Below are 70,514 nucleotides of genomic sequence, written 5' to 3' on the forward strand. Positions count from 1 at the left end.
GTCTACTACTATCTGATATGTTTGTTATTTTTTTTTCTGTCACACTATTTCTCCAATAATATTTAAAAAACAAAAATGGATAAAACATCTGGGCACCAATAATTATCAAATGTTACCCAAACAGGAGGAAAGAGTGCATTTCTGTTGGGAACTATTTGTCATGGCGGATTAATCCACATTTGCTGCTCCAGTGAGTATTTGGGACAACAAGACGATTCACGAGTCAGAATAACCAACGCACGCACGCACGCACGCACACACACACACACACACACACACACACACACACACACAAGCCACAGAGCAGAGAATGAAATGGACTTTAGATTATTTTTGACTCAACTCGATGACTCTGCTGCTCGTTATCATTAAGTGCACCTAATTCCTCCAGTAGGGAGACATCACAATTACTGAACAAGCAGAACATCCACTTATACAAATGTGACCATAACAACTGGTGCAATCCCGTAAAAAGCTATAAAATATATGAATCCAATTTTATCTAATCGGGTCATCTCCTTCTGATCGTGATCCGTTTTTAGAGAGATTGTGTACCTGTGTGACTTGTTCCATCAGCTCAAATTAAAATCCTCTTCCCAGGCCAAAACACTGTCTTAATGATGAAAGTTCTGAGGTGCAGGAGTGGCAGAGATTACTTGTCTGTACACACACAAACACACAGGTAGAGTTGGTATGTGGGAAACCAGTGAGGAATCACATTCTGTGAAAATAAGCGGCTGGCAGCTCCGTGTGTATCAGAGCAGACACACAGTGTCAACATCCCTAATTCATCAATGTAATATACATCATAAAAATAAAAGCCTTGGTTGCAAGGTACCACCTGACCTACAGAGGGTGCAAATCACTAACTCAGCAAAGCAAGTGTGAACCAACAGCAGACTTTCCACTCTGTTGGTTTATGATGATTTTCTGACCTGACTTTTCTGAGAACAGCAAACAGAGATTTTCTTTAGAGGTGCACCAATCGATCGGTTCCCAGCTTGACTTGCTCTGACAGACTCTGTGCTGCACACAGCAGCGGAGACACAGCTACACACACACAAAATGAGGTCGGCGTGGAAGTTCTTCACTATAAGTGAAGAAGACATAAAGCTTGCAATCTGTAACCAAGGCCAGAGTGAGCTGTGGAGGAACAACCACAAAACATTCAGAACAACAAACTTAACTAGACGCTTAAAATCACCCCACTGAACATGTGCAGTTTCAAGAAGCTAAATTTAGAACCACACCACTGACCTCACCTGTGCAGGATGGCTACCTGTTGAACTGCTGCAGCAGCTCGCATGCCTGTGCCATTCACCTTGTTAATTAATACTTAACAGGCAATGCTTAACATAAGTACATACAATTGAGTACAACTGAGTTGTCTAATAAAGAAAACTTACAAAATGTTGGTGTAGCTGTCAGTTACAGTTCTTGGGTTCATCTCTAGTTTTATGATATAAAATGTATTCAGTAACAAACTAGTAGAACCCATATAAATGTGTTTGTCTGATCTGATCTCAGTTCAGCTTCACCTTTCTGTTCACATTTTAAGAACCTTATGTTTCAAGTTGTGGGCTATAGACAGATCTACAGAAGGATGTGATGCTGAAAGCTTCCCTCTCACGGCCATCGCACCCGAACAGTTACTAAATGAATATAAGACAGATTGCCCTTTTCTGGATCTTCGGCTGGAAAATGATTTAAAAAGGACAAAAAATTCACAAGATCACAGGTAAAACATTCCGTCAGACTGCAGTAATGAAAGGACCCACTACTTTAAAGCCCAGAGGCTATCCAACAATTAATGAGGCTGCTGCACATCTCCTGCGTCCGTCTCCTGCTCTGTTGCTTCTGTTTCATCATCACCTCCAGGAGAAAGCAAAAGAAACAAGTGTAGAAAGGAAATCCACACAAACATAAAGAGGACATCATATTCCTACACAGACAAGGACACGACAAGGAATGTGCCTGTGACTTTTGTCATACGAGGAAACAATGAATGTCTGAAAAGATGCAACAACATTAACGAGTCCAATGCAATCTGTTACAGTATGACTCAATCTTTGCTATAATCTTAGCTTGACAGCACAAGTCCCAAGTTTACAATGTCAGGACTGGTCAACGCCTGTGAGATTGTCTGACAAAATCACCAAACACATAAATGAAAGGAAGACTGAGCTGTGATGTCAGAATTCAGCTGGACTTACTGTAACATGATCACAAGTTACTTTATGAGAGAGAGAGAGAGAGAGAGAGAGAGAGAGAGAGAGAGAGAGAGAGAATGAAAAAAAGCAAAGTGCCCACAGGCTGGACTCAAACCTTGGGCCATTGCAACAAGGACTAAACCCAAATGTCACACTTTACACCAGGTGAACCACCGGGGCCGGAGACAGATTATCTTTGTTACTCAGTCTCTCACACAGAGCACAGCCTCCGTCTGGATCCACAATAGTTTAATCTTTATTAACTTCAACTCCAGAACGTAACACACTTTTATTAGAGGCAGGTCTTTATGTCTGACTCCCTCTGTAGACTGCCTGTAGCAAGGATGGATTCATACACAGTCCAGACCTGACCAGTGGTAGAAATATGTGTCAGTCAGTCAGTCACATTGCAGATTATAGGGCTGGCCCTGCTGTTGCGGACCGGCCAAAAAGGTCATTCTCAGCAGTTCACAAGTTTGGATGTTCTGTGTCATTAAATACAGTAGATACACAGTTTCCATGTGTGTAATTTTCTTATCAGTGACCAGTCACTGACTCAGATAACAATGTCTGCATTCATTGTGGTATTTCTTGTGTCAGAGTCAGAGTATGCAATAGAGCATTTCACACGTGTTTCCTCATGGTCTGAACCTGCCTATGTGGCAGTTTGTCTCCATTTCTCTATTCACGTTTGCATGGAAGAAAAAGTAGATAAAGAAAAAGGGAAACATAAAAAGAGAAGTGTACACCCAAGTGATTGTCACTGACACTGACTTATTCAACAGCTGCATTAGTTGAAAATAGCAGTGACTTCTGCTGTTGCTTCCGGCAAACTACTGAGTTAAGCTAAATCTACATCATGGTGCATCTCTTCATTGGTGGCGGTAATCCATCCTACACTGAAATGTGTACATAGAATGGAGTATCCTCAACTATAACTATAACAGTATCCAAAGGCTTCAGTGTACAGAGTCTGAAACCCCAAATTCTTGTAACTTTCCAAAAGAGACACTTCAACACTCATGGATCTTTTACACACACTTGTAGGTTATAGGTGTGTGACGGTGTACAGGTAAGTGGGATTTAAACACATTCACCTTTAAACATGGTAGGACGATGTGTTGTAAAAACAAGGTTGATTGAAAAGCGACACGTACCATGTTACATTGAAGCCTGTGAATCAGATGTCCTGAGTCAATTCCAAAGAAACAGTATTGGCTAAAATAAAACTGATCAAAGTCCAGTCCTTTACCAGAATAAAGTCGTAATATTATGAGAATAAAATTGTAATACTACAAGAATTACAAACGTAACATTTTGAGAGAGAAAAAAACAATGGAATGGAGGAAAGGAATATTACAACTATCAATCAAACAGGTGAAAGGACAGTGAGTGTCAGTCTGAGCTGCTTCCGGCAGCTGCTGTTTGTCTGTCTAACAATAGAACAGACTCGGTTTCTCCACAATCTTTTCAATGCCTTGACGCAAATCATGTGGGTAAACTTGGTGGCATGCCAAAAACAGAACCTGGTTTGTGTCCTTTGTGCAAGTAGGTGTCTGACCTCAGCTGAAGACTGATGAGGTAAAAGAAGCATCACTGTACAATCGAGAGAGGACCTCTCTCCAGTTGATCAGTTCCTTCTTAAGCTTCCACTCATATCAATCACTTAAGCTTAGAAACTTTATAGTTTTGAATGAGGACCTTCAGGATTTGGATCAGGTAGCTTGTGAAAAACAAGGTGTTTGAGGCTACATCAACACTACTACATTTTCATTTTAAAACAGTGTTTTAAAACAAAAACAATCTCCGACCAGACAGCCGTCTTAGCTCTGTAGCAAATGATCTCAGTCCAAACTATCATACCTGAAAATGCACACAAACATGACTATTCATGTACACTGAGCATGCCTGAGCCGGTGTTAACAGGAAGCAGATCGTCTACCCTTGTAGCATTAAAATACAGAATTTAACAAAAGCAACACAACAGCTGTTAGCAAAGACAACAAGGTCAGTAACACACAGGTTGATAAGAACCAATCAGGGAGCGTCTGTGGTTTGTCTACGTCATCGTTTCCAAAGATCTTCGTTTTGGCCCGTCCAGACTACAACACATCCCCAGAGTTTTCAAAATAAAACAGGTCCAGCAGCGTTTCTGAAAGTCTTTTGGGGCTTGAAAACCCTGGAGTAGTGTAGACGGAGGAGGAGATTGTAGGAAAAGAGATGCGTTTTAAAACGAAAATGTGGTAGTCTGGATGTAGCCTCAGATTCGGAAGGTTGCAGCTGTTATTTCAAAGTGTCAGATGCATATTCTTCAACATACAGTCTGAGACAAGTCGATCAGGACTTCTCTGCTGTTCAGATTGTTGTTGACTCTGCTGGTCTTTAGTTTTGTTTTCATTTTTGCATCACAATGATGCCAATGCACAGCAGTCACCTCTGAGCCTCCCCTCGCTGGTTGGCGAAGGATGTGGCGTTGTGTGTGTGTGTGTGTGTGACGTCAATGCCTGCCCTGTTGTTTTTTTTTTTGAGTGTCCTCCCCTCTCTCTTCACTTTGATGTTTCATTTTGGGGAAAGAGAATCAATCCTGCAGTTCATCAGCCTGCAGGGAAACATGCCCTCAGCTGCTCTCCTCCAGCTCAGCACTGATTAACACTCATCCACACACTGCACACTGTTCATTAGCAAGCCACTTCACTTCAGCTTGTGTGACAGTGACAGCCACACGGTGCTTATAATAACTATTTGCTCCTCAGTCACACTTTGTGGCTGAGGGATTGTGTACCAGTCTGTGGAGGTAAGGGGAAGGGAACACTGTTGCATAATCCCAGACAGCTGAGGAGGATTCAGCCGGTCCTGACTGATGCTCTTCTATCCTGTTGGCAATCGGAGAACACAGGAACAGCTTGACCCTGGCAAGTCCCTTATTTGTGCGAAAGGTTGTTCATCCAGCACCACCCAACTATTTGACTTCAGTACACACACATAGACCATTCTTCTTAACACATTATCAGTCAGTTAACACAGACTTTGTGGCTCTCTGCTGTGTTTCTTTACCTCAGCCTGCTTGTATTTGAAATGTCACTGCACATGTGTGCCAGAAAAAAGTCGCAACAATCGCAACACAGCGACAATCAGTATTTGTCCTGTCTTCATTGGGGGGTACGGGGCAGAAAGGACTGGTGCTGTTCTGCAGTGAAAGGAAAGGAACACAGCCCACCACACTTCACTGAGAGGAACAAACCCTGCCACCATCACACACACACACACAAGACACACACACAGAGACACACACACAGAGACACACACACACGCAGAGACACACACACAGAGAGACACACACACATACACAGAGACACAGAGACACAGAGAGACATACACACACACAGAGACACACACACACACACACACATACACAAAGACACAGAGACACACACACACACACACACACACACACACACACACACACACACACACACACACACACACACACAGAGACACAGAGACACACACACACACACTGTGGGGGTGGCTTTGTGGCTGTGCCTATGATTTATTTACACATGGGTAGGCAGCCAAACATCCAATCTGTTAAACACTGTGCTATATTAGAATTGTACCATTTATGCCACCTCTGCATTTTACACGCTGTTCTCTTGTTAGTACAAAGTCTGCAGGATGAGACTGCAGCATTTGTGTTTGAAGTTCTGAAAAAAAAAAAAAGAAAAACTCAAAAACTGAACGGTGCATCCTTCACTGCTACTTTATCACTGCTTGCAGCTAAAAAAACGCAGCATGACATCATAAAATATTCTAGTATCAAATAGAGCTCAGTTCATTATTATGCCAAACTCTGTGTACAGTGGAATCAGCTGAAAATTGTGACAGCATTAAAGAAAAGTTTCAATAACTAAAAGTGTTACAGTGCAGCGTGTGGTCAAAGTGTCAAGCATGTGTCAGCAATGTGGCTGTGATGCTTCCTTTCACTTCAAATATTATACACTCAGTGTCCAGTTTATTACACCGACATAAACCTACAGCCTCATTCGACCTGCAATAAAACCTGTCTTCATTAAGTTTGTGCTGGATATTTTTAGACAGGTGTAATCTTCCTTTTGTAAGCTGCAGTTTGTGGTTGTGTTGAACTGAAAGACTGATATGAATGAGGCAGACAAACAATCTTCAGGTGAAAGGATTAGTCTAATAATCAGTTAATCAATTGACAGAAAATAAATCGCAATTCATTTTGATAACTGATCATTTGTTAAAATAATTCAGCAAGAAAAATGTCAAACACAGTCAGTAACTTCTGCCTCTAGCGCTCTCTCAATCAAAACAATAAGAAAAGACGGCATTGGGTGACGCCATGAAATAGCGTGGGATCATGGGAATTGCAAATCTTCAGCACCATTACCGTAAGCTCCTCTCGGTTTGGATTCCTTCAGTGTCAGTGTTCAGGAAATCAAACAGACCTGGTGATTCTAACCGTTAAAAACACTGAATGAAGCAGTTTGACATTTAAAGTCAGAGTTTGAGCGACGCTGTACGGAGGAGAGAGACTCAGGGAAGAGTTGGAGCTGAGATTGATGCTAACCTTTGTTCTGATTGTTTCTCTGATAATTTATGAACCAGATGTTCAGCAGGTTTTTACCAGCAGCTGAATTCTGCACAGAGGCGTCCTCCTCTCTTCAGTGACACAGGAGTGTTGAGCTTTTGGCAGGAAACAACAATACCAGCGTCCACATAGGGGATATGATGTCATTAACATATGTAACAACATGTATAACATAAATCTAGCCATTTTTACAGATTTTTAATTTGAAAAAGTTACAGATTATAACTTTAAATGTCTGAAGAGACCAGAATAATACACTGACTAACAGTGAGCATTAAAAAAAAGCACAGCTCACATTATCAATAAGCAGCAGTGAATTGGCCAGGTCTGACAGAATACAGGCCGACGTGTGACCCCTGGGGTCAAACTGGATCCACCTCTTCCACTACCTTCCTGTTGGTATCAAGTTGGAACTACATGTTCTTGTCTGCTTGTGTATCAGTGAGGTATTATATCTAACAATGCCTGGTTAACATTAATAAAGTCATCATGACATGTTTACTTGACTTTCCTTCCTGTGGGAGTCAAGACAGTGACTGCACATACCACAGTTTAACTGGAGCTGATCTCAGACCACTGCACTCAGGTGGCCCCCGCCCAGGCTTTGAAAACATCCATTAGCAAATTATATTGTGAAGTGATAAAATAAATTACACCGACAGACTTTATACTTGACTGAAACCGTGTCCACCAGAAGCATTTTGAATGTGAAACAAGCATCAAAGCCTACAGCTCAGTTTCAGCTCACGACAGATAAAACTGGGAAACAGGCGTGGATGATGTGGCCTTAAAATAACATGGCACAGCCCTGAAAATACAATATTTAAAAGCCTTTCCAAGATCCAAGATCTTTCAAAGCTGAATAATAAAAAAATGAGTAGAAATCGCATATGTAGATGTATCCTGCTGCTTGATTCACTTAGGAAATTCCTGATCCTGTGACTTCAGAGAACAATGCTTCTCTACACTGCTATGTGGGAAAAGGGATTTTTAAACATCCTTATAACAATCCTAACAATGCTTCCATCTAAAACCAAGCAATTCCTTCATTACTATCAAGTGAAAACATACAGAATTGGCTTCAAATATAACCTATACTCAAACAACAACCTCACAAAGTTAAATAAAAGACACTTCCAAACATTAAAAAAAGAATCCTTCTGACATTAAAGTGAGCCTGAGGGAACACAGAACATACTGGGGGAGCAAAGCTTCCTGCTCAACTATTCATTACAGCCTACCTGTCGTGTCTTAACATGTTCTAACACACCTTCCCAGTTCATTCTCCAGGTAAACACTCTCCACAGAAACCCCCAACAATGCCCTGAAACCACTGTTTCTGTAGAAACACATGCACACCGAGAGCCTACATGTTACTGCTGACTGCACAATGTTCAGGTGCACTCAGCTCATTTTGTGACATCTTTGTAAACCATCCCAATATTTCTTTGATGTAGCACCTAAAAACCATGTTACTGCATTTATTATGTTTATTGTAGCATTTATCTACAAAGAAGGAGAACGAGATACGAAATTCAACAATCCAACAACGAAGTGGCTTGAACACGTTTTTGCTGATGACCCCATCCGCAGCAGCACATTCCTCAGCTTCTGTACCGGTGCTGCTGCTGCCTCTTTTAACTGGGAGCTGATCTGAATCTACTGCAGGTAATTCACTGGCTCACACAACCCAACGTCCAATAACCCCAAGTATCACTTTTAGTCTTGATCAGATGGCTGCATTATGTATGGGTCATGCAGAAGTGTTTTGGAAATGTATGATGACATATTCACTGAATACTTTATTAGGAACACCACACTAAAGCTCCTTTTCCACTGGTCAAAAAACCCAGTAAGACCCGCTAACATTGGGCTTTTGTCAACAATGGAAAAGGGAACAATCAGCATTCACACCCGGGTAACATGACTCTGCAGTAGACAGAGTATCTTTTCGGCTCTGGCTCCAATCGACAGCGATGTAAGCGCAACACCCGGGTGAATGCTCTAATTTTGGCCCTTTTTCCTGCTGTAACGCCTCAGAGCACAGATACTGTAGGCACAGCTGTCACCTGTCCAGCACGGTGCCATTAAACCAGAAACATCACGGCTACACCTTCCTCAGAGTGAGCTGCACCCCTGAGATAAGTTTTAAAAACACACCATCACAGATCAAAGCGTCTCACATGGAGGCTCTGACACTGTTACAGAAGCACCAACTGGATGAGACGTGACAGATCTGTTTTACAAGTTTGCACTAGCGGCTAGCAGCTGACTCTCTCTCCACTGTGTCTGTGTATCTGGACCTGATCAGGTACTCTGGGCACCCTGAATGACAGGCACACAGAGAGTGCTTGCAAAGAGACAGACAGGGATTTATGGGGTTTTTGAGAGAGAGAGAGAGAGAGAGAGAGAGAGAGAGAGAGAGAGAGAGAGAGAGAGGGAAGAGGCGGGGCTGAGTGAACCATTACACTGTGCACAGATCTACAAGGAAATAAGATTTAACACATTTCAAATAGTAAAAAAAAAACCAAAAAACAATATGCATAAATAAGCGGGTAATTCTTAATAAAGTGCTCAGTGAGGGTATAAGCTATCATGGCATCCAATGATGATGACATCCGATGAAGAGTTTTCTACCCCCGGCTGCATGTACAGTGTATCCTTGGTTATGTGTGAACAGGAAACCAGTCTGATTCAGAAGTCATAAAAAGAGCATCTGTTATGATAAACTGATGACCGCTGCTGATGGGGAGGATGCCTGGGATACTCTCTCTCTCTACAAACCAACATACCACAGCTGGGAAGACATTTGTATTTTCCTCAGGGGACAACTTGCTTCCAATATTTACCCCATTAGCAAAAATATTCATCCACATTCAGTCTATGTCCACAGTAGTGCAGATATACATTTAAGGACACATCTTTGTTTTCTCAGCGGTGTAAAATACAGAGTCAGAGTGGATCTGAGAGACAATTATTCCAAACCCCTCTCCCACACTGACTTTAAATCTGAGTTGCTTGTTGTAACCAGTAGCCAGGAGGGAAGATGGGGCTGGTATATAATTATCAGCCTTTCACAGACATGATCAGGTATTTCCTAGTTTCTTCTTGTTATCTCTGACTATCTCTATGATCATGTATTTATTATTTCATTACAGCCACTCATGTGAGATAGTACAGAAGCCGAGAGAGGCTAATAATCGCAAATGTTTTTTTATCCCATTATCTCAAGATAACAAAGCTCATTATCCTGAGATAACGTGACATCGGGAGAAAAAGATTTTGTTATCCGAGATAATGACATAATTATCCCATTATATAGAGATAACAAAGCTTGTTTTCTCATTATAATTGGTTTGTTAATCAAAGATCAGATGTGCCAAGCCAGTTTGCAGATGGAAACTTTTAGTGCTGAGAAGTGAAAATGTCAGGACGACACATTGATAAACGCATCACAGAATATTTCAATTTTAAGGGCAGAAATCAGTGTCTTTTCATACAAGATCATTTTCAGATCAGTCCTAGTGAACTAACGAATTACTAAGGATTCTTGCTGAGGAGGAGTGTTACAGCGACTTAGTGGAAGAGGTACAGTCAAGATCATTTTCTTCTGATGACATCATGTTATCTCAGGGTAACTAAAAATCGTTTTCTTCTGATAATATCTCATTACCCTGGGATAAGGAGCTTTTTTTTTTTTATTTTGAGATAATCGGATAAAATCTTTTAATAGTGTGAGTAATATTAATAACGTTTGTGAGTATGGCCTTTCACAGCTTCCGTAAGAAAGTGACTGACTCTCTTTCTGTTGTCAGACGATTGTAATGTACGGAGTTATTGTTGGAGAAAGGAACTAAGCGTGGGGCACACTAACAACAAAATTACCATCTACCACAACAACTTTGGCCTTCAAAATGACAAGAATTGACTACACACCTGGTCTCAACAATAACTTGACATTATAAGCTTTACAAAGGTAGGTTTATTTCAGGCCTGCTCCATTTGGTTGCATAATCTTTTCCAGGTGCTCATGTTTGCTCATGCTGTTTCCAACTCAAGAGCAAACGTATGCTGTAGACTCACAGCAAATATACAGCAAATAGCAACCTATGGCACAAAGGGTTTGTTTTTAATGGTGGCACAAAGGCTGATGCCAGCAGCTCTACATGTTGCTATTTTTCTCCAATGTTCAAACATGCTCTGTATGTCACTTCGATGTGTGAGGAATACTAGTTATTTCAGTGGAGTTCATTAAAATCAGATTTCATTTGAAAGACATTGATATTAGTGTCAGGGCCATGGGAAGAGGAGCAGCTAAAACCAGAATGTTCCCTGAGGGAAGAATATCTTAACCACAGGGCTTTCAATCAATAAAATGAATACATATTTAATAGCATTTTTAAATTAATTGCAGTTCATTATATTCTTAAAATATATGCATAAATTGAAAATCTACCGCATCAAACTAATACGGTACCACAAAGTAACAGTACATCATACATGTAGTTATTTTCTGAAATTACAAAACTGAGCGAGAAAGATCCTGATGAATCAATAAATGACTGGCAGCCATGAGGTGGCGGCTTTAGGTCTTGCTCTGTTCCTATTTCTCTCCACACTTTGTTCTTTGCATCATTTCGATAGAGGTTGATTTTTATTTCATCAGCCCACAGAAGTTTGTTCCAGAGCTCTGCTGATTTCTTCTTCTGTGTTTTTGTGAACGGCAGCCTGACATGTAAAGAGTCAACTTTACTGTCAAAGTTACTTAGTAACAGAAATTCCTCTTTAACAAGGTTTTGGGTATCGTTTGGGTTTTTTTCTGATACTGGTGCAAAAATTATACTTTTAAAATGGTACCAGTGTCTAAACTGTGCCTGAACTGATGCTACACAAAATGATGGTCAACTACATTAAAGAGTGTTTTTTTTATTGCTAATATTTGGATGATTTGTTTCATAAATGCAAGGTTTGTAATTAACATTACATCACTAACCCGAGGAAAGGCTGCTGTCATCATCATCAATGGTCTCCAAATTAACAGGGCTGGGATCAATAATTGTCACCCTATCACCGGAGCCAGGGACTCCCACACTGCCGGCTGATGTGTTTGGCATTGGGTCAAACAAGCAGTTGAATGCGATCGAATGCAGTGTAACCCAGGCGTCGCCAGATGCCTCATTAAATTTGACATGTTCCCACTTTACACAAAGCTGTTTTTAAACATGGTCTTGGAATCCTCTCAAGTGAAATACAGTCTCACTTTAGAAAATGAGGCTGCCATCACAGCAAATGTAATGTTAACTAGCGATGGCACGTCTGGTTCTGAACATCAGAGGGCAAATATTTCAATCGGCATTTAAGTGGCAACAAAATGAGGTACCAAAATCAGAATGCGATTCTTCAAATGGCTGTAAAATACATGTGATATTTTTGAAACTGATATGTGTATCTAAATCTTTTATTCGACACCCTACCGGATGTGTTTAATGTGAATCATTGCTATTGGGAATGATACCTAGTTTAGTTTGGAGCTCTTTGTTTAGTCCTTTGTGTGTGTCTGTGTTTCCTTTTCTTTTGGTGAGGTGTATTTTAAAAAAGAAAAAAAAAAGATGTTATCTATATCCCCCACACCAAGCATCACATGTAAAAATATGGACCCTAAAGCATCAACCATTGGAGTTTGTTGAGAATGAAAAGGTCATGATTTTCTGCTTGATACAACACAATAAGGTTAGAACTGCTGTAGAAGAGGTTAAGCTGAAACTTTAAAGGATAGATTTGAGATTGTTCAAATCTGTCTTAAAACAATATTTCTATTCTATTTTAATAAGAGAACAATTAATTACCGTCTTCACTAGAACCCAAGCCTGCATCTGAAGGTTGTCATGAATGTTGTGAGTAAAATAACATGTGCAGTGCTGTGTCCACGACTTTTTACAAGTATGCAAGAGAAGATTAAAAAAAGAAAACCCACTATGTTCACATTTACATTATCCTTTCATTGTTGTCGTTACTTTGGAGACAAAGAATATTCATGTTTGTGTATGTGTATGAGGCTGTTTAAAATCCATAAAGGTGAACAGTGTGACCAGAGGAATCAAGGAGCTCCGCTTACCACAGCCTCGCCCTCATACACCAACACTATCTCCCCGTGAAGCCCAGGGCCCTCCTCATAATTACCAAGTGTTATCTCAGACATCAGTAATATGCTCTCAGGACAGAAGTGGGCCTGGGCCTACAGCTAAGCACTAATTGGGTTTCCACTCAAGAACAGAAATGAACAAGTCAGTCGTCAGAGAGGGGAATGTCACAAAGGGAGAATCAGCTTTTTATAGCCACCTCATTGTCAATGTACCACTTCAGAGCCGCACTCATCATTTCAATTCTGCGGGAAACCAATCACCAGAATGAAAACAGGTGATTCATAATTTATCACTCAAATAATGCACACAGTTGTGAGTCTAACAGTTTGAGTGCTTTCACACTAACGAGAAGAGTGGCGATGATCTAAATGAGTGTTCATTGTTATGTTACTCAGGCCTAATGATCCAAGACGAGGTTTCCTCAGCGTGCACTCACAGCTCTCCTCTCTGATGAGTCTCCTGCAACGACACTGGCTGATTTAAATGAGGTTGTTTTTCCTCTCCTCTGTGGATGTAGTCAGTTTGTATGTCCAGAGCACACAGACTTTGGTCAAGGACAAAGTATATAAACAACTACTGGCCAGACTGTTGAAAAATTTAGTACAAGAGCCATGAGTGGTGGATGATTCCCAATGATTCTGGTGATTTATCAGTGCTTTCACCAAGTTAAATTTCCCAATGACCAATGTATTGATCCATGACAAGGTATCTTTAAATCTAATGGGCACACTGGCACTTGGGTTGAGCGGATTGGTTCCAAAATAACAATACTTCTGATACTACGTCTTGTTTTTGAGGATGGATGGAATTTATTTATAGGATCGATATCAGTTTCAGTTTCTCTCTATGTTGGACTCATTTTAGAGTAGAACTGTCTTTGCAAAAATGTTCCGTTGTTGTGAACACAAATAAGTTAATCCACTCTTTGCCACTGCTGTTGTCATGTTGTGGGCACTCAAACATGAACCAACACGCAGCACATACTCGCGCCATTCCATCACTTAAAAGCAACAATGGAGCGCCTCGCTGGCTCACCTGGTCCAGTGCATACCATTGAAGTTCTGTGGTACCGTCCACCACTAACTAGCACACAATGAAGGAGGACAATGAACACGGAGTGAGACCACAACTCTGTAACATAACTGATGTAAAAAAAGAGCACTGGATTACAAACACAAACAGCAACGAAGAAATTCAATCTGTAAATCCAGTTTGAGAAGTGTAAAAGTGTCTTACAGCAACATTCAGAAGCTTTTGGGGCATGCTGACATTGCGCTTGTCAGAGAGTTAAGGAGGAACGCTGGAACATGCACATCACAAACCCAGTGGGTGGAAACACAAGAACTATACTGTACACTGCTACTCATATACTGTACACTAGTTCTGTCCCTTTCTTACAGAGGATGTGCACATGACAGGGGACTATTCAATCCACAATGAAGCCATTCATCAGCTAGCTCTCATAGGTTGACTTCTGGTAGTCACTGTTGCATACACTACCACAGAACAACATTTAATTACATCAACATCTCAACCAATGTTTGCTTCACTTATTTCCTTCTGACCACACACACAAATGTGCAAGCTCTCACTCTCAGTCTCACTTTCGCTTCCTATTTCTCTCTCTCTCTCTGGTCAGTTAACAACTTCAAGCGTCAGTGTCAGCAAACAAAGTTTCCATTCCTAATAGAGAATGAGAGACCGGTTCAACAAAGCCGGACAGCATCCGACTGGAAATCATCTCTGGCTTCAACTCAGCGTCGACCGATAAAGACAAACCACCCAGACTAGCTGTAGCACTGCAGCGTGAACACAACCCAACAATTTTCATGTTATCATGACTAATTCTACGTGGAAGACAAGTTTATTGGAATTCAGGGAACAATTAACAGGATGATCATTGACTCTGGGTATCACTCGCTCAATGTTTAGGTGAATATAACAAGGAATCTGGCCAAGTACAGTGTCTGAATTCTGTCCCCCTCCACATGCTGGAGCTCCACACCCAAAACACATTATTAACTGCTGCAAGTTAAGTGTGATATTTTACTGCAGGAGAACAAAGTAATTTTTCTTGCATCAGTTACATATGTAACTTAACTCAGTCATCAAACATCATCTGGTCTGGAAGTGGAGAATGGGACCACACCAGTGGAGTCTAGTTTCACCCACGACTCATTTTCCCAGGCCTAATTCAACAATGTACTTTTCAGTCATTTCACTATAAACACACACATCAGTAGTCGATTTGGTTCAGTGCTCGGTTTCTTCTCTAAACAGCAGCATGGAGTTGTAACGTGCAGCCATACACTTGAACTGGATGAGATTTTTTTTTTTTTTTTTTTAGCTCCAGCAGTTCGAGTCAAAAACAAAGATGTAGTAAACACTTTGTTTTGAGAATCAGCAGGGTGCTGCAAGAAGCTGTGACTGCAGCGCGCAGCCAGTGACCACAGCATCCACCCTGCAGCACGGCTGGTGTTCCAGTTTAACTGGTGATCATGTTGTCTGGTGATATTTGTGTACATTTTCCTCTTTCTGTGTTCCAGATATTGTTGTTCACAGATTCATCATTCATCATTCATTCATCATTTCAATAGTAGCCGGCTGTGGGTATATATTGAAGATGTTGAAGACCACGCTGAAAAAACTTTAACATCACCAATTTATGATGTCTTTATCACCACCAGACAACAACCTGAAACTTGCTGGCCAAATAAGAAATATAAATCTATATCAAGCCCCATGGTGGGATTTGAACTATGTGTCTCAGTGACATAAAGCTCAGTCAGGCTCCTTCTTTTTCAACAGATGTCCTGCTTTACCTTCATAAATCTAGTTTACTGTCAGCTCTTCAACACCTGTTAATGACTCAGGAAATCAGTCTATTTTATAACAAGCTTCAAAAACAAATGATTGTCTTATATAGGAAAACCCAGCTGTTATGAAGAACACACAAGCATGGCCATCTCAAAGGAAGTTGCTAAAAAAGGGCACATAGTGGTCATTACAATGCACATACATGTCATGATTGGTCATGTGACACTCCCCGACATCAACAAGGTGGAGCCTTGTGTGACATTATTGTGTGTATAGTAGGTGAAAGCGCTTTTAGATGAACACATTACTTTCATGTATCCTCAGGTTATTTCTTGTTGAAGTTGGCAGACATGATTTTAAGGGAGGATGTGTTGGATGTTCCCTTTGATGAGCAAGGGATCAGTCATTTGAGAACAGAAACAGCCCAAATACTCAGCAAGGAAACAAGTTGGTTTATAACTTGCTTTCAGTAGTTATTGTAATGGAAGTGCTATTTATTTCAGGAAATAACATGATTTATCCTTAATCAACAGATATGATATGTCTGAACTTTGTCAACATGACACACACATGCATTGGGTAAGGTGTGTTTGGAGCAGTTGCAGTTGATTAATTATGGAACTGCTGTGCATATAATTTCTTTCCTGCCAGACTGAGTGCAGGCTTTGCGGGAGCTGGTTCCACCGGAGCTGTGTCGGTCAACCACATGTCGACAGAGACTTATTGTCCTGCATGTGCTTAGCATCTGAAGGAAACAATAAGAGTCCCTTGTCAAACCATGCCAAGAGTGATTGTGTATTTCATGTTAAATTGATTGTGTATGCTGATATACTGCTTCTTATTTCTGACCTCATAATGCATTTGATAATTTGATGTCTAACACATCTCTTCTACATTTGTTTACACATTATTTGATCTCTGATATGACATACTCTACCTATACTATGGCCAGACGTCATGGCAACAGCATCATTTAAGGGATCAACATCAGAAACATCTAATGCAGGGGTCTCCAACAGGTGGCTCACGAGATACCAGTAGTTTACCCCGTTTCAGAGTGGATCACCCAAACGTTCACAGAATATAGTCTGTACAAACTATGGATGTATGGTAAAACCTTTAAGGATCACAACTTCATACACCCCCCCCCCCTCTTCAACGCCAAATCATTATCAGTCAGTTGTCAGTCAAATGAGTTTGTTTACATCAGATCAGCTGTAGGTGACATGCATTGATATCAACTCTTCTGATAACAGAACAGATACAAACTAAACTTTTTATTATTAACCTTTATTTAGACAGAGGAATCCATTGAGACTGAGGTCTCATTTTCAATGGCGTCCTGGTTATATACAATAGAAAACAGTCAAACATTCGTTCATTAAAACAATCAATACAAAAACACCCAATCTCAACAGCACCTTATCAATTAATAGCATAAAATAAAATAAAAAAAGTTAAAATTTATGTTAAATTATATAAAACATTTACTGCCCTCAACATCAGATTCAAATAACAAATCTTAAAAAGTGCTTAATTTAATTTATTTATTTAACCTTATTGCTTATTTAACTTAATTGTCTCTTGAAGGTTATTCTAGTTTCTAGGCACGCAATAGCTAAAAGCAGTTTTACCCAGTTGGGTTTTGATTTTTCCAACAAACAGAAATATGTTGCCATGGATACAGTGAGTTAAAACTGGCTTCAACTTGAGCCCTGTTTTTTTAAGCCCATGTTTGTTTACATGATGAAAAAATGAAGCTATTTTTTAACTTCCTGTTTGTTAAGTACTATTGATGTACTGACAACTATTACTTAGTAAGGAGCTTCTTCTCCGGTTTCTAATCAGATTCATGAAGGTTTATTTGCAGTGGTGTTTTCATGTCTGTATTCAGGTCTGACTGAATCATGACTCAGATTTTTGTCTGATGTTTCAGATGTGGATATTGATATTTGATGACTTGTTAAATGATCTTATTGATCTGATTTTTTTGGAGATCAGTTTGAGTGTTTTGATAGGACATGTGAATAAATATAACCAGTAATATAAGACATGAGGAGCTCTCAGTCCCTGATCTAACGGCAAAACCCAGCAGCCTGTGGCTCACCATGTGGGTCACTTACAGGCAAACTAGTCGTCAGTTTGACCAGGGTTCGATCCGAAATTTTTTTAACTACTACTAATGTTTTAATGGGACTAAACGTGCGTGTTCTTATGAATTTCATTTTTTAGCTTAAGTTTTGGCAACCACCATTTTCATGGATATGACTCTGCGACTATAAACATTTGGAGTTTGTTCCGATGAGCTAAAACGTAAACAAAGATCACAAGTTAACACGATCACCAGTTAAACCGGCAGCTCACTGACACAGCTCCAAAGCTGAGGTCTGATGCCACAACACTGCCTGCGACTAAACACAGATTAAACACACTCATCATACCAAGGTGCCGTTACATGAAAAAGAAGAAGAAGAATACCTGAAAGGCATCATTAAAGAAACTGGAGAAACTTTATCTAAACAACCAGCAGCCCGCCGTGGGCTGCAGCTAGCATGCTAACCGCTAGCTGCAAAGCAACAGTCTCAACAGACTGCCGCTGATATTAGCATAGCTAACGCCAGCTCCCAGAGGCTCGGGTGGTGCTCTGACATGTACCTGTACCTGTGAGCAGACCTGCGGCCTCAGCCCTCTTTTCTTCGTCTTCTATTAGCCCTGCGGTGCTGGCACATTCATGATGCTTCCCAGTGCAGACGCCAGTCCCCTAGCCACAGGGATAACGCTACAGCTAGCTGCTGGCGCGATCACAACTACTCTGAGGAGCAGTTTCAGCTCCGAGACGTTCATGTGGCATCTGTCAGGGATTTCAGACTCACCAGTGTTGGTTTTCAGCGGGCAGCGGTCCGGGCAGAGGAAGGGAGCACAACAAGTCTCAGTGTTTGGAGTTAAAAGTCAACTTCAGCGCCTCTCTGCTCACTCCGCCATCTTGGTTCTGCTGGAAAACCTGGACTCAACCAAGTCTGGCATACCGAGGGGGTGGGGGGTTTAAAATGCAACCTACAACGTGATCTGTCTGAAGTTTGTTTTCACAGAACAAAGTCCAAAGGTAGTCAGAGAATTATCAGCTGTTCAGGTCACATTAAGGACGGTCAGTGATTGCTCATTTTAGCAACAGATCACTCCTGATCCCACAGTTACCGCACGGAAATAGTGTGTGTGTGTGTGTGTGTGTGTGTGTGTGTGTGTGTGTGTGTGTGTGTGTGTGTGTGTGTGTGCGTGTGTCTCTGTGTGTGTGTGGGTGTGTGTGTGAAGCTTTACAGATGTTCAGTGCAAAACAAGTTGATTCACCTCATGATCACAGTCACAGACTATTTATCAGTCATATATGAATTTTATTAACCACAAATCAGACTGATACATATGGATATAGGTTTATTGATTAGTTCTGTTTATTAGGAACACCGAGCTGAAACTAAGCCAGTCTGATCAGCCAGTGCTGCGACAGATCCTCCTGCATGAAGGTGTTGATGATCCCCTCAAACTGTTTCAGAGATGTGTTGGTACAGCTGGAGGATCATTTATTTAACTTGGCTTTTAATTAGTTCTCTCATATTTTACTATTCTCATTGGTTTCTGTTTTTTATTTTCATTTACATATTTTATCATCTACTGTTTTTCTGTTGTCTAATTTCATTGTGCTTCAATCCGCCCTAATTTTATCGTATTTGATTTTTAATTGTAAAGCACTTTGAGCTACATATCTTGTATGAAAAGGGCTCTATAGATAAAGTTCATTATTATTATTGTTGTTGTTATTATTAATATTATTATTGTTATTATTATTATTATTATTGTCATCATTATTTTGGAGGATGGAGTTTATGATGCTGTTGAACTGTTTTGGTACCACTTTACAATTAGATGTCTTTTATAAAGGATTTATGAATGGTTTATAACTAGTTTATTAATGAGCTTGTTAACAGTTGATAAATCACTTATAAGCTGTTATAACACATTAAATAAAAAGTATAATGAGTAAATGACCATTAATAAATGGTGATGTGTTTCACAGTTTACAATAAGGCTTCTTTTACCAGTTATAAATGGTAGTAACTCATTAGTAAGATTAATGAGTTGTAAACATTAACTTGATCTTGACAAATTGTGAGTCTGCATCAATGTGTGAAAACTTTGTTATAACTTTGTTATAACTGGTTTATAATTGTTTATTTATGATTTATAAAGTGAAAACAACCAAATTAAATAACTAATTGTAAACCATTTATAAATCCTTGTGTAGTGTAGTCTTATTGTGAAGTGGTAATGATAATAATTATCACTGTAATATATTTACTTTCATCCATGCTAAAGTGTCATCCTGTTAAACACCAGTGACATCAGATTGACACTGTGGTCATTTGTCCACAGACTGATTGTGAAGTGTGTTTGGGATGTGAGAGGGAGGTCAGCCAAGCATAGGATGACACGTTAGCAAGGATTACTGAATGGGCCCACTGGGCACAGGGGCCCAGGGGCCCAGGGGGCCAGGGGCCCAGGGGCTGGAAAGATTAGAGGGACAAAAGGCCAGAGCCTCTGTATGAAGTGTTAATATTTCTTGTTTGTGGCCGTCTTGTGTCTCTTTCAGTCTGGGGGTCATATAGGAAGGGTGGGGGACCTTTTACCTATTTGTGTCCTCAGGGGCCCATTTTCTAATAATCAGTCTATTGATGTTAGCCAAACAATGCCTGAAGAAACTGAGCTCTCTCAACCTGAGCTCTGCAATGGCCGAACAAGCCATGGCCTAACCAGCAAACAGATAAATGTTGAACATTGTGAAACAGGGGAGAACTACAATTAACTACAATTACAATCAGAGACAGAAAGACAGTCAGTTAACCGACCAAAACCTGAACATTCTCTGTTCATGGAAAGTGTTACCATGTGTTTTTAAACACACCAGAATATAATTTACCTGTAAATCCTTTTTTAACCACAATGTCATTTTGAAATAACACTTATGATGTCATCAGGGTCACCACAGCTTCAGCCTCAACATTTATACCAGAGTCTGATTGACAACCTGAGTGAAGAGTTGTGGCAAAACAATCTGAACTCAGGCTCCACTTACTGGCTTTGTCAGCACTTTCAACCACGTCTTACTGTCTTCATCACCAAACTGGCTCAGGTGTGGTCACATGATCTGAATATGAAAATTTAAGTGAGTGGAGATAGTAACCTCTCTGTGGGTACAGATGGTAGTTTGAGTCATTGTGTTGTTGACTTCACAGTGACATGGTTAGTATGTGTCGGTGTGTCTATCCAGCACATGGTGTTCTGTTATGGTTGCAAAAAGTCATTGTAACTGTCCTCAAGCTGAGCAGCCGAATAACCAGACCACACGACAGTGTGTTTAACATTTTTAGTTCAAAATAGGCAAATTATGCAGCTAATTTAGGCCCATAGCACAACAATAATTGGTATTATTTTATTCTCATTTTAACTGATTGAAAAGTCTGGATATTTCATGATGTTGCAGCATGATGTTGGACCTCTGCTTCCTGGGCACCATTGTCACCGGGGCATCAAGTGGCAGCTGAACATCAGCTCCCTCATCAAGAACGCCCAGCAGAGGCTGTACTTCCTGCGGCAGCTGAAGAAGTTCAACCTGCAAAGGATAATGATGGTGAAGTTTTTACACCTCCATCATCGAGTCCATCCTCACCTCCTCCATCACCACCTGGTACGCTGCTGCCACCGCCGCTGCCAAGGACAAGAGCAGACTGCAGCGTATCATTCACTCTGCCGAGAAGGTGATCGCCACAATCTGCCAACGATCCAGGACCTGTACACCTCCAGGACCCGTTCACCTCCAGGGCCCTGAGGTGAGCAGTAAAGATTCTACATTGCACATTCCCATTTGTATTGCATATATTTTTATGATCTATAATATTTCTTCACATTTTATTGTAAATATTTTATTTTATTGTTGAATGTTTCTATTAATATCTTAAGGTATTTGACCTGCTGTATTGGCCTACTTGTTTAATCTTTGTTTATATTTCTTTTCTTCTTCTTATGTTTATTGAGACGCACCAAAACACCAAAGCGAACTCCTTGTATTGAAAACCTACTTGGCAATAAACCAGATTCTGATTCTGATTCTGATTCTGATTCTGAAATCAGAGGAGATCCATCAGATCAGTGATCAGTGAGTCACAGTCAGAGCTTTGATTTATTCTGGATTCAATCTCCCAGCTGACAGAGGAGGAGACCTGATGATGGAAAGGTTTTTAAATCAAAATGTAATGAGTGAACTTCATGCCACGTACAGTGTCTCCACTTTACAGCTGATCCTCAGACAGTCCTGGTGGCCGGTGGGATGTTCTTAAGACAAATATATAGATCACAGCTGTATGTCAAAGAAACGATTGTGCTGGGATCACATCAGCTGCAGCAGCGTCTTCGCGTTAACCGGGTTGGATTATTCCAAACTGATGTTTTGAATGAGACTGCTGAGGTTCTCTACTTCTTATGCTCTGTATCTGAGCCTCTTGAAGTCAGTCAAGTGGTTCAGACAGGCATCTGGTTAATTGTGTATGCACAGCCCCATATGCTGAGGCAGCAGAGAGGTCTGCACAGTCCTCAGTGAAGTCCTGGATCTTCCTGCAGCAGCTGTCTGAGGTGAATATCTCTTGATCATGTTTGCTTCCGAGGCGGCCGCTAATGCGATTTGACTTCCACTCATTAGCACAGGCCCAAAGTCACAGGAGTGCCATAAAAAAGAATAAATCTGTAAAAGAATAAGAAAATAATGTGGAAATTTAAAGAGGAATACATGAATATTTGATATTATGCAATTGTTTTTGCTAGTCCTTGAAGGGACGAGCTGTCAGTCAACTGGCTGTGGTCAGGCTCTCCGGCCCAGGCTGAGTAGTCGATTCATACACACATGAATCCAGTTTGACAGGAGCTTTTAGTGTGGACAACAGGAAATGGATGCAGATTTGCACATGGGCAGTATGACACCAAGCATCAATGTCTGGGGTTAAACATGAACCCAACAGTGAAGAACCAGAAGCTGCAGTTCCTCTAACGACCACTAGAGTCTGGCTCCAACAGTGAGTCAGTCCCCATCGACTCCCATGTTAAAATGTCCAACTTTACAGCAGAAATAAACATGTTTACAGCCTGGTACAAAAACAGCTTTGGGTCTTTAGAGTTAATTTCCTCCTTCATGACAACTGTTTATATAACTCACCTGTTTACATTTTATTTAGGACTAAAGTTATGTGTAATTGAGGGCGTGGCCTCTTTGAGTGACAGGTGGGTGCACATATGCTTGTCACAAACCGATATGATCCGAAGTCTCAGCTCCACACACACCCCTCCTCTTCGACCATTTTTGGACTAGCTGGGAGTTAGGGGCGGAGTCAGACACTGCCAAGATGGCAACGGTGAAGCAGCTCACTCTGAGCTTAAAAACTGCTCTTCATAAACCTGTGAGTGACATCACACAGGCTTATCTTTATATACAGTCTAAATGTAACACCCAGGACATACTGCCAGTGCTGTGTGTGCCTGGCATCCACGTACTAAAATGGTTAAAAGAATATAACTTTTATAATTTAGTGACAAATTCAGTGAAAGGTGTCAGTTTTATGTAATGTTAATAGTATGATGTCAATATGACCAGCAACAGATGGTGTCTCTGTTTATTTTAGCTGGGAACTAAAGTGGAAGAAGTGATGTAGCATCCATCAGTTGCACAGAGACAGACACCCTGCTGCGTGACATGCTAACTGAGACCAGGTTGACATGAGCACAGAAGTCGTGCAGGTGTGATGTTAAATGTGTCACCACCCACGGGTGTGACTCATTTGGACAGGGGCAGAGTGGTGTGTCATTTATTGATAATGCAGAGCAGGGAGAGCATCAGTTGCACAGAGACAGACACCCTGCTGCGTGACATGCTAACTGAGACCAGGTTGACATGAGCACAGAAGTCGTGCAGGTGTGATGTTAAATGTGTCACCACCCACGGGTGTGACTCATTTGGACAGGGGCAGAGTGGTGTGTCATTTATTGATAATGCAGAGCAGGGAGAGGGTTTTTTTCAACATGGCAGAGAGAGAACAGCTTGATGGGCCTCACACATGATATGCATTTGCTTGTGGAACAGAGGACGAGGAACATCCCGAGCCAGTGGATCAACAGTTTGAGCTTTTAAATAATAATTTAATTAAAGCAGAGAAAGACAGGATAGCGCCACAAATGAATATGTTGCGTTATTAATAAACACTTTTATTTGTGTATTCTCACATCTTCATATAAAATGAAGGGAATCTACATCCACTTCATCAGCAGTAAAGAATGTGAACATGATATCTGCTGACTGAGGCTGTGGGCTGGAAGATCACGGAGGCAAACGGAAAATGTCCAACTCACAGGCTCCAGTCAGACAGCTGTTTTCTGACTCCTCTCCCAGTGAAACTGTATCTGACACGAGCCTGGACATGGCTGAAGATGACTGCTCAGATGTCTTGCTAGACCACAGGAGAAATAAAAGTAATCTAACCTCAACGTGCTTGTTTTATTGAGATATCAGGGTCATTATTTTGTGATGCAGTCTCTTGTTTTCTGAATTCTCCAAAAATACGGAGCGGAGAAAAGACAGGGGTAGAACATCAAAGATAATGAAAGAGAAAGAGAAAATTAAATTAAATTAAATAAAAGAGCTCAAAAATTTTAACATGTTAAATTAATCCCTTAAGGCCAGTCACCACAACAGAGCACCATACAGGAGACATTACAAAGGTACAGAATAGATGTACCAGTGATGTCCAGAGGAGTGAGAAAGAGAATGGGGGAACATTTAGTAAGGTTAATACAATTTCCATACATTGGTACAAAAATAAAACTATACATACATGCATACACTGATGTCCGTGTGCATGTATAAAATTTATCTTCTTGTCAGCCCACAGCTGATTGTGAAATATTACCCATGTAGCAACTAAAATCAGCCCAGTGTTTATCACTGCGATGTGGATTTCTTTTCAGATTAAAAGACAGAAAGATATATGTTTTTTTTCTGATGCCATGTAGGAGGAGATTTCTTTAAACCGCATAGGGATAGGAGGAGGGTCTTCACTTTTCCATGACAAAGCAATGCATTTGTCACCAGCGTTCGTGACCAGTTTTATATTTTATATTTTGGGGAGAGGGATGTCAGGTATGTTGACTATGGCTAGTTAAGGTCAGAGCCCATAATGTTTTAATTTATTACATTTCCAGAACATGTCAGTAAGGTTACCTGTGTCTTGGGCAGAGCTCTGATATTGATTAATGATTGAGTGATTGATTGATTGACTTGTCTTGTTAGTACCACTGAAGCACAATGTGACAAGAGACAGTGAGGAGGGAGGAGTGTGTGGAGCAAACACGGAAGTGTAAGTTTATTGAAAAGCTTTCAGTGGTTTGCTCAGCTGATCCTCTCCATTCAGTTAATGTCTGTATTTATACATCATTTATTTTCTTTTTATATTTTCTTCATGTAAAACTAACAGTTATTTACCTTTGGCATTTTACACACCTGGTGTGAAAGGTTTTAGTACGGAGGCTGAGAATGGCCATACTCACAAATATTTTTATATCCTGTTAGATGAGCTGTTGTGTCAAGATATGTCGGAATAATTCATTGAAACCATTTCAATTAATCTACAGTTCAGTGTTTGCTACTCGGATAACAGAATAATTCTCGTTATCGTGATATAACGGAGCTTCGTTTTCGAGAGATAATTATTCCATTATCTCAAGATCACAAAATAATTATCTCGTTATCTTAAGATCACAACATAAAAAAAATATTTGCGTATGGTCTTTCTCAGCTTCCGTATTATTACAAATACATTTCCAGGTAAATCATTTAGATATTGTCGTCCCAAGTACAGAATCTGAAAAAGGCCACACTCGCAAATATTGTTTCTGGATAATTATCCCGATATCTCGAGGTAATGGAATAATTATCTTCTCAAGATAGCAGAGCTTTGAGTTTTGATAATTATTCCGTGACATGCAATCATCATCTCAGTGCAGTAGCATTATGATGCACATTCAGCAAACCAGGATGTGAAAGTCAGGGACATAAACCAGGCGACAACATGCAAACTCCTTCAGCTCTGGATCTCTGCTTCAGCTCCATGTGCTTCTTGTTGATTTCACATGATGCTGAATTTCTACAGGATCAAATTAATGTAGAGCTACTGACAAAGAAAGATGTTCTTAAAAAAAAAAAAAACCCTGTATATATTCATGTGCTGCATAACTGCAGACCTACTCAGACATATTGATGGTTGTTGCTTGGATGAAAACAGCTCTCCAGGATGAATAGAAATGTGGAAAATCAAAACATCTGAGGTGTGAGTTGTGTTGCTGAGAGCAGAGCCCCCCCCCCCACTGTTGATGATCTAATAACAGAGGCTGCTGCGCCCCCTGGTGGTCACTGCTGAGCGGCTGCTGCAGCCTCAGGTTTAAACTGGATATAAATGAACCCCACACATCAGTCACAGCATGTTAGTGTTTTTAATGAACTTTATTAAGTAAACTCTACACTTTTAGTATTGCTTTTAACTTTTTATTTATTCATTTCACTCTAAATTAGAACCTTTTGCAATCAGCACATATATAACTTTTCAATCGAGCTACACTTTTTGAGGAATACAAAAATATCACAGTACATTTTCTACTAAGTCAACTTCACCTGTGAGGTCCAGAGCCAATCAGAGAGGCAGGTTCAGAACCACAGCAGCTGCCAGGACAGAGATGGAACATCAACATGTCTTAAAGTAACAGCACCACGGTCTATGAGCTAACCACACTGAGGGAAGGGGGCCACTCACTGACAGATCCGGGTCACGAGGCTCAGTGAAGCAGGGCTCTCCACAGCCAAACCACCTGTGACTCATTTCAATACACTAACACATATTCAGTAAAATGTGAACTCTGAACATGGCTGAAAATGAGACACAGTCATCGTCTTATTCACTGTGTGTGTGTGTGTGCGTGTGTGTGTGTGCGTGTGTATGACAGCCCAACATGCTTCCCATTGAAAAACCAAATGCTTAGACCTCAACCATCTTTTCTCCCTTGTAAAACCAAACCGTCCTCATTAACCACAGAGCAGAAATGTCAGCTGTGAGGCCAGAACGGCTCTGTTACTGCCCCTCGTGACCAATGGAGGGATCTGGTTTTACAAGAAGATAAACTTGGAGAGATAATGACGAGGACTAACTGATCAGTTTGGCAAATGCAGGTCTGGTTAACATCAGCACATCCGAGAGAGAGAGAGAGAGCAAACACACAGCTGTTTCCCTGCACTGTTAAAAAAGGGAAGTGTCTGGGACTGTCATCCACATCAGCTACTGCCGTCTGTGCATTTGAATTAGTCAGTGATTTGAATGCTTAAAACAAAGGCTGGATATGGACTGATGATCAAAACCCAGTGGCACTGAATGCTCCTTTTCTGACCACCTGATGTAAATCCTAATTCTGTTGTTTTCTTTTAGCTGCGATTTTGTACAGATGTTGCGATTAGACAGCATTACAGACCGAATTTGACAAATGAGTTGTTTTGTGATATCTTTTGTAGAAAAACAAATTTATATGTAGAAAAAAAAAGTATTGAAATTTGAGATTGATAGTGAAAATGTGTGGAGCTCCTAATAGGAAAAAAAAAGAAACGCTACTCGTCATGTTGCTTTAAGGAACTCTGAAAAAATAAAAAGATCCTCAGCCCTGTTAACAGGTCATTGCAAAGGCCTGATCCAGATGTTCTAACACTGAGTGAAACTGGAGAGCCCCTAGTGACCCGGCTTGGCCCAGTAGTGGTTAGACGGCCTCTGGTTTTGGTCTGGAGCTGTGGTCATGTCACTCCTCAGCCAGGCTGAAATGTAAATATGAATCCCACACAACAACAGCACCTTTAACACTCTCTCATTCTCTTCCCATTTCTCTCTGCTTACATGTCAATATTCTATACAAAGTATCAAAAAAGATTAAACAAAATACTGAAAAATCCTCACCCGTACTGACAATATAATTTCTCATATTAAACCTTTTTTTTTTTTTTTATTTTTTATTTTTTTTTTATTCCTTGCAAATCTTCCTTTTCTCCTGCAAAGATTCAGATCCACAGTGACAGCAGCTGCCACTCTGGACAGGAATGTTGCAGCGTGAAAATGACTCACACTCATTCATTCAGAACAAAGCTAAACAAAACTACTAAACACTGGAAATGAAGTGAGGATGGAGGGTGAGAAATCCCCATCGATATCTTCAGTTTAGGGGAAATGGAAGAGACGAGTTAGATGCAGAAACGAAGGAGTACACTTTAATTCCACAGTTACACAAACAGGAACCATGATAAAACAAGAGTGAGGAGTCAGTCAAGAACAGAGGGGAGCAGGGAGGTGACCCGGCTCCTCCTCTGAGCTCTGGGCCTACAAACACCCATAAAAAAGGAAGTCTCTGTGGGTTGGGGGTTCGGGAGCTGATTGTACTGCCTGTGTGCTGTGTTTGCTGAGTCCACATCACAGGGAGGAGGCTCCCCGACAGAGCCAGACAGCAGAAATGTGGCCGGCTCAGTGCAGTGGCAGTAGAAATGCTGGAGGCCGAGTAGGTGCTAGATGGGACTCCTCAAGCTCGGCCCAGACCCAGACCCAGACCCAGACCCAGGCCCAGGCCCAGGCCCAGGCCCAGGCCCAGGCCCAGGCCAGGGCCCAGCACACCCTCGCTCAGCGTGCTGCTCAGGGAGAGAAGGTTGCCATCTCCAGGGAAATGCGCTGCCACAGCTCCTTGGTCTGCTTGCCCCTCTTCAGGTTCTGCAGCACGTCGTTGAACTGCATCATACCCACGGGCGTCAGGCAGAAAGCACCTCGAGCGCTGCGGATGATGTTGACGAAGTCATCGTAGTCAGCAGGTGTCAGGTGGATGAGCCGGTGGTGGATGTACTGCAGAGACAGAGAGGGAGGTGTGACGGTGATCAAACAGCACTGAGACACAGCAGCATGAGTCAAGACTGATGAGTTATAGAATGGAGAAAGCGTGGCGGCCCATTCAATCTGATGAGAGCTGTTCACTCATGCACATCCTTTTTATGCCTGTGATTAAAGAGTATTTGAGTCGTGTGATACAAATGTGGTTCTTAGTTATTGAGCTGTTCAGTCTGAAGTGGACTGTCTCTGGTTCCAGTCTGAATTGCTGCCCACATCCCTGATTGGATTCAGATTGGTCAGATGTGCTCACTGACGGCTGTTTCTGAGCCAATCAGAGCTCTGTAGGCCGGATTAAGAACAGAAACATCATCTTCCTTCACCAGAGCAAGAACTGACTTAGAAAAAGTTTTTACTGTTTATTAAAGCCCTCAGTGGATTAACTCCCCCCTACATTACAGACCTTTTAACCTCCTACACTACATACAGGCCCCTCAGATTGTCAGGCAGGGGTCTCCTCAGGTGCTTTCTCAGTCATGGCCCAGAGATGGCCCACAGCCTGCCCATGTCAATCAGAACTGCCGTATCCATCCACTCTTTCAACTCTTTGCTCAAAACATATTTATTCTCATTAGTGTTGGTGTTATGTAGTGTGCCAAGATCAGCTGCCTCCCTCATTTGGTTGTTGTTTTGTTGTTTTGTTGATGTTGTGCAGCACTCTGGTCAGCTGTTTGCTGTTTTTAAATAAATTTGAATTTTGAAAGCGACGGGGACAAATGTAGCTCAGGAGGTAAAGCGGGTCGTCCACTAATCAGAGGGTTGGTGGTTTGATCCCTGGCTCCTCCAGCTGGTGTGTGTGTGTGTGTGTGTGTGTGTGAGAATATGGCTTGCACTTTGAGTTGTTGCTATATAAGTGCAGTCTATTTCAGATTCAGGCTTATTCAGGATTACAGCTGTAAACATGTTTCCTTCAGTGACATACTTTAAGTTAATTGCTCTTGGCATCCTCTAGCTGCTTCTGTGTGGACTGGAAATGAGTTGCAGGGACCACACATCATTAACATAAACCCCTCCCCATATTAAAAATATAATGTCAGAGGCAACAAGTTAAATGAAATGGCAGTTGCTCCATTATAAATACAGGCTAGGCTGCAGGTGTGTCGTACCTGCAGGTAGGCCTGTTGGCAGCGCTGGACGAGCTGGTGGAAAGCAGGTGTTCGGAGGTGAGCGTGGATGTGGGCGGGGTTCAGCCTCTGCAGAGCCTCCATGATGATCTCCTGCAGGACGAACGGACTGAGGACGCCTTTTGCTGCTCCGACACAGAACTGGTACACGTAGTTGACTCCTGACAGGACGGACACGCAGAGGGGAATAAGAGGAAGGAGAGGGTTGGTTATATAGATGGAGAAAACAGGAAGTGACAGTTAAGGGGGAGGGGACAGTTTTTGAGAGGGTGAGGGGTTGTTTTTTTATTGCTTTTATTGTGTAAAGAACTTTGTATTACGTATGCAAATAAAGTCTGATTGATTGATTGATTGATCAGTTCTTCTTTTGCTATTCTTGTTGTAGCTGTCCGCTGCTAGCTGCACAGCCACACTCAAGTATGAACCAGATGCATAAACAATCTGTTAACTAGCCATTACATTCCTGTATCAGCCACTAAAGTCCCGGCTCCTTTGCTGTCCATTCATGTGTGTGTGAGCTCACCCAGCCTCGCAGCCAGTCCCAGCAGCCACTTGACGTCCTCGGTGTAAGGTGGGCTCCTGGAGAAGTTGTTGGGGTGGTCGTTGTGAGCCCTCCTGCCCAGCATCTCTAACGCCAGCATGCCTTCACACAGAGATCACATGTGTTCAGTTAACCCTCTCTACTATGTGCACACTGGTTAGAGGAAAACAGAACCGTAGGTCACAGACTCCTCACCAACTCTGTAGGCAGAGTGCAGGTAGTGCAGGCCCTGCTGGCTGATTGGCTGGCTGTGCTGCTCGTCCTCTACTGGGAAAGGCGTGCTGACCAGTGAGCCTGGCTGGGAGGAGAGGGAGGGTAGTGATGCTCCCTGGATGGCCTGGATGGTGGGGCCCGCGTGGACGCTGCCAACTGTCAATCATGACAAGCACAACATACGGTTCAGCACCGACTAACATACTCATCCCGTGGTGTTATAACACTTACCAATGTAGTATATCTGAAGTGGCTTACATTTAGAAGAACACTGATGACAGCTAACACACAGTGTGTAGTCCTGACCTGCTACAGTGGTGCTGAGGGGCAGGCCGGTCTCAGTGTGGTAGGGATGGACGGCGATCTGAGTCATGGACGGTACAGGGACACCAGGGAAGGTCACAGCTGTGGCTGCCATTGGTGGCTGGGGGCCAGCAGCCACTGAGAATGGGTATTGGGCCCCTATGAAGGCTGGGTGCATTCCCTGAGGAGGAACACACACACACAAACACACACATGTGCACAAACAGTTAGGCTGAGTGACCTGCACTCGACTGTACCATGAAAAATGAAAGAAGTGTGAGAAGATTTGTATGGAACAAACAATGTTTCTATCACGACACCAACAGATTTAAAGATTCATCTGTGTATAAGTGAGAGTAACAGACCCCGAAACTGTGGGTGTTTCCCCTAGCGCCACTTATTCTCTCAATTCAATGATTAATCCACAGAAAACGCCTGACTTATCAATTATCAAGTAATCATTTCAGCTGTAATGAATGTACGGTAACACACTGTGTCCACAAGCTATTATCACATCTTCTCTTTATTTGTTGGACAGATTTTCCACCTCAGCTAAGCAACACTTTGTTCATAAGAAAACCTGTTCCGGAAACACAGAAATCTGCCGAATAGAGAAACAGCAGAGGGGAAATGTAGTAGTTGATTAAACGGATACTTAAGTTAACTCTCTGAAAACCAATTAATCATTAAATCAATTTTTTAGGCATCAATATAAAATCTTCTCTGGTTCCAGCTTCTCTACTCTGGGGATTTGATGCTTTTCTATCACAGTGACGTGATGTGCTGTGGAATCTCCCTTTTCTCCTGCTACTTTTGTTTAATTGTACATATCATATTATTATCTATTATTTATCTTCTTTTTAATTATTTTATATTGACATTTTGTGGTTTTTCTTCTCTTTGTATTGTCCACTTTTCCAGGCCACTTTTCTTGCCATGAAAGGCAAGTAAATAATTTTTTTTTTTTTTGAGGCAAGTGAAAGTTTTAAGTAAGCTTTTTTTATTTTATCATTATTTATTTTTTTGTTTTTATTTTTATTTATTTTTATTTTGAAAATTGCTCATGTGTGTCAGGCCATGTCACTGTCTGCCAGCTGCCATTCCAAGATGTAAAGACAACATTAAAACTGTCCAGCTTCTCTGTTTCTTAATAAAAAGAAATTCCACATAAAGCCCAGTGTCCGTGTGAAAACCAGTTCTGACCTGTGGATATGCAGCTCCAGATACAGGGAAGACGGTGGGGCGGGGGACATGCTGCAGAGGGTGTCCCAGGTACTGGGGGGTGCAGACGGTGGGGAGATGGGCCTGGATGGTGGTATAAGGGTGGAGGCCCTGGCTGTGGGGGTGAGCCATGGCCTGCCCAGGCATGGTATGGGACTGGTAGATGGTGGAGCCCACAGAGATGACGGGTACGACGGCTGCTGCGGTGACCGAGGCTGTGACTGTCGCCACCCCCGTCGACTCCATGTTCGCCCCGCTGTCAAGCACGCAGCTGGATTCAGGGGGCCTCCTGCCCGAACCCCCGTTTGCCCCGCAGCGCCCAGAGGTTTCCCGCTGCTGGCCTGAGCCCCCGCCCACTGACTGCTCGTACAGCCAGTACCACTGGTGAGCCACCTCAAACAGAACCTCAGGGTACACACCTCCACCCTTGGCTGCTTCTTCTACTGCCATGCAGGCCTTCTCTAGCATCACATTGTCCTGGAGGGAGACAGGGACAGACGGGGATAGATGAAGACAGGGAAGTGAAGAAGATCAAAATGGATCATTCATTTGACTTTATTTACTACAATAAATTATTGGTTTCATTAGCAGTAGATTTCAGTTTCATAAATTTGAGCTGACTAACAGTTTAATAGAAGTTCAGCTGCAATTAGGATTTTATCATTGCATTTTAATCAAATTCTGAAATTACTAAAAGATAAAAATGGACTAAATTCAAGTTCATATTGTGGTGCTACAAAAATCTAGTCTTAATTAAAAAAAGGAATTATCGTGACATGTTGGAACCAAGTACACTTACAAACACATTCAGCAACATTTGACGTACATTGCAACAGGTTGCTCAATTGTTCTGAACTGTAAACCCACTCCCACAGTACCTGCTCTTTGCACTGCACCAAGGCTCTCTGGATTTCATTAGGATTCAGGGCGTGAGCATGAGGCAGGCAGCTCAGGGCCAGCTCTGCTGCTGCCCGAACCATGTTGGGGTCCCTGGCCCGCGATGCTCGGTCTGCGAGGGATGCCACCTCTGGAGGGGTGAGGTGACCATCCCAACACTCCACCAAAATGTTGAGGGCAGCGCTGCCGATCTCCATGGCCTGGCCTGAGAGGTTAAAAGACAGTGGATTAGAACATCTGGGTTTGCATGTTTCTGTCTAACTCCCTCTATCACTCACACACACACACTCACACACACTCCTCCTCACCAGTGATCCAGGACACATGGGACGAGTAGGTCCTGGACAGCCAGTTGGGTGAGACAAAGTTGTGGAGGCCAAGAGCATACAGACCAATCTCAAAGGCACACAGGTGCAGGTTTCTGTGGGGCCCCTGGTGGCCCCCGCTGGCTGAGGGCTGGGTAAAAATGGAGGTGGAGGAGTTTCCACCGGCTTTGATCAGAACAGTCTTGGCAAGCTCAAAGTAAAAGTGGGCTGCTGCCTCTGATGGCTGGTTGGGCACGTGGGGGGCGTGGCACTCTGGACGTCTCCCTTTGTACCTGAACACACAGACAAGTACGACAAGTTTATTAGAATTCAGTTGTTCAGAATAAATCAGGTTTGTTATCAGGGAAACCTGATACCTGAGCTCCTCAGCTCAACTTCAGCTCATCTCAGACCCACGTTTTTACTGTTGCCTGCACTGTTCTCTAATACGTTGGGATTTTATTTTCTCTTGCCCTCTCTTCAAATGGGATTTACACATGTGGACATCAAATTCAACAGTTTATTGATAGTATTAAAGTCAGTTTGATGGGTATTTAAAGAATTTCCACCATTATACCCCTTGTCAGATTACTGCAGGAGAGAACTGCCGCACTAATCTGACTAATACTATATGTTTTCTATGCCATTTCATGACAGATTTGTAACACAGAACTTTACCCACGGGACAGATTGAAATGATTTTGTAATTTAATCCTGTTTTAGACTATGAGGAAGTCAAATTCACAACTCTCACATTTCCTCAGAGCTTTATTTGTGCAGTGTCTAATATGTAATGTGGAAAATTCTGCATAAAACACAATGTATTTGTAAACCACTTATTATGAATGTTGAACCAAAAATTCTGGAAGGGTCAACAATGTTTACTTGTCTTAACATTAGCTTGCTAGGTTAACTGGCTAGCATTAGGCTAGTTGGCGAGCTTTTTTGAGAGTAATATTTGGCACCTGGATCATTCATATGAGAAAATAGTGGATGAAAAAAGAACATTTACTTGCTAGAAATGGCGGCCATCTTGAATTCTCAAGTGGCCAACGTGTTTTATCTAAAGAGTAATACCCAAGGAGGATTTGTGCCAAGTTTAGCATTTGTATCCAAATTTGAAAGATCGCTCTGACATATGCAGTTATCTGCTGCTTGTATCTCAGTATACCACTGATCATCATTTTGCTCTCAGTTTTGCTTTGGCTTAGGTAATATCTGTTTAAAGCTCCATATTTTCCTCTTCTCTTGTGTTTTATTTGAAGTGTTGATCCATAAGAAAATATATCAGTGGTTTTAAGATCCAAAAACCATCTCAGTGTATTTTTACATCTTGGTGAGCCAATGAGGAGAGAGCAGGCTCTGAGCCTCTTGGGGCAGAGGCGTGACTGCTTTGTTGTGACATAGCATCACATACGCTCTTTAAAATAAGCTCTTTATAGTATCAGGGATCTGATGAGGAGGGCGTGTTTACCTGCTGGTGTCAGTGCTCTTGGCTCTGGCCCCGCCCCCTGCCCTGCGAGAGCCACTGGAGGAGGAGGAACCCAGTGAATCAGATGATGAACTGCTGATACTGTCACTGTCCTGGCCCCGCCCCCAAGATGTTGCTGCCCAGCTCCCCCGGAGCGGCCGGCGACTGAGGGTGGGGGAACTGTCCGAGGTCGTCTCCGGAGCGCTGCTGTCGATACTCGCCATGCCTGTCCAAACACCACGACCATCACATCATGTTTCACATCATTAGTATGTGTGTTGATGTGAAGCTGTTTCAGTATGTGGCACATTGTTGGGTACAAGCTGGATGTACAGAAATACCACATATATGACCCAGATTCAAACACTTCCTGTATGATGCCGTGGATGTAAGTGGAGGTAGTGACAGAGTAAAGGCTGTGTATTCTCTGATGCTCTACCAGATCAATAAAAAAATAGAGACATTATTGCCAAAGTGTGTACCTGTGTGTTTCTTCTTCTGCCGCACGGGTGAGCCCCAGCAACGTTGGCTGTATCCACAGCGCGCCCCCAGTGCCAGCCGACTGGGCACCGTGGCCTCCAGCTTAAATGGAGCCGTTTCATTCTGCTGGTCATTTGATGACGGAGGCCCATCTGATACTGAGAGGAAAGAGTCTGAGTTCTATCTCCATCAAAGAATACTGGGCTACCACAGAGTGATTCTCTACTGCAGGGTAGCTCGCGAGCTAATAGCTCACCGCTGCTTTAAAGTAGCTCACCCAAAGGTTCAGAGAATATAGGAAAGCATTGTAACACAACTTCACGAAGTAAAATTTGCTGCAAATGCAACTAATCAAAATCAAACACACACTCAATCAAGAGTCTCCTGGCAGCGCAATAAACATGTTCAAAAATGTTGTGGTGAACTTAATACTATAAAACTAACAACATGTATGTTTTCAACTAAAGGGTGAATGTGCAGCATAGAGAAACCTATTAGTGTATAGTGTAAATGTCTAATAACTATTAAACCTGAAACTGCTGTAGATCCTCAACAGTATCATAAGACACGGCGCCTAAAGAAGGGGTGCTGGGTTGGGGGTGTAGGTTCTCACCATGCTCCCTGGTCTCTGCAGTACTCTCCCCTGCTGTGCTGTTCTGTACTGGGTTCAGATCGGCCTGATGAGCCACCTCTTCTCCAGCCAGTGTCACAGCAGAGGACGAGCTGGAGGAAGAGGCTGCCACAGTCGTTGCAGAGGAAGATGAGGGGGCGTGCTTGGAGACCCCCCCAGTGGCTCCGCTCACTCCGCTGCTGTGGCTGGGGGCGGTATGTTTGGACGGGCTGCGCTGGCTGCCAGCTGCCGGCTTGCTGGAGTAGAAGGAGCTCAAAGTCTGAGGCTTATGGGTCTGACTCTCCCTGTCCAACAACTTATCCAATATCTGAGGATGCGAGCGAGAGAGAGAGAGAGAGAGAGAGAGAGAGTAGTAGCCTGTGACCACACTAACATACAACATGTACTTGGAGAAAACAATGCCAGCACCACAGAAGCAGCAATATATGTGTCACAGCCTGAAAAAACAGCAGCACTATACATGACAACTATAATCAGTCTCCTCACGCTCTGCCTTTTTATTGATTTTACATCTCATACTCACCATTTTATATCAATATATTGATTCTTTATTGATCCTAAACAAACACTAATTACTTTAGTAAACCTATAATACAATGATTACAATGATGACTGTTCTTGTTCTTTTATTTATTCATTCTATTTTACTTAACAGATTATATGTGTGTATATATGTACTTTTTCCTGATTATTTTCCTCATTATTAGATGTAGACGCAGACAAAGTCACATAAAAGGTGGCAACCCTAGCCACACCCCAAGCTCCACCCACCTGGACCCACCATCCAACCGTGCAGGATTTGGTTTCTCTGAGTGTTTACCTGAAATCTTTTTATTGGATCACTCAGAAAACAGTCAGCCAATCAGAAGAGAGGCTCAGAGCTTCCTCTCTTCTGATTGGCTCACAGACCTGTTGTTACTAGAGCTCCAGAGAGAAGCTCAAGAGAGGAGATGTAAAACTACACTGAGATGGTTTTTGGTTCTTAAAACCACAAATATATCTTCTTATGGATCAACACTTCAAATAAAACACTGGAGAAGAGGAAAATATGGAGCTTTAACATCATTTGGAGCTGTGTTTCTGTCCACACATTATGGTTTGGTTGCCATGAGATCCTGAAAAAATACCTGGCTCTTGAGCAGCTAAATGCTCCACTATGTCCACCAGCTGGTCTCTGACTGTGTCTGAGCAGGTAATGGGCAGTGAACCCCACTGAGCTTTCTCACTGAAAACATGAGAAATGAGCTGAAAAATGCTGAGATGCTTGACAGAGCTGAGGGAAGCTACAGAGTTGGTGATCATTCTCTCTGAGTTTAACAATATGATGAACCTTTTTCACACTTCACATCAGAGTAGTGATGGTTACCTTCTTCAGCTTGCTCTGGTCATCCTTGTAGGTGATCATGAGAGCCAGAGCCAGGTCACCCTTCACCCGTCTGGTTCCTTCACACAGCAGAGGATGCTCTGCCTCACTGACTGTGGTCTTCATACCTGCAGTCACACAGGGGGGAGACATGAAGAGGGATAAGGTGTAGACAAAGAGAAAAGTGGTGAGGAGGGGAAAACAGATACTGAGGCAGAAATGAAGGATCAGCAAAATCATATCTTTACCAAGTGCAGCGACGGCAGCCTCGAAGCCCAGCTCCTCATCACCAGGCATCTCGTTGTTGCGGTTGCGGCTTGGTGGACGGGAACCCGTTGGGGACACAACTGCACAAACAATATGGATAAAATTGAAAAGGATGTTAATTCTTGAAGTTCCCATTTAAAACATTTTCATTTAGAGATTCAGAATAATTCCTTCAAGGCCTCGTGGTTAAAACATATACCATGTAACGGCAACATCACTGGTCTGAATCCAGCTGTGTCGCATGCTAGACCCCTCTCCTCTTTTTTTCCTGTCTGTATCGCTACTGTCAAATAAAGGCAAAAACATAAACAACATAAAGGTATCTCAGGTATCTGGTCTTGATTTGTTTTTGTTGGACATACAGTATTTATGTTACATCTTTGACGTTTACTATCAGACAGATATTGAACCTGGCCAAGAAAAAAATCAATCTTATCCTTCTATTTAAAATGTTGCCTGGTAAAACAATATTTGGTACTTACCTGGGGTACACAGCACATCGAAGATGAAGCTGGCCAACATGAGAGGCAGCACAGGTCTGTAATCACAGAAGTTTCCGTCTCTGAGCTGCTCGGCTCGCTCTCTGATGGCCGACATCTCCACCAGGCCCAGAGGAATCTTCTTCAACAGAGCCACCACCTCTGACTCCTGGTAGGCCAGCTTCACCTGGTCAGCCCACACACAAGCATCAGTTCGCTCCACATACTTATCATTATTATACAATATCATTTGGATATACCATACACAACACACATGCATGGAGCTTATACAGGAATAAGCCCATTCCAAAATGACAACTTTTTATTCTACTAAATTTACAACATTTGGCAAACTCTCATTTTCAGAGTGATGTTCAGGACACTCACTCTTCATTGAAACAATACTATCAGGTCAAGTAATCATCAATCATTCCCCATCTCTTATTTTCTGTCATCTCTCCTCTGTTGCCAACTGTGGAGCAGCTCACCCATGTGTACCAAGGTAAAGAAGCTCAATTAGTAATTGCCATTTAATCCATGAAAGATTCAAATTGTTAATCAGGTGTGATGCTGTGTGATGGTGCTCAAATCAGGCAGACACGCAAGTTAAAACAATCCACTGAAAACCTGGAGGGCACTTTTGGACGTATCACTGTAAGTTTCTTTGCATTAACTGGATATCATTAGATAATAAAGAATGAAAAACCACAGTGTTTTATAGCACAAGTACTTTGATAACAGATCAAATAAAAACCCGTGCAGAGTGTGTGTGAGTGTGTGTGAGTGTATGCGTGAGTGTGTGTCAGACCTCCAGAGCTTTGGTAGATGCCGGTGGTCTCTGGAGTTCTAGGGAGAACATGCCGGTGCTGAAGGCCAGGTTGTGGAGCTCCAGCCGTTCACTGAGAACAGTGAGGAGGAAGGCGGCTTTCGACAGTGTGTTAGTGGCTACCTGCGTCTGACGGCTGGTGGACACCTTGCTCTTCTTACCCTAAATCCAACAACAAGGGAAATAATGATGATGGAACGTGAAAACTTTACTTGTGATGAGCAGATTCTATCCTTTTGTATAGTTGATATTTGTTGGTCAGTTACAAATAGGCACAGTAACACAGTTAATATAAAACAGAAAGGCTCAATATCATACTACACAGTTCAAGATGCTGACTGATGAGTTTGGAGACTGTGACTGTACAACAGATGGAGAGAAGAGAAGACTGTGTTCACTGATTACCTTAGTCTGTGGCTGCTCCACCTTTAGGTCTGGAGGGTTGGCCAGCAGGTCTCTGGCCAGCTCCACAGCCAGCCGGCACGCCTCGTTACTGTAGCCGTGAGCGTAGAGGGCCTCGGCACAAGCAAACAGCACCTGCTCACACACAGCAACAGTATTCAGGCCAGTACAAACAGCAGTGGGGTTTCATCTCTGCGTCTGGGAAGTATTTTTGTCCAGTGGTATCACAGTCAGTGAGGTGTAAACACTGTTTCAGTCGATCTACAACCAGGAAAGCAGAGGATTCTCCAGCAGTAGATCTAGTCTCCAGTGGACAGCCTCATCACATTGATTTGCAAATCACAGATTGTGTTTAATTGTGGAAAATCTTTGCAGTTTTTAAAAAATCCTTTCCGTCAGTTAATCTATTTATAACATTATATTATATATTAACATTTTACTCACAAGCTTTGCTGTGAAGACAGATCATCATCATCATCATCATTCATTTATTACACACAAAATTCAGAGTAAAAGTAAAGTAAAAGCACAATGATTATAGCAACGTGTGAAAATGGAACACCTCAATAAGCTTATATACGATGCTTTTTTTCTGGTCTTGTTTGTATGTGAGGGGAGGTCAACTGGAGTCTGTCGTTTAGCTTAAATACAACATTATACATAGTACGAGCATTGTCAAAGATATTACATTCAGTAAGCTTCAAAAAACTAACAATGGAAAAGAGGGTCAGTGGGAGCGTTTACTGTTGCCCATGATAAATGACTTTTTTCTGTAGAATCTGTAGTTTCTCCTGATAACTAGGAAAAGTTTATATGAGGCTCAAATACGGACTAGCAAGGTTTGAGGTGCTTCAAGTGGTAAAAAATGCCTCAGTTTAGAGAATAAACCAACATATTTGGGCAATGTTTTGGTCAACTCATTGACCTGGACCATAAAATGTAAGAATTCATCAGGGTGAACCACCAGGAATTTGGAATGAACATATTCAATGTTAGTTCGATTTCAGATGCACACTGATAGAACTAAGAGCAAGCAACATGCAATCTGATTTTAAACTGATGGAGTTTAACTCAATTATCTAAACCACTTATTTGGAAGAGAAAATGAAGGCAGCAGAACACAACAATCCAAATCTAAACTGCCATCCCACTGACAGTGTGTTGGGTTTTGACCCACAAAGATCCCTGCACTCTTGTTAATTTTTATGTGTGGGCTTTTGGCACATGTCAGTCAGATGTGGTAGCCTGTAAACTGCTAAACTTCAGGGGTCCAGATGTGGTGGTGGCAAGTGACCAGAGCCTCAGCAGTCTGTATGCTACTCTGTGATTTGTGCACAATCATGAAGCGATGGCAGCATGACGGCTAACGTTGACCTATTTTTAGTGCCTACCCACACAGATATTGCACCAATCATATGACAGTACTGACACTGTCAGTCAGTGCTTCATGCCCAAAGGAGAACACCACTTTAGGTTGTAATGTCACAACAGTAAGATCAATTAAATTTAGATTTCTTCTTTTGGTAATTACTTTTTTGCTCACATTGTGTGAGGCTGTGATTTGTGTGGTTAATATGATGGGAAGGTGGGTGGGTATTTGTATCATAACATCCATACCTGTAAAGGCCCAGCTGTGAACAGTTTAACCAGCACACCATTGGGTCTTCTTGCTTACCTCCATGCGCCCCTCCTGCTCCAGCGGTTTGATCCCTGCAAAGATGTCTGGCTCCTCCTCCTGGTGATTGTCAGTCAACTGTCTTTCTGCTCCCTCCTCTGAGGCAGCACTCAGGTAGTATGCCTGATAGTCGTCCTCGCCCACAGCTTCTCCTCCTGCAGCTCCACCTGCTGCCTCTGCTCCTTGGTTAGCTGATCCACTTGGAGCTGCAGCCACGCCTCCTGCTGCTGCTGCTGCTGCTGCTGCTGTTGCTCCACCAGCTGCCGTCTCTCTGCGACCCCTCGGTGCCTTGGCAGATGTTTGAGTGGTGCCTGATCTTGCTGTAGTGGTGGAGGTGGAGGGCTGGTTACTGCCAGCTGAGTCTACATCTTCATCTCTGTTCTGGACGGACTCCACCTCCAGCTCTGCTTCCTTTTCTGCAGCGTTGGGCATGTCCATAACCACCACCACTGTCTCTTTGGCAGGGAAGCAGGGTGGAGCAGGCTCTGCAGCAGGAAGTGGGGCAGAGCTATGGCTGACACGCTTGGCTTCAAACATCTTGCCTCCACTGCTGCTGCTGTACTTGCGTGAGTCTCTGAGCAGTGGGCTCGGGGAGGGCAGCATCTCTGGTGGCGGGGGGAGAAACTCAAACGTGTTGCTGGCCTCAGCCCCAAGAGCCAGACTGCAGCCGTCATCCAGGCTGAGCTCAGCCAGGTCGGGCTCCAGGGAGCTGTCCTCACTGCTGGTTCTCCGCTTGGCACTGGCATGCTTACCACCTGCTAACCCTGCACCCCCTCCAGGACCTCCTACAGAGGCCCCCTTCCCACCTCCCTGTGTCAGCTTCAGCTTCCCTCCAGAGGAGGAGCCTGGCCCTTTGTACATGCACTTCCCTCCTCCATCTTCCAGGGCGAGAGAGACGCTGCCCCCCAGACGGACCAGCATCCCTCCCCCTCCGCTCACTGACAGACCTTTCCTCTTGGTCAGAATGGTCTCCTTGGGTCGCACTGCCACTTCCTGTTGAGACAATCCACTTCCTCTTCCTTTATAATCTCCCCCAGCTCCACCGTCAGCTCTCCCCCCTCCCCCTGGTTCAGGAGGTTCTCCACCCCCTCCTGCAGCAGCTTTGACCCCTCTCTGATGTTGCACTGCTCTGGACCAGCAAAACGTGGCACTCTTCTTATCAGCACTGCAGTAGGTGATGCCGTCCAGTGGGTAGGCCACCTCCCAGTTAAAGTAGCAGGACTCCACAGCTGGCTTGAAGCCCTGGAACAGTTTGTCCAGGGACTTGCGATGTTGCCCCCGCTTCACGATCTCAATAACCTTGAGGTGCCACTGCTTCAGCTGACCTGCCAGTTCCAGACGCCTGGGAGAGAACAAACCTTTATTTATCACTTGAGTCTCTACTTAATATTTACTACCATCTTACCTGTGTCACTGATGGAATCATGAATTGATAAACAAAACGTTTGCATGGGATTTATCATATTCCATGACCAAATAAAAACTCCACAAGCAGTGTGTAGCCTAGTGTCAGTGGTCAAGTGGTCTGACCTGCACGGACTCATCGTGGGGTCAAGCACTGCCAGTCTCCAGAGCACCACCATCTCATCACACATGCTGGCACAGGCGTGAGCCGCCACCTCCGACTGGCCGTTGCTGCGCCCGGTGTGGCCACTGGCGCTGCTGTGGGATGCTGACGTCCGAACACTGTACCACCAACTGATGATCTGAACACAAGCAGCCAGACAACTCAGTGAGGCGTGTGTGTGAGTATGTGTGTGTATGCATGCGTGTGTGTGTGTCAAAAAATATACAGTATACATCCAAGGTCACCAGACGCTGTGCTGTACAGACCTGTAACCTATAAACTATAAATCATTGAGAATTGAGAATTATTTTTGACGTTTCTATTTCAACTGGCACAGCTTTTCTAGCATTTATGGCATTGGTTATGTGATGCTATATAATAATAATAACAACAATTATAATAACAACAACAACAACGACAACAATAATAATAATAATGATGATAAGTGTGTGTTTACTTTCAGCAGCTACAGCTCGTGTCGTGTTGAGTTTGTACCTGTTCGTAGGTGAGACATTGCTCAGTGAGGATCTCGAGCAGAGGAGCAGCGTTGCTGTCCCGTCTCTTGAACATCTCCCTGACGATGGACAGAAGGTTCCAGATGCCTTCTGGCTCTCGGCCCCTCAGGGGTCTCAGCAGACATGCCCACTCAGCGGCGGCCGGCGGCTCCGTGGATGATAGGTACATGGAGTTTACATCACTGTGAGTGAAAGACACACAAAACACTGTTTTTACAGAAGTAACACTGTGATGAATCAATCAGGAAGAAAGAGTGAGTGTGTCATTCAGTATCAGGGTACAGCTATTTTCTGTATTTCTAATAGTTTCTGGAAAACACTGGAGCTCTATGGCACAGACGTTTGGATACAATGCTTATTACACACTTTTTTTTTTTTATTATTTTTTGGGCACTTCTGCCTTAACGGGTTAGGGACAGTGAGAGATAGACAGGAAATATAGGGGAGAGAGAGGAGATGACATGCAGCAAAGGGCCCCGCAGTAAGGACTGAGCCTACATGGTATGTGCTCGATCAGGTGAGCCACCAGGGAGCCCTGGACAATACTTCCTTTAGCCATCATTCAGTGTGACTGCATTCAATTCAGATTCCGGGAAGTGTTATGGAAACATTACATGGTCCAATTAATGTCAGCAGAGACAGCAGCAGTTTCAGCGCTCCACCTGTCTACACAGGCTTCATTCAGACACACGCTCACTATAAACAACTGAAAAACACAGCTGAAACACTTCCTGTGTCGACACGTTTTTACTCTGGGTCTACTTCAAACAGAAGGCTGACATGTAAAACTGGCTCCATATTTGAATGTGAAGTGAAGTGAATGTGTGAAAGGGGTTAGAGGAGTGTTTGAGTATTAGCGCAGCAGATAACTACAATAATCTTTCAAATGTGGATACAAGCACCAAAATTGGTATGTTTATCCCTCTGGGGCCATGCACTTGAAAAAAATCTCATTAGCCACTTGGCCGCCATTTCTGGCATAAGAAACACATATTTTACCACAGACTTTTTAAATGTTGGATTTGACACCTAGATTAATCATATGAGAAAATAATGGATGAACTTACTGCAAAAAATAACATTTACTTGCCAGAAATGGCAGCCATCGTGAATTTTTGAGTGGCTAATGTGTTTTATCAAAAGAGTTAAAGGGAGGATTTGTGCCAAGTTTAGCATTTGTATCCACATTTGAAAGATTTCCCTGGAATATGCAGTTATCTGCTGCACTAATAGGTCTGAATAATAGTTCTTTTGAGTAATGTGTTTATTACGTGAGACACATACCTGAAGACGACAGGTGAGGGCCCACAGAACTTGTGCAGAGTCTTTTTGATGTTGTCGCTGAGGGTCGACTCATCCAAATACCAGGTGCTCTGGTCAGACGCTGAGGGGCCTGCTGTTGGGTCTACACACACACACACACACACAAACACACACACACACACACACACACACACACTGGTAAATGTATGCTTTTTCGCAACAAAGCAAAAATCTGTCCTGTGTGATTAAGTCGAGCAATTGTTCATTTAATTTTCCATTTTTTATCCAAGGACTTTCCTCGTCCTGTTTCACAACAGATGAACAAACTGAGCAGTTTGCCCAACAATAAGATCCCTCTCTCAATGGACACAACACTGGAGTAAACACACTTGGGGACAGCATTCAGGAAATGTCACTGCCATCTAGCTGCAGAAATATGTAATAATGTAGACTGAACCTGATCCACTGTGGTTGTAGTGTCAGACAGTGTGCATCATGACAGCAACAAACACACAGTGACAGAATACGTTAGGTTGTCCTCGCATACGCTGAAGATCTAACTATGTCTGTGTATAGTGTATGTGTTCATTATTGCTACTGTACCTGGAGCTCCACAAACAGTGTTGATGGCAGTAGACTGAGAGGAGAGCAGCTCGTCTAGCAGCCGCTGAGCTGTGGGCAGGATCTGAAATACAAAGCTGAATTAACACCCTACTTGCTTTGTCAGATACATGACATGTATATCATATAAATACATACTCGCATTGTCATCAGTGGTTTGGTTTATATAGAGAGAACAGCTGGTTCAGGGTTTTACCTGCTGAGGCAGCTCACTGATGAGGTACTGGGCGAACTTTTGGAGCTGGTCCCTCTGCAGCCTGGACAAAGACTCAGAGACTGGAGCCCTCAGACACACTGCTGAGGCCTACACACAGACACACACACAGACACACACAGACACAGACACAGACACAGACACACACACAGACACAGACACAGACACACACACACACACACACACACACACACACACACACACACACATTGTAATGAGCACCAACACTAAATTAACAATTAACAAGTAAACTATGAAGCACTCCCAAAATCTTACGATAAGCGAAGTCTACAGAAGACTCCCCACTCATAACACCCACCATCATACTCACTGTATCTCAGGCTCAGGTCAGCCAGAGGGGTATGGTTTCTCTTGATAAGCTCACTTGATGAAAATGTGACACTGTTGGACAGAATTCATTTGTGTTGACAGAAACTCACATTGTGGATCCTGAAGAGGCAGAGTGCCACCACGTGGGCGCACCATTTGGCCCCAGCCCCGCAGGTGCAGCTACAGGAAGTGATGCGGCAGCGATCAAACATGACCGCCACATTGTAGGCTCCTTTAGACTGACCAGCCTGACTGGTGACCACCGTAGCACTGAGATGGAAGCCTAAACAAAAACCAAACAAAAACACTGTCTCAGTTCTGTGCTGTATTTTATTCAACTCACTCAATTTCATCACACTGAATCACACAATTTACTCAAACTGTAAACGTCATCATTATATGCCTAGGTATAGTTATGCCTTTATGATCAAATTAAACTGCATAAAGTTACAGTTTACAATAGCAGTGATAAGTGTCTCAATGAGCCTCTTCATGGTGAGGGTGACAACTCCACCCACCAATCTGCAGGGGGTCTTTGACGGCTCTGATCCTGTAGAGCTGCTCTCCACGTTGGAATTCGTCTGGACTCCCATTAGCCAGGCAGGAATATAACCTGAGGCAGGTGGAGGACAGAGACAGGTGGACAGACAGGTGAGAGAAACAAGAGGAAAAGATGTGAAGTGAAGATTAGACTCACTCGGGTATAGACCGCCTCCATTACCACTGAAATGTTTAGGAAACAGAAATGTTCCAGAAGGCAGGCATTTCTTCTAGGTAGGACGAAAACACTTTCAGAGAGTACATCTGTCCAGAAACAAACCCAGGAAGCTGGTCCCTTTGGGCCAGTACTTTGGACCTGCAGTGTGGGATTTTTGTCTCCTCCGTCTGGCAATCAGAGTAATTACACAAACAGTGCTCTCCAATGAGGAAAACCCACACCAATGCTAATCCATGTTTGTCCTCACTGATCACTGAACACTGAGATTCTTTTTTTTTTTTAATTTATCTGGAGCATCACTAACTTCTCTTTCCTTCTTCTCCTTAGGTGTTTCCAACATACTCCTAGTTGCTGAAGCCTACTCTGTCTCTGTTGCTACAGTTGCTCCCTTCTCTAACTCTGGCAGAGCAATCATTGCTGGTTAACGTAAAATGTGTCACCTGCAGTTTGCCAACGCAGAAACGTCACCACAGATACCAGATTTACAACTTATATACTGCAAAATACAGAGAGATTTACCTGGTGCTGAGAGGCTCAATCAGCAAGGTGTGAACTTGTTTGGCAACAGCTTGAATGTAACCAACAGTCATTTATACAATTATTCACCTTCACCTGCCCCATGTAAGAGGTAACTTTCAGAAAATTAGCTGTGAATTATTATAATTACGACAGGAACTCAGTTTTCTTACACACATTTTTACAGGAGACAAACTTTTTTAAAAATAACAATGAACATTCATTAGGAATATTTTAAATCTCTCTTTTGTTATTAAGTTGGAAAAACACAGCTGACAGGGGATCAGAAAATTGTACTTGTTTCTTCAGCCGTCATAGTTTACAAGATGCCGTCAGCAGATCTCTAAACAGAGGTGAAGAAAAGACATTATTTATTTGTGATCTAACCTGATGTCTTCCTCATTTTCGGGGAAGCTCCAGTAGGCGATGCGAAGTTGGAGCTGTTCTGGGACAGGGGGGTAGACTTTCTCCACCACCTCAAATGGGATGTGGAACGCAACCTGCTTTGCTGACAACTCCACCAGTGGAATCACCTGACCATCTGAGGAAGACCAGAGAAGAGAGGAAGATCAGCTAAGTGAGCAGGACGGCAGAGGAGATACTTCAGGTACCATTTGCATTTATGCTCCTTCACTCTAGTGTCACATTGTTTAAAACTGGAAGTACCACTGCCAGATCAGAGGTTTGCTCTGATGCACCTGTAACCAAGTTACCAGCAAGGATGTCACCCTGTACAAAAAAGAACTGGAGGTCTTTAATGTCAAGTCCATACTATATTTCAACTAACTGGTTTTGCATGGTCCCTTTGTATTGGATCTCAGGCCTGTGTATCAATATGTCTAATACGTGAGTGGATATACATCAGCTCTCATCACGTGGTGTATCTGTATCATCATCATCATCACAGGAGAAAATGTGTTTCTTAAGGCAGAGAGTGTGACCTCTGCTGCTCTGTTCAGACCTGCAATAACATGCGTTTGTGATCCAATCACAAGTGGTCAGTTCTCAGTTCATCATTTCACACCTGGATTTAAAATGCCTCTTGACTGACCCCTTGTGATCGGGTCTCACTTCCTGCTTTATATGCAAATAAACAGGTATGTGTTGTTGTTTTTTTGATGTAATGAACCTAGCAGCCTGAGTGTGTGTGTGTGTGTGTGTGTGTGTGTGTGTGTGTGTGTGTGTGTGTGTGAGTGAGGGGGGTGGGGGTGGGACTTGTAGTTTTGTGAAGGTATAAAATGATGATACATAAACTGAGACCAATGAAGAACTGAACTCAAACAGTGTGTGTGTGTGTGTGTGTGTGTGTGTGTGTGTCTGTCTGTCTACTGAAAAAAGGGCAGCATAAGCACAATGACAGGAGTCTTATTGAGCACACAGTGGTCTGCCACTGAGAGAAGAAAAAGTGATGGGTCTCAGATTACAGACCACATTTCCAAGCCACTACTTGTGCTGCTGTTTACCATATATGGAGGAAAGCACTCCGTTCATATGATGCCATCACTGGTGTAAAGGATCAGGGGGTTGATGGTTACAGGCCATGGGAAACCCATCAAGGCAAGAATACGAGCATCACTCATATGTTATATGCGTGTAATCAGTGAGCTAAGCTTTACTGTGACAAAAAGTACACACAAGTTTAAAACCAGGTATTTTAGGTGAAAAACAAAAAACAAAAACAGGCTCCACTCATTTTGTCATTTCTCTCATGACAGAGACAGCTAGCTTTTACAATGCCCTCTATGTTGTAGACTTAGCTAATGCAGAAACCTGCATTGTGACAATAGTGTAGCACAGCAACATATTCTACCCAGTGTGAACATCAAAATTGTTGTGTTAATGTGAGTGTGTCCAAGCAGAACTGAGATCTGAATCATGTCAGTGCTGATCCTACTCAATCTGAGTGATGACTCTGACATGGTTGACTATACATAACTACTACACAGAGTGGAAAGCTGGGTTGGACACAGCCCTACAGTGGGTCAAGTCCTGCTTCTAGTTTTCACCTAGACCCCATGAAGGTGAGGGGAGAGGGAAAGAAAAGAAAAAAAAGAAGAAAATATGCCTGTTTTTTTTCCCTTTTTCTTCTTCCATTTTCTCTATACCTCCCAATAACTGCCAATAAGTCAAAATATTATAGCAATAACAAAAGCTGTATATCATGTTATGTTATTTTATATTATGCTCCTTGTTTTTGTCTTGTCTCACCAAATATATATATATATATATATATATATATATATTCACATACATATGAAGTCCAGTTACAGGACAGAAGTTATTATATTCAATGAACTTCATGAGCTGATTCTTGGGTCTCTATCATTCAAGGTTACATACTTCTCTTTAGCTAAATCATGTAGAACTAACTGAAACTTGTTCACTTGCCTTCTTACAATAGTCTACAGACTAGTAATCCCAGTTTCACTATTTAGAAAAATTGTGAATTTGACATCCTCGTAGTCTAGAACAGGATTACATTACCAAATCATTGAAATCTGTCCTGTGGGTAAAATTCTGTGGTAAAATATGTTTCCTGTGACAGAAATGGCGGCCATCTTGAAATTTACATGTATATGTTTTTAACTTTCTGCTGAACTCATTAGAAAGTTTAACCTCATCCTTTGTTTTTTCCATAGTTAAATTAAACAACTTTTATCATTAAAATTACATACATCTTACTACAGCTGCATCATCATTAGTCAATTGATTGATTAGTTGATTGACAGAACAAAGCCAGGTGAAGCAGCTTTGAGTTTCTCTGCTCCTCACCTGTGGAACAAGCTTCCTGAACACCTGAGATCTGCTCAAACTCAGCGCATTTAAATCAGGACTTAAAACATCTGTTTGCTGCAACTCTCCCATAAATCACATCTTTTAATCTTGTGCATTTGACCTGATCGTATGTATTCAAATGTTTTTAAATATTCCTATTTGTTTTTAAATTTAAATTTTTCTGTCATTTTAATGTATGTCCAAGCCCCTGTAAAGCACTTTGAATTGCCTTGTGTCTGAGTGGTGCTATATAAGAAAACATGCCTTGCCTTAATTGATGATTAATTGATAATCAATGAATCATTTAAATCTGTGAGGAGTAGCTGTTTTTCTCTGTTTTATGTCATAATTAAAATCTTAACTTAAAGTCTACTTAATAACCTTCTCTGGAGCTTTCAATCACATCTCAGTTCGAGTTTGCACACACTTATGAATTTGATTTAAGGTGTTTTTACTTGTTTTTACCATTTGCAGTTGATTAATCAATTAAACAATGAATTGAGAAAATAATCTGCTCATGAATTGATGATGAAAATAAACCCCTGGAACCCCACGTTAGGAGTGTTTTTACCTCAGAGCAGCATCGCATCTATATTTGTGCTGCAAATGTTTAAGCCTCAACATAATGTACAGTAATCCCTGTACTGCTGATTGTTATTATAAAGAAATAAAACATTAACCTTTATGTAAAATTGTCTTTTTTTATTATGCTGCATTATCACTGACTATTGTTACTTCTGCTGTAACTAATATTACTATCACTAATACTCATTTTTTAACTTCCTTTCTATTGACTCTTTTACCAACCAATACTGCAATGATTTCCCTTAGTGAAACAGCTCTAGGATGAAACGTAAACTACTAAATCTTCCTGCAAATTCCTGCAAAAGTGGCCATTTAAAACAGAAGAAGAGTGTGTTGACATCATTTGTCTGTTGTGTTTATTACAATGTTAGTTTAGAATAAGAAACTGGGACAGCCGGACTGTCTAACAGTAAAGAGCTCAATCCTGAAGAGAGAGGGGTGGCTGGGTAGTAACAGAGTTCATGTAGCCGGCCTGTGATTGGCTGTTGGGAGTGAATGGCAGCCAGCTGTCCACCAATCAGCTCCCAGCACAGAGAAGACACCACTACAACAGCTGTTCCTTTGTAGCTGGCCCAGCGAAGAGCTGAGTGAGGACTCATTCACTCTTTTCACTGGATCACTAACTCTCTCACTGCCTTCCTCCCCTGTCCATTTCTCTCCAGAGGGTGCACTCCATTCGTACACTGACAAACACCTGTGGTGCGCTTGATGGGACGTTTTCTGCTCACTATTTAAAAGCTGCCTCTGCTCTTGCACACAGTGGATCCTCTGCTCTGTTCAAGTGGCGTGTGGGTTTATTTTGACCACTCGGCTGGTACACAAACACCAAACACATCTACAAAGGACTCCTCGCTTGATGAATTATTTATTGATCTATCTATATTTTGGTCTGTCAATGAAGTAAATGAATAAAGCAGGGATATATACTTCTGTTGTGAAGCTACCATTAACAGTTACTGCCACATGTGGCTCATAGGATCGGTGTAACAGTCATGCTGGTTGCACCATGCAGCCTTTGTTTCCCTCCTCTCACCGGTAAAGGTTTCCCCTCCATTTCAAACACACACTCATGCTGCTCTGAACAGCCTCTGTCCTGGTGGGAGGAAATGGAGTTAACCCACTCTTTTCAATGGGAGAATTTAGTCACAAAATAAGCTTCTGTGACAAATGTGTCTGATATTTTTTCAATCTTCTGTGCAGCACAGCCTTGTAATAATTTTATAATTTGTTCTATAAAGTGTTTTTTTTTTTTTAATTAACACTACTTTTGTACCGCAAGTCCTTTCTTGGGCAGAGCAGCATGGTGCTACAGTGAAGGGTCTGGGTTCCAACCTGCTGCTGGTGTGTGTTCGCATGTTCTCCCTGTGTGTCTGTGTGGGTTTTCTACAGGTGCTTTGGTTTCTGCCTCCACAGAGGCGCCTACAGGTGTACATGTGAGCGTGAATGTTTATTTGCCGATATGTCACCCTGTGGCTGTGACCAGGGTGTACCCCGTCTCTTGCCCAATGATGGCTCAAGGAAATCAGGGGCCAGATGTATAAATGATGTGTACACACAAAAACCATGCATACGGATCCAGCTCCGATCGGCAGAGCTGGAAACATGACACCCAGGTGAACACACTAAACAGACCCATCACCTGACCAGCACAGTGCTGTTAGATAAAAAACTCCTTTCTTTTATACAGTGTATGGGCTAAACACAGCACGGCATGGCTATGCTAATATTCCCAGCCATGCTAACTAGCAGCTAGCTGCCGTGCAGGCCCACTAAGACGGGGACGAGATGCAGTGGATCCATTTTACCATTCTGCAGAGCAGCTAGCAGCTCACTCAGTCTGAACAGAAAGGCACACTTAGTTTAACTAGTTTTCCTGTGTTTAAAAAAACCTGCATTCACATGCTAATTTACAAAGGTTATGTGATAGCCTTTTTCATATGAATCATCATATCAAAAAACTGAATATAAAAATCATTACACAATTTTGCTCACTTTAAACATCCATTGATTTTGGAGAGCCAGTTTAAGGTCCATCTTTGACCCTCCATAGAAGTTGTACAGCTTTAGTTTCAGTTGTGTAAGAGAGCCATTCCTTTCATATACCATGTGTTTCACCTGATTTCATGGTGTATATACCTGCCCATACCATACTTGTTTCCCTCCCCCACGTGTTTTTGCAGCTGCTGCTGCAGATGGTCAACAGGCTCTGCTCACACCTGTCCCTGAACTAGTGGATATGCTCCTTTTTCTTCGTGACATTTAAAAACATTGCATGTGGTAGAGCTATTCTCTCCTGATCTCTTTTCTTCTCTGCTGTTGAGAAGGTGTATTTTCAGGCCTATTTGCTACAGAAGACTAGTCACTTTATAAACAGACTGCTCCACTTTAAATGCCCATCTCAATCTACCCACATTAGCCTGTCAGCTACCACACATCACTCTGAACATTAACCCAAGTATCAAAAAAATTCATGTTAACTCTGGGAAAATCACTTCAGCCTGTCGAAACACCTTTGAACTATTACAGCAATTGCATGTAAAACCTCAATGAAAGCAATCAGAGAGAGATTAGTCATTATTTTAATGTGGCACTGCCTAACCACAGGCACATTTCACAAGGCTTAACTAATCAATATTGTTAGAAATACTGAATCAAATGAAGACATGTGAAAGCGCTCATTTGTAGTGACAAACCTGCAGAGACTTATAATCAACTCTACAGCTACTGAACTGAGGAGGTTTGATTGTGTCTGTACTGTCATCATCGTTTCCAGAAGCAGCAGTCGGCAGCTTTTAGTCTGAAAAGGCCACTGCACACTACCTGCCCAGTACCAAGCTGACAAAGTGACAGACCAGCTGGTGAACATAGTGGAACATTCAACAACTAAAGAGGCAGACATCTTTCTCAGGAGTTGGTGGAGACCAAACCAGAGCTAAAAAGAAAGTGAATATTGGACTTGGACACAAACACCAGTCCCCAATAGACCTTATTCACATGGCAGCCTTTTTACTCTGACGTCGACGCTCAAATGCTGTCACCGAAAGGATAATGTGGTACTGCTGTGCTCCAGGTTGCAAGTAACAAAGTTAGAGACTCTGACAAATCTTTTTTATTTAACCTCTGTCCGCGATCCATGAGCAACAGAAAACACAACGGATAATGAAAATCTGAAGGGACATCGACCCATATTTCAAGGTAAGACAACCCATTAGCGACCATTAGACAACAGCTAACGTTAGCATTCAACCACTTCTTAGCTAACATTACCGTTTGATAGTGCTACATGATAAAACAGGAAAGAAATAAATTAATTCTGAAATATCAACGCAGATCTCTGACACATTTAGTTCAGCCTGGAAATAAAACACATTGGCTGTAATCAAGCTTGCAATGTAACATTAGCTGCCTTGCTATCTTTTCACCTGGTTAATTTAGCACTTTCTCAGCACTTTCTCCACTGTCATATTATTGTATCATTGATGCAGGTTGATTATGAAACTATATAACATTAGTTAATGTTTAATGTTTGCACAATCCAGTGGATTCATTTGTCATCTGACAGCTTTAGTAGTGCTAACATTGACATTTTGCAAACTTCACGTTGGCTAGCCTAGCATTAACTTAGTGTTTCAAGTGTGGGCTGGTCTTACCTTCAACATCTGGCAAATTCATCTGAAAAACTTGTTTATCTTCACTTTCCTTTGACCACATTGATAAACGGTCAAAGGAAAGTGAAGATAAACAAGTTTTTCGACACATTTATCTCACACATAATTTATACAGAGACATTAAAGTGTTCAAGTCATCCCACCCTCAGCGTGATGTCAGAGGAAAATGGCCGCTGTGTGAATATGGTCCATGGGAATATAAAATTGACTTGTATCTTATGGATGCGTAAGTAGGCAACTGTTTTCCTAACACATTAGCCATCACAACTTCCACCCCTCCACCAGCTTATTAATGGGAAGAGTATCTGAATGTGTTATCTAGAAAATGACTCTGGTCACAGGCCTTGACATTTACACACCTGCAAATAATATGTGTTTTCATTGTCTTTATTCCACCCACAGTGTGATCCAATGTAATTATGTGGGAGGAGCTGGCAGACCACTGTCAAGAAACACAGTGGTCTATCAGGTCAAGGGATGTTATCCAGGATAGTCTTGAGGGACTGCTGGGACATGGAAAGTAATGATCATGTGATATATGAGTCATCATACACACAACCAAAGGCGTTCCTAAGCTAATTAGTAGTAGGCGTACTAACTAGGCTAATGACCACATCCAGGTGTGATCAGGCCAATCGCATTCCGTTTGAAAAACATTCTGTGTACATTTGCACCAGATCAGATATCCAGATACAGCTCTTATGTTAATACCTTATGGAAAAGTGGTCGAAAAGGCGATAACATGTTAGATGTTATGAATGTTTGTCTCTGTCTTCTTTTCTTTGTACCTCATTAAGAAGCCAATAAGATATCATCCATAATATTCTGCATATCTTGATGAATGTTACACTTTAATTCTCAGGTAAATCTTGGAAAAGGTAGGAGGACTGTGATGCCTTAGAACAGTCATATCCCTATTTATTACTGCTGCCTGTGTAGGATAAGGAGTCAGCTCTCCCTCCCCCATCACAATGTCAACTATACATGTGAACTAAAACACACACACACACACACAATTCGCCAAGGCAGCACTCGTTTCCTTGCCCTGAGCAACTGAATTTTTCTTTCTTGTGCTTCTTTTCACTGAGTGTTTTTATGTTCTAAAATACACAAAATGTACCCGCATGGCCATCTGAAACCAAAAGAAAATCTGAAGTACAACTGTACCTGTCACAGAGGTTAGTGTTCGACAGAAAAGTCTTTGGTGTGCAGAGCAAGATTTTCTCAGTGTTTGGTCAGTGGGTCCGCTTTAAATATTGCAGGAAGGTTAAAACAAGAAGCAGCCACGGTGAGCCGTTAGATGAGGAGCTGCAGGCGACAGTTTGGGCAAACCTCAAACCTTCAACAAATCAACATCTACCCCCTTCAGACAGGAGACACAGGCTACATCCACACTACTTCGAGCCCCGAAAACTGAGACTTTTGGAAACAATGCTGGCCACGTTTTGGTTTGAAAACTCCAGGGTTGTAACAGGGTCTTATCAGCCTCGACTACCAGTGGTGAATACAACATGACAATGAATTACAAGTGTCACTGACCTTGTTGTCTTTGTTAACAGCTGTTCAATGAAATCATGTATTATACCACTACAACTGTCTTTTCTGTTCCTCGTTCATAGTGCGACTACTAAATTGCAGAGTAGACAATCTGCTTCCTGTTTACACCGGCTCGTGCATGCTCATGTATGTATGTATGTATGTATGTATGTATGTATGCGTTTTCAGGTGTGTTAGTCTGGATGGAGATTGCTTCTGGTATGGTCCCTATGATTGCAGAGGTCAATAAATTTGCGGTCGTGGTTCTTATTGTCAGCATCTAGCTAGCTACAGAAAGGGAGTGACTGCAAATGGAGTTGCTTTTTTCGACCATGCAATTTGTTATTTTGAGATGAGTCGTTTTTCCCCACTACACCTAAACTGGATCTTATTATTATTAAAACTGATCTCCCCCGCCTGCCACTTTAACCCCTCATTGGACCTATTCATATAAGAAGCTGTTAACCTGCTTTACAATGTTAGCAGAAACTTCAGTGCAGTGTAATTCAAAAACTGAGAAACCACAATACTAAATCAAATAACCATCAGATTTCACCTCCTCTATCTCTCCAAAACACACTCCCTCTCCCCTGATTACTCACTTGCCTTCAATTTTTCTCTCTCCTCATCTTCACTCACTTCCTCTCTCTTTTTTTACAGTGAGTTGAAGTAATTTCTGGTCAGTTCAGCCAAGCCTGGCAGCCTTCGACCTGCATCCAACAATGGTCAGAGGGAAGCCTGTGAGGGAGGGTTGGCTGAAGGGCCTTACCTCATTCGGATAGACCCCCCAATGCAGGTTTGACGCACATCACACTTTAAGTGTGAATGGGGTAATAGAAATACCTTTAAAAGTACAGGCTCAGTGACAGTAGGGGGTCTGATCACAGTTAGTTATGCAAGGTATGTAGCAGGTCTTAGTCATCCAGTGAGACTCTAAGTGATGGACTGTGTGTTTATATCAGCAAAGGTTCACAATTCGAGGTTGTGTCCAAACGCTGTTCTGCCCTGGTGGAGTTTGCGATCATGAAGTGTCGGCTTTAGGATCTGCAGAGTGCTAACACGATGGAAGCACTGCGAGAGCAAACAGAACATCCCGCCGGATTGTTAATTATCACTGGCTACTTCAATCATGCAAATTTAAGGGTTCTGTAAACATTCCTAATTGCCACTAGATATCATACCAGACCACCAGCATCTCAGACCAAAACTAGCGCTTCGTCTACCACACCTCTGGCCTCCATTCAGCCACAAATCTCCGCACCCACCCCACACTGACGCAGCTGGTATAGACACCAATGGAGCCGGTAAAGACACTGATGGAGCCAGTGACAACATTAAAGCTGCTTAAAGCTGCTAAAACTTTAGGGATTGTTTGGACGACCCACCGGTCGACCAGGAATTGAACCAGTAGTCCTCATGTCCAGTCCACCTGTGCTCTGGTCTGATCTCTTTCTTTGTCTGAGCCTTTTTGGCTGAGGAACGTGGTTTCTTCCTCATTGGAGGAAATTTTGGACAGTCACTCTCACCTGAATGCTGCATACTGAACTGTGTCATACCACCTGTGGGCGGAGCCTGAGTTTTTATAAACGTGGGGTGGACCAATGGTTTAACAAGAGGGGCTGCCATGCACGAACACACATGCCCGACCAGACCAAAACAAGGAACAAAGAAGCTGAGATTACAGCACACACAGAGGGGTGTGGCTTTGTTCTATTTGGCATTTTCATTTGAAAAATTATAAAAACTACTAATCCGTTTTTAAAATAGTTGTCAAGTAATTTTCTGTTGCTCAACTAATTGATTAATTGACTATTTTTTTGCAGCTCTTGTCCAACATACTAGTTCTAGTCAGCCAGAACACAGCAAGTGGGAAGCAGGAGAATTTTTCAGCGAATATGCAGCTTTGCCTGGAATGAATACGCTGCCATATTCTTCCACAATTTAAATGTTTGTGAGATGTCTGGTCACACGATGCATTGTCTGACATCCTTTCAGTCTTATTTCTCCAAAACTCAGCCTGACATTTCTAGTACCTTTGGAAACTTTGAGATATTTGGTCAGATTAAAACTGAAGTTCTGTGGATTTGAACAATGTTTGAGTTTGTAATGACTTGGCTTGCATAATGAAATTATAGTGTAATATTTTCATTCTCCATTCTCCACAGTCAATGGGCAGAACAGTTCTGTCTTAGCTAAGACTATACCCAGCACACAACCAGGAGCAAGCTTCTGACAAAGATGGATCTGCTTTGAGCACTTTGCACTGTTGGAATACTGTTGTGTTTTCTACTAAAGAACTGCTTTCAGTACTCTTTGTTCATCATACAGGTGAGCACAGACAGACATAGAAAGTAAGAGAAGAGTTGACAGAACACGTTTTCATCTCTGGAAACAATGTGAAGAGTTTAAACCAACCTTTCAAATAGAACTAAATGCATTTCAGCGTACACTGTTTGAGCTCTTATTCTGATAGTTAGCAGAGTAAAAGCAACTAGTGTTATTCACTAGCACTGTAGCACGGGGCTCTCTGCTTCTTGGTAGGTTTAGTAAACAAGAACATGGAGGAGACTCTCGAGAATAACCCCAGAGAAGAGCATTGCATAGCATAACACACACACACACACACACACACACACACACACACACACACACACACACACACACACACACAGACTGTATGCTGACTGACTCTGACTGATCATGAAACACATTGACCAGTAGCCAGTGACTTCCACATTCCCAGTACACATCCATTAGATTACAAACCATGATGATTAAAATACATAATGGAAGTGCTCTCCCTAAATACTCCCAGATTGTGAGTGGAGCAGTAGTTTGTTGACTAACTTGTAAAAAGCGATCTCTACTACTATCTTTATATGTCTGAAAAAGTTCAGTGACTAATATGCATATGCTGCTTTGAAACATATGCAGAGTAATAAACTGACCAAGCTCAGTGGACCACATGGAGCGGAGGACTTATTTTTACTGCTGCAATAATATCAGCTACAGCCAGTGTTAAAATGACCTACCAAACCAAAGGACCAAACTAACAACTAAGTTTCTCGACTGTATCGCCCCAAATCATCCATAACTAATTGTATACCATAGGATAATATTATTACCATACCATAGGATATATTATATTCACATTCATTATGAAGATTCATGGAATAATATAAATATAAAGTATTCAGAATGAGTGGAGGTATATGTGTGAGTACATGTGTCCTTCCTCCAACCTTTAATCTTGACAGTAGGGGAGTTGGGTCCAGCAGACTGCTTCCTCCATCCCCTCCAGTTCTGACAGAGGCTCTCGGCCTCTGAGATGAAGGAGCACAGAGAGTCTTCCTCGAACCGGTCCGAGTCTTCGAAGGAGAACCTCTCCCCGTCCTCCCACTCGGCAAACATCAGTTCCATTACATCCACTTTTTAACTGCTTCGGAGTCCAGAGGACTGCGACTTGAGGCCACGGCCTTTCTTCAGTCTAAGAACTCAAGTGGAAACCCGGCGAAACAGTGTCCACCACTCGGGGAGAATCAAGAGTCTCAAGACTGGGGGAGGGGAGGCCACTAGCAACCAAAACACAGCTGAGAGGCTTACCGCTGGGCCCTCAAACACAGCTACATAATACAAACTCTGACAAGGCGGTGGTCTCCATTAAGTAGTCTGTAGGAAAATATTCACAACAAAGGTGCAGTTACCAAGTGTCCACACGTAACTTCTCCTGTGTTTTAGGAGGGGTTGTTTTATATTCAATTCAAACTATTCGCTATTTAGATCGATTTAACAACTCACTCCATGCTGCCGGGCTGAGTTGAGTTGTGGCTCCCTTTACAGCCTATTAATCTAAACAGAAGGTCCTCTCCTGTGTTTGGCCGTACTACTGCCGACTGCTGCCACTGAGGGGACAATCGAGCCAAACTCACCAGCTAAGCTCGGTTACTGTCAAACACACCGAGAGTGCAGCATGTAAAACTGAAATTTCCCTCTAACTGTGCAGCTGAGAGGCGAAGACAGCACAACGCTGGCTCGGGGGTAGCGATGCGATTAGATCTTTAAGTCATGAAGTTGTTTTCCTTCATCCCTACGTCCTACTCTTCTCAGCCAATCAGCTGGACTGCACTGGATATTAAGATTATCTATTGTTGCATTTACACCAGTCCTGAAAGTGTTTAATCTCTCTCACAACAAAATGTTTTGAAGTTAAAAACGGACGTAGCGTGTAGTACTGCCAAATGTCTTCTTTGTTCTACATTTACTGTGCTAGTTGTAATGTTATTATGCTGGGCAGCTAATGCAAATAACATTTAGCCTACGTTAGCTGAGAGGCTAATTGTGCTAATAACTGCATACTGAGATAACACACACAGCTGTCATCCACCGAAGACGACTATATTGAGGTTAAATTTGGTTTTCAACTCGAAGCCAGGCTTCTTCGGTTCGGTTTACCTTGGGTCTGCTCCGGTCCCACTACCTAACATTAGCTATATGTACTAGCAGTAGAAAGCTAACCCCAGTCGGCTAACTTCAGCTAGCTTGAATAGCTGTTTGTTTACATTTACTGCTGATGCGAAATACCTAAGGACTACATGCTTATTTATATCATATATCTTCTGGACTTTTTCATTTTCGTTAGTTACATACGGTTTATATTTCGATATTAATCCCCGCTCCTAGCTCAATGTTTTCCGTTCTTTGTATTGGAGTCTTGTCTCTGACGTTAAAAGCTGGTATATCCCTCCGTCAGCTCTTGTGCAGAAATCCTAATGAGTCCTTCAGATATCTCCCTCTCCGACTGACACCGGTTGTCCTGGCGTCTTTACAGTCGTCTCTGCCTCCAACTGACACCGGGATCCCCAGATGATATCCCGTATCCCTCTTCGCCCAAGCTCTATCGGAGTGTATCAGTCTGCCGGGGGAAGATGGCTCACCTCTCTCTCAGCTCCTCCTCCATCAGCTGATCACAGCTTCCGGCTGCCAGCTCTACACAGGCAGCAGCTCGGATGTTTTTCAGTTCGGCTGAAAAGGAGTACGGACAGGCGAGGTGTCAATGAACCGAAAACACCTGAGCATACTGTCATGTTTCAAACCTGTTAATGATTTGATTTATTAATGTTCACCCACTCCATAAATGAGCCTCAACCTGACCTCAGTATGAATTGCTGTATTGAAGTAGCCCAAATGAGCTTCTGGCTTTACTTACCGGCACACTGCATGGATGTACACTGTTGCTATATTCAGAGGTGGGCAAAGTAAGCATCTCCATTACTTGAGTCAGAGTAGATCCGCCTGGTCAAACATTGCTCCAATACAAGCGAAAGTAGTTCATACAGATTTTTACTTGAGCTAAAGTACTGGAGTACTTGACTTTAAAAAATACAGTATTCAAAAAAATAAAAAATTATGTCAACACATGTTGTATTGTTCCAAATTTACAAACCTAGATCTAATGATACACAAATTACTACTTGTAGAACCAGTATAATAAAAAGCTTGTAGAATATGCTGCAAAGCCTTGAAATGGCCACAGAAACACAACTGAATCAACAGAAGGAAAAAGGACAGCTAAATACTACAAGCTGTCTGTTTAAATGTTTATCTGGAATTAAATAAACGTTTCCTCCACATGCTTTTTGTAGGCAGTGATGAAGTTTGGTCACAGCAAACATTTAAAACGAAAGGTGAAGAATCTTCTGCCTCATCTCTAATGTATATACATAATGTATATGTATATCTAATGTAGCATCATTTGGCCAATGTTAAGTCCAAACTGAGCTCCTTTCAAAATGCAGCAAGCATAACATGACTGACAGCGGAGGAGTTGGCTGTGATTGGTTTTTCTCATGTGATGAACACAGTGTACAGTCTATCACATTTTCCAAAATAAAGTTCCATTAACTGACTAAAAGGTCTGCTTCAAAGTACGAGTATACTTCATAGAAATGTAGTGGAGTCAAAAGAACAATATTTCTATTTCAAGTGTAAAAGTCAGATTTCCCAAAAAATAATCAAGTAGTAATAATCAACCAAAGTAGAGATCCTTGAAAAATATACTTACACTAAAAAATATACTTAAGTACAGTAATCAAGGAAAATGTACTTTGACAGTGTCCACCCCCAGTTACAGTCAACGTGAATATGGGCCATCTGTGAGCAGTGGTGGAAGACCTTGTCAGTTCCCCAGTAAGAGCAGTAACACACATATTCTGTTTCTACTTAATTAAAATACATTACTATTATTAGGAAAACAAATGTCAGAATCAAAAGAAAAAATATTAATTATGCAAAATGGTACCTTTAAAATTTTATATGACATGCATATTAGGAATTGACTATGGATTTAATGTAATAAGTATTTTTATGTAGGTAGTTGAGGTGGCGCTAATAGTAATTATTTTGTAAACTCAAAGCCTTGAAAGTTTTAAAAATAGACATACATAGACGTGGTCCACTGAAAGTGCTTGAATTTATATATTTTAATTCGACTCATAAATAAGCCTTTGTCTCTATTGCTCAGTTTACACAATATATTGTTTTGCTGCGCTTCGTTAGAGAAGGCTAGAGAAATTCTTAGTTGAAACAGTAATTAAGCTTGATCAAACCATGCCATGTTCAGTCTTTGAATGTGAGGGAATTCGCATTGAAAGACCTTGAAAAATCCTTGAATTTAATGTTAAAAAGGTGCAGGAACTGTGTTTAAAGATACTCACTTATTTTGCCTGTTAATTACTTTCTTCATGACCGACCGGATCCTTAGACTGCACTGCAAGCCTTACTGAAAAACCACGTGAATTTTACATGTGCAAAATCACACGTGGGCACATGTACATGGATTTTTGCACCTGTGGAATTGAACATGTGAAAACATGTTAAAATCAGATGTGAAATATGTGGAACACATGTGCACATGGGAAACGTGGTTATGGAACATTTTTGTGGTGTAATGTGTGAGGCCGATGTATATTCCCATGTGGAACCTATGGGATTACATGTGAAACCTTTATAAATTCCTACGTGAAACCTATACATCAACCCATGTGAAACCTTTGGGATTACCATGTTTGTTGTTGCTTGTTTGCATCTTTGTCAGTCCTCACATTACTGCACTTGTTGAAAATATTATGGTGAGACTGAAAATCTGCAGTATTTGTGACGTTACAACAAGTGGAGGTTTTCCACATGTGCTCCACATGTTACATTTTCAATTACCCATTACATGATTGCTCCAGCTCCACCCTCCAGAGAGCCTTTTTATGCCTACTCCAGAATGTTACTCAGGTGATTTGGGGGCTTGTGGGTGGTTTCTTTTTCAGTGTTCACTAGTTTTTCGTCAACAGTCAGCCACATATGTGGAGAATATTTGATGGGGTTTCTTACTGGTGAGGCAGCTCAGTGGGCCACAGCCCTTTGGGACAGGGGTTAACCTGTTTGTGACTCTTACTCTCAGTTCACAGCTGAGATGAGAAAGGTTTTTGACCACCCATTCAAGGAGGCATCCAGTAGACTTCTTTCTCTCCATTAGAGCTTTTGAGTCATTTATCCAGCCTGTCTAATCCTGAGAGGGAAGCCATGGAGAGATATATTCATGACTCCCTCTCACCTGGTTTCATTTAACCCTCCTCTCCACCAGTTGGAGACGTTTCTTTTTTGTCGAAGAGAAAGAATGATATCACAGTAAAAAATAAGTATCCTCTTCCTCTCATTAACTCTGCTTTTGAGCCACAGTCTTCTACAAATTGGACCGTTGCAACACTTACTACCTCATTTGTATCTGGGAATGAGACAAATGGAATGGAATACACACCCTGAGTCATTTTGAGTATCTAGTCATGCCAATCGGCCTCACGAACGCCAAACTGTCTTTCGAGCCCTCGTTAATGACGCCTCTCCTTGAACCGTTTCCTCTTCATTTATCTAAACGATGTCCTCATCTTCTTCCAGAATATGGAAGAACATATACAACATGTCAGCTTCGCCCTCTGCTGAAGAACAAGTTGTTTGTGAGGGCTGAAAAATGTGAATTCCATAGTAACTCAGTAAGTTTCCTTAGTTTCATCATTGAGCAGGGACAGTTTTTCAAAGGCTGTACCTCTCCCTTCAGCCTCAGAGACTGCGACCTCCTAGTCCTTCATGTGTTTTAACTCTACATCATTCCTCTGGATATCGTGTCTGACCGGGGCCCACAGTTCTTGGCTCAGATCTTGAAAACCTTATATCAGGCCCTGGAGGCCACTGTATTAACATAAGGAAAACAAGACTAGATCAAAACTAGACAAAACTGTGACGTCAGACGACAAAATCATGAAAGACAAAGACTGAGCTGTGATTTTCATTTCTTTGTTGTAAAGCAGTTTGTGCTACATTTCTTCTATGAAAGGTTCTATACAAATAAAGTTTATTATTATTATTATTATTATTAACATGATCACTCAGAGAGAGAGAGTCAGAAGAGACAGACTATCTCTGTGTTTTTAAAGTTATTTTTTCAGACTTTTGCCCTTATTTCAGTCATAGTGGGAGAGAGAGAGAGAGAGAGAGAGAGAGAGAGACAGAAAGAAGATGACATGTAGCAAAGGTCACAGGCTGGACTTGAACCTGTTCCAACACAGTGAAGAGTAAGACCAAATGAAACACACTCCACCAGGTGAACCACCGGAGCCGGAGACGGACTATCTGAGACCTATCTTTAGTCTCTCACACAGAGCACAGCCTCCGTCTGGATCCACAATAGTTTAATCTTTATTAACTTCAGCTCCAGAACGTAACAGACTTTTATTAGAGGCAGGTCTTTATGTCTGACTCCCTCTGTTTGATATGTAGAGTTGGTCATAGTCGTTAGTACGAAGCCTCGTTACTGATGACTTCTCTCTCTCTCTCCCTCTCTCCTGCTCTCTCTGCTCGCTGTGTCTTATGTTTAGTTATTTCTCTGCCTCCTTTAGTAATAATGATACATGGGATCAAAGTAGTTTATTTGCTGTAATGGAGATGCGGCTCAGTGTATTGGAAGTGCTCCTCCTCTTCCCTGCAGTTCCCAAGGAGCCGGGAAACCAGAGCAGTTCAGTAGACTGCGGCTCAGCACTCCACTGACCAGTGGTGGAAATATCACCGTCAGTCAGTCAGTCAGTCAGTCAGTCAGTCAGTCAGTCAGTCAGTCAGTCAGTCAGCGACATTCCAGATTATAGGGCTGGTCCCGCTGTTGCAGCCAAAATAACAGTCACCCTGTTCTTTGTATTTACTGCTCATGATCCGGCTGTTTAACTTTCATCTAATGAATAACTGTAAAGGAAAAAGGCAGAGGAGGAAAATGAAACTGAAATCTCTGAGTGCATTTCTTCACAGTAAATCATCAAGGGTTTATTTCTCTCATTTTCATTGGCTTGGTTCTCTGTACCACCTCTTCCTCTCTTCATTCATCATCTAGCTCGCTCAACTGCCATCGCTCTTGCTCGCTCGCTGTCTCAGCCTGTATCTTTCTCTCTTTCTCTTGCTTGTTTTTAGAAACAAATCAGGAAGCCGTTAACAAATGAGGAGAAATGTCCACTTGCCCAACAATCGGCACTGCAACCATGCCCTCTAAAGTTCCTGAACTTTCAGAAAGTATTACCCACTGAGCATTTAGATGGTTTCCTCCAGTGAATACACAGGAGGGGAAACTGAGTTCCACCAAAGGTCCACTTTCCTTGGGAAATTTCCTGTGGTGGAAATGCAGCTTTTGGAGCCAATCCCAGCTGACACCGGGCGAGAGTGGGGTGCTCACCATATATATTTATTGCACAGTTTTGGTTCCTTGTGTTCTGCCAATATTATATGGAGATCCACGGGTAACGGGGTCGTTTTGAGTTAAATTGTTCTTTAATGTAGCATTTAAGTAGAAACATTGCAGATCTCCCTGTATTATGTCTATTCATTTTCCATCTGTTGTTAATGCCAATTTAATATTCCCTCAATCAGTTTCAGATTAAAAGCCATTCCAGTAATTTAGGCAGCAATCCTTGTGTAAGGCTTTTTAAACATCTGAAGGAAGTGTTGATTGCCATTAAGAACAAGTCAACACTGAGAGAGAACAAAATACAGCCATCACAATAAAGACTGTATCAACTAGTGAGAATGTAAATTCAGTAGAGAGATGCACTTAGTGCTATGAAAATATACATTATCCTGAAATTGCCAAGTAAACCTTTGTAGGACGAGTATTTTTATTCCTCCATGCCAGTGACAGTCAGAGCCGGGGGCATACTGTTTTCTGTTTGTCCGTCCGTCCCCTGCTCATGGACACGATATCTCAGTAACGGCTTGATGGAACTTCTTCAAATTTGACACAAACGTTCACTTGGACTCAAGGATGAACTGATTAGGTTTTGGTGGCTAAAGGTTTGGTTGACCTAAAAAAAAAACATGATTTTTTTCTTGTGAACACAATATCTCAGGAACTCCTCAAGGGAATCCCTTCACATTGGGCACAACTGTTCACTTGGACTCAAGGATTAACTGATCAGATCTTGGTGGTCAAAGGTCAAGATCACGGTGACCTCACAAAACACGTTTTGGCCACAACTCAAGACTTCACAGTATTATGACATGAAATTTCACACAAATGGTTCATATTTTCTCTGACTCTGGATAAACAGGGATGTAACCTGGAACTAGTCTGAGTGGAGGAAGCGGACGACCACCAGGAGAGGATTCTTGTTTTCAGTTTGTTATGAGAATGTTACAGTTCTGTAGAGCATTGATTGCACAGTGTGAGGACATTTGTGAGTTATTGTGGAGAATTGAATCTATGGTTTTGAGACATTTAATGAACAGTTTCTGCAAAAAGAACAAAAGGGCTTCAAGTAAGAATAGAGACAATCAAGCTAGGCTCTATAATGAGTCCTGTGGCTAAGACACATACCGTATATTAAATGTCCCAGCAGCATAGTTACCTACAGCAATGTTGTTATTTCTCTCGTCTCATAGTGGAATGTGACCATTAACACAATTTAAATAAGTACACTTTAACAAAGTCAACATTGATGTTTTTTTTTCTAAATAAATTAAAATGATAAAAAAAATTGCATTGGCCAATGCAGAACAGAAACAGAAATAAAATATACCTTGTTGTAAACACTACAGCTGCACACACACAGTGTGGCAACACATAACAGTTGTAATGCGGATGAGAAATATGTACAAGTATATAAGGGAATACTTCCTGTGACAACATGCGATTATCTGTTTCTGGTGCACAAATATTTACTGAATTACGTAAATTCAAATCAAATTAACTTGATGTTCTTCCCCATTGTCTGTGCATCGTGTACAGAAGTCCAAACATAAATACAAATTCATTTAGGATTATCCAGCATGTAAGCACAATATCTGCACACACGATCAAGTGATAAAGCAGGACCCACCTTCAGGCCCTCACCATCAGTGATCAGCTGAGAGTTACAGTTAAACAAATGACCAGAAACAGTGAACTTGAGGCTTTTGCAGGCCCCTGAGGTCTAGGGCCCCAGGACAATTGCCTGATCGGTAATTCAATCTTTGGTTATAAGCCACATGTAGACAGCCTATTAATGGACTTGCACTTTGAACACTTTTTCATGTATTGTAGTTGACAGTAAATGTTATTTTACAGAGCTGTAATTAGTGTAGTAGTTCATTTTAGCAGACATCTGGCATCAATGATGTCATTAACGGTTAGAATAACAGCGATGAACAATGGTTTGACCTGTGGTGCATGTTCAGAGATGCACACATGGACTGTTAATTCAGTACTCTACTCTTCTACACACATCATTCTCCAAAGGCTTTTGTTTTTACCCATCACTGTCAATCAAGTTCTCATTCACAGGTGACAATGTGATTGTAAGGCATGCATTTTAGTGCAATGTCATTCAACGTTTTATATGACTCACTATTGAACTGTGTCATATGTACCCAGCAGAGGTCTCGGTGGGTCCATTTGACTCCTAGTAGCCAGATTCTATTGCCACAGGTTTCTCTAATCCAGTCTGTTGGATTGGCACTACTCTGTATAGAGAAAAGTGCATAAATCCATTTTGATAATCAAAATGGATTTATGCACGTTGGGCTCAGGCAGGTTTTTTCTCGTGGTCCACTTTGGATCAGGACCCAAAGACCTGTACTGTGCAACCTTGAACATATGCATTTCCATGTGGCCTCACAGTAGGGACTGCTGCTCGGGAGCATGGCCAAACCACATAAAGTAACAAGCTGTACCTTCAAGCTGCTGCTCCTCCACATTAACAGCTTTCCACAGGCAAACCACTGGAAGGCTGGTATTGTGAAGCGGTACAATCTGATTGGTCAGTTTTGAAACCCTGTAGCGAGTGAGGAATGGACTGGTTAAATGAAGAGGTGCAGGAAACAGGCACATATAGCAGCTTGAGGAGATGTATGTTTTACCACTCGCTGTGTGCTCCTCACTGGCTCTGATCATGGTCACATGACACAGCACAGGTGTCCCCGACTGTATGGTGATGAATTCACACTGTGAGAGTACTGTACAGTGTCATTTACATGCTTTTTGAAGTGATTTGGGAAAAGAGACAAATGATCTGAAGAGCTCAGTGTAGAAGTCAAGGAGGCCTAATTCTCACCAGCACACACCTGCTGCTACAAACCCTGACACCTCTTAACGACTCTGGATATCAATATCGTTCTGCATCATTAGTTCTTGTAGGGTTTGTTGACGACTTTGTCAATCCATCGCAGGAACCTGCTCACACGAGTGTAAACCCCAGGGAAGGAGGGATTACCACAGCCGTGACCCCAGGAGATGACTCCTGTCAGCACCCAGCGGCCCCCCTCCCCCTGGCAAACCAGCGGACCCCCACTGTCGCCCTGGCAACTGTCCACACGGTGGCGCTCCGACAGGCTCCCGGCACACAGCATGCGGCTGGTGAAGCGGTCACCGTATCGCTTCTTACACCTCCAGGCTGGAAGCAGGGGGACCCACGCCTGGAGCAGGGTCCGGGAGTAGTCTGATTCTGGACAGAGGAAAAGCATGTGTCATTTACTCTGAGGCTGTAGTTCACATGTTGCATCTTGTTTATTTAACATGTAGAAATACAAATGATTTGTTAGTGCAGTGACTAAATGCAGCTTCTGAAAAGTCCTGACACTGACCAGAGAGCGTTGTTGCATATTAGAATATAAATAAAATTTCTAAGTGAAAGGGCTGATTAGTACAACAGAGTATTAGGGCCACATTGATGAATAAAACATCTGAAATTTTGTGAATAAAGTCGTAATTTTGAGAATAAAATCATAATATTTCAAGAATAAAGTTTATTATGAGAATTAAGTTAAGAATAAGGGGGAAAAATCAGAAACTGTAAAATGAGGAACTTCATCCTGTGAAGTTCTACTTTAGGTTTCACTAATACTAGATACTTTATCTTTTGGCTGATCAACATCGCTATCATCATCATCATCATCATCATCATCATCATCAGCATCAGCATCATAATCAGGACATTGAAAAGATTGTGAAGAAACTGAGTCTGTTCTATTGTTAGACAAACAGCAGCTGCCAGAAGCATGACTTTTATTATGACCCTTTTTTCTTGAAATATTATGATTTTATTCTCAAAATATAATAATAATAAAATATTATTATTTATACATATATATAAATGTTTATAAATAATGCCTGGCAGCAACAACTGAAGCTAAAAGAAATGCTACCGATGCCTTGCCCAGAACATCGAGCGCAGTTCCATGGACAGACCATAAAAGAAACATCAGGGACGGCAGAAAGCTGCAGCCAATGGCTACGGATCAGGAGGAAAGACCCCGGCCGGGCCCCAAGGTCTGAGGGACACACACCCAGGATTGACTAGCCTGTGGCGGGCCTGCCTCAGCAGAGGGTGTCTTGTGATTAAAAGGCCGAAAACACCTGATGACGCTAAGGTACACAACTAATGATGTGTCCCTAACATCCGCAGGTGGTCGTTAATATCTGCTGGTGATCCCTGACATCTGCTGGCGCTTGGCAATTTATCATCAGTGTAGTGCGGAGTTCGAGGGATAATCTCCATCTTGTCCTATGTTTTAATGTTATGACTTTATTCTCTAAATTTCTAAACTGCTGCACTGGATGGACAGATATGAAAGTGTTCATTAAGATACTAATGATGATGAAAAACCAACAGATGCAAAGTGATGTTCTACATTTTATCGATCCAATGATCTAAGCAGCGAAGGTACCTGTGATGCCCCAGCCAGTGATCACACAGGCAGCAGGCCTCTTCTCCCACTTGTTCCCTGGCTCCGGCAGACACACTGCACCGGTGTGAGGGTTGAATGCTACACAGTTACCCTCTGTACCTTTGAGCCTCAGCAGGGCAATGTCATACTCCCAGCCCTGACTGTGATACTTTCTGTGGACGACGATGCGTTCGGGGGACAAGGTGCGTTCAAAGTCATCCTGTTCCTCAGTGTGGTAGTCACCCAGGCGCAACACGTAGCGGGTCGGGTCTCTGCCGAATCTGGAGCAGCAAAGAAAGATCGGAAATGATGGTGTTAATAAATACCCATCATTTAATGCGCATTAGATGACATGCATGACCCACAAAACATGTTACTACAGGTCAGCAGGGCTTTCATTTTGGCAACATTAGGCACCCATAGTAAAAACCCTTTCATGTCACAGTGTCAAAAGGTGAATACAGGTGATTATTGGATTTGTTTTTACTTCAACATCTGAGTAACTGAATAAAATAAAACATTGTTTTGACTCTCATAATTTTTTTTGTGTGTGTGTGAAATTTACCAGAAAAAACCTTTTTCATAAATGATTTTAAGATTTCATTGTAAATTAATCTGAAAACTAGGAAAGAGTATTAGGGCCACATTGAGGAAAAAAAAGAAATGTGAAATTTTGAGAACAAAGTCGTAAAATTACAAGAATAAAGTTGTGAATTTGAAAAGAAAGAGTCATATATTAAGAGAGTAAAGTTATGATTTCAAACAGCTCCTTCCTCAGCTGTGTGATGTCTGTGTTTCAGCAGGTGACCATAAGAGGGAGCTGTCTCCTACCTCTTGAAGCAGTGTGCGGCGGTCACCACCCAGCAGGGGTTGATGAGTGAGGCTCCACACAGAGGATGGTTTCCTTTAGAATGAGACCTGAGCCACAGAGACACCTGCCAGGGCCACTCACCCCTG

At 42.2% G+C, this 70,514-nt stretch overlaps 2 protein-coding genes and 1 long non-coding RNA gene across 7 annotated transcripts in view; all 3 read right to left on the bottom strand.

The window, feature by feature from the left end:
- Positions 1-18,892, bottom strand: part of LOC111669577 (uncharacterized) — a 30,278-nt gene extending 11,386 nt beyond the window's left edge. Inside the window, exon 1 of the long non-coding RNA XR_002761796.2 lies at positions 18,656-18,892. This is a non-coding gene — a long non-coding RNA (uncharacterized LOC111669577). The remainder of the gene's footprint in view (positions 1-18,655) is intronic.
- Positions 18,893-26,390: 7,498 nt separating this feature from the next.
- On the bottom strand, positions 26,391-60,261 carry zswim8 (zinc finger, SWIM-type containing 8). Of its 5 annotated transcripts, none has more exons than XM_087179145.1 (27): positions 58,577-60,261; positions 47,158-47,311; positions 46,055-46,149; positions 45,647-45,819; positions 45,189-45,296; positions 44,975-45,056; positions 44,393-44,513; positions 43,089-43,290; positions 42,557-42,732; positions 41,027-42,368; positions 39,355-39,486; positions 38,932-39,111; positions 38,127-38,310; positions 37,844-37,924; positions 37,626-37,724; positions 37,381-37,505; positions 35,997-36,321; positions 35,386-35,541; positions 34,907-35,129; positions 33,436-33,725; positions 33,109-33,332; positions 32,213-32,707; positions 30,965-31,190; positions 30,689-30,862; positions 30,476-30,595; positions 29,935-30,113; positions 26,391-28,786 (listed from the first exon to the last, which is right to left on the bottom strand). In XM_087179145.1, exons 1-27 carry the CDS (start codon positions 58,752-58,754, stop codon positions 28,583-28,585), a joined length of 6,048 nt encoding a protein of 2,015 aa, XP_087035271.1. In that variant the 5' UTR covers positions 58,755-60,261; the 3' UTR covers positions 26,391-28,582. The 5 variants fall into 5 exon arrangements, with proteins under 5 accessions (XP_087035271.1, XP_023281501.1, XP_087035270.1 ...); XM_023425733.2 differs by having other exon boundaries at positions 31,013-31,190; positions 37,844-37,927; XM_087179144.1 differs by having other exon boundaries at positions 37,844-37,927.
- Positions 60,262-66,114: 5,853 nt separating this feature from the next.
- The window catches only part of LOC111669397 (neurotrypsin), a 22,555-nt gene continuing 18,155 nt past the window's right edge, over positions 66,115-70,514 (bottom strand). The window contains exons 13-14 of the mRNA XM_023425679.2: positions 69,558-69,838; positions 66,115-68,335 (exon numbers count right to left, since the gene is read on the bottom strand). Coding sequence (XP_023281447.1) covers positions 68,016-68,335; positions 69,558-69,838 — 601 coding nt within the window. The 3' untranslated portion in view covers positions 66,115-68,015. The remainder of the gene's footprint in view (positions 68,336-69,557; positions 69,839-70,514) is intronic.

The sequence above is a fragment of the Seriola lalandi genome, unplaced genomic scaffold (genome assembly GCF_002814215.2).
Source record: "Seriola lalandi dorsalis isolate HSWRI2012SDOR001 ecotype SW California unplaced genomic scaffold, Sedor1 jcf7180002054795, whole genome shotgun sequence".
Classification (NCBI taxonomy): Eukaryota; Metazoa; Chordata; class Actinopteri; order Carangiformes; family Carangidae; genus Seriola; species Seriola lalandi.

Bases quoted from the DNA above. Each gene is read 5' to 3' on its own strand.
- zswim8 (XM_087179144.1), bottom strand. From the start codon at position 58,754: ATGGAACTGATGTTTGCCGAGTGGGAGGACGGGGAGAGGTTCTCCTTC. The intron at 45,297-45,646 runs GTGAGTTTCTGT...GTCTGTGTGTAG, and splicing joins GCCTCTTCAGGATCCACAAT to GCCTCAGCAGTGTGTCTGAG. The intron at 37,506-37,625 runs GTAAAGATATGA...GTGTGACTGCAG, and splicing joins GGCTGCCGTCGCTGCACTTG to GTATGAAGACCACAGTCAGT.